Genomic DNA, 72,089 nt, shown 5'->3' with positions numbered 1-72,089 from the left:
CTGTTGTTATATCTATTTCTAGTCATAATTCTATTTTTTAAATCTATTTTGCTATGTCTTCATAGTACACAGGCAAAAAAAAAACCTCTATGTTGAAGGCAAAAGTGAGAATAAATATAATTAATTTCAAGGTAAAAATCCTGACAAGATCATTATAGTTAAGGGGGGGAAATCTGTCAAATGTTAAGAATTTCATGATCTTGGTGGTCTTGAATATATTTATCAATAACTTCGACTTGTTATTTAACAGTTCTATTTCTGTAAGGAATTGTACAGGGTACTGATGCAAAAGCACCTCATTATCATGTTCTTTCTTCCCTCTGGGGGTACGTCTTCACTACCCGCTGTATTGGTGGGTAGCAATCGATTTATCTGGGATCGATATATCACATCTCGTTAAGACGCGATATATCGATCCCCGAACGCGCTCACCGTGGACTCCGGAACTCCACCAGAGCGAGCGGCGGTAGCGCAGTCGACGGGGGAGCCGCGGCCGTCGATCCCGCGCCGTCTGGACCCCAGGTAATTCGATCCAAGATACTTCGACTTCAGCTATGCTATTCGCGTAGCTGAAGTTCCGTATCTTGGATCGATCCCCCCCCAGTGTAGACCAGCCCTTGGCTTTGCCCCCACCCCCCCTTCAGAGTCAGGTGAGCATTACCTCATCGTAGTCCCAAACTGACCAAAGGAAGGGAAAGGGGGTGACTCACTTGAGAGTCCAACAGATCCTTTGTTGCTGCCTAGGCCAGTGTCCTTTGTTCCTGTGAGGCTGGGCTGGGTTCATCCCATATATGCCTCGATGAGGTGTGAACTGCCCCTCTGTTCCTGGAGAGTTTTGCCTGGGCTTGTTTTAAGCCATGAGGACACATTTTCAGCCTCACAACTATATAGATGAAATTACTACCTATAACATTATTGTAACAACAATGCTCAGTGCATCATAAACCTTCTGAAGACACCCGACATGACAAACTTTGCATTGGATACCACGCAATTATATTACAAGGATGAACATGGGGTTGCAGGGTGTTCCCCCGAGATACAGAGTGTCACACCTACACAAAAGAGGAAATAGTTCTTATATAGCAATTCCCATCACTAGATCTCAAAGGGAACATTTACACGGCAACAAAAGACCCACGGCAGGGCAGCAGGAGGCACAAATCAGCTCACAGGGCTCTATCTCCAGGATTACAAATTGCAGGGCAGACGTTTTGGCTTCGTCTGGAATCCAGGCTGTGAAAGCCCACAAGGAGGGAGGGTCTCAGAGCCTGGGGTCTAGTCTGATCCCAAATGTTTACACAGCAGTATTTAGCTCCACAGTCCGAGCCCTAGTCAATTGACCATGGCTCTCAGACTTGGTGCCGGGAATTATTTATTGCAGTGTAGACATACTCAAAGTGTCCTACAAAGGAGGTCAGGGAGTAATTATCATCAATTTACAGATTAAAAGCCTTTAAAATGGCTCATCTAAGAAACTGAAAAGTATCTAATGGTTATTTCCCTCCCTCTGCTCCAGAAAAAAAATCACGTTATGCCATGAAATTGGACAGTTTTAGCACTGGCTCAAGCAGGTGGCTGGTTTTAATGATGAGAATATTAAAAGGATGCTGAAATTGCCATTATTTGAAACACTACCTATGATTCCCGGTGAGGAAAATGTAGCTCATATAAAAAATCTTTGTCAACAAAGCTGTGAGATTCATTTTCCCTGTTGCATTGATAGAGGGTGTATGTTGGGGCCAGCAATGGTTGAGGAGATTGAAGGCTCTTGTATATAGTTGCAGCACTAAACACTTACTTATGGTAAGCGGGTTTGTGTCAGAATTATTACTGATCACTGCCCCTTTTCCATTAAAGGGCGGGGAGAGAACATAAATCCTTTTAACCTTCTATTAAAAACACAGGGGAAGGAGAAGGGGAAGGAAAACTCTTAAAGCATTTACAACTGAAAGAACTAAATAAGACTTTCATTGTGGCTGCTTCCCATACTCCCTTTCTCTGTACAGCATTTTCTTTAGTGGAAAATCTCCTCACCTTTGTCTAAACTAGAGATTTTGGCCATATCAGACAAGTGACTTGTTTGCCAGCTATAGCAGGGGTGTAAATGGTCATCTAGACACTCTAGAAATGTTTGTTCCTGGCTGGACTATCCTTGGGCTCTGGTGCTGAAGAAGGATTGAATGACCTTGTTGGGGACATGAGGTAGATACAGTAAGATGGTTGCTTTGGGGGTGTTGAATTCCAGTCCTGTTTCTTTTAAAGACAAGACAAAACAAAGCAGACACACACAGGAGAAGAAATATAAGAAGGCCCAGCTTCTGTCCCTATTATTTGCCATTTAGCAGCTGCAAATTCCAAGAGTTTTATTAGTAGAGCAGTGCAAAGAACTGACTTTTAATTTTGCTGGCAGTTCCAAAAAATTTGGCGGGGGGGAATGTTTTAGGTAACCCTGAATGAAAAAAAATTCAAAATTTTGGCCTATAAAAAAACTTTTTCAGTGACATGAAGTGTTTGACATGAAATGTAACATTTCATTTTGTTTTGGAGCTTTTAAAAAATGTTTTTATATATTTTAAATAAAATTGAAGAAAATTTAAAAAAAAAGTCATTTTGAATTGAGAAATCAAATGTTTCCATTCAACAATGTCAAAACAAAACAATTTCCTTTTTTCTGCATGTTTGTTGGTTTGTTTTTCACCAAAATAATTCTGCAAAATTAACATGAATTCGCAAAATGTTTTAGTCAGCCTAAATCTGCATTTTTTACTGGAAAAAGAGGTTCAGACAAAAGGTTTCACGCAGCTCTACTTATTAACCTGAGATTTAGCTGTTACTGGCTGGGGTGAAAGCATGGCTCTCAGGTTGTCTCTTTCAGTACAGCAGAGTTGCAAAGGTGGAGTTTTTCTGGCTGCCTAAGCTAGACTCTCATGAGACGGAAGGCAAAACAAGAAAAAGAGGAAGCGTAATGTGGAGTGCTCCTGTGTGGGAAGGAAAAATGATGTGCTAGAGCATGGGTGATATTAGGAACTTCAGGTTCTCATCATCCCAGGCATTGCCCAGGATTCAGCTGAACCCAATGGAGATTGTCCCAGTTTTGGGGTTAACTGCACCTGTTCCCCCTTCCTGGCCTCCAGCCATCATCCCACTATGAGCAGGATGATTTAGTTGGGGTTGGTCCTGCTTTGAGCAGGGGGTTGGACTAGATGACCTCCTGAGGTCCTTCCAATCCTGATATTCTATGATTCTATAACCCCTGTCCCTCTCCCTCCAGACCACAATTTTAGGGCTGCAGTCCCCCGGCAATTCCCTGTGACTACCCTAGCAGGTCTGACTTTAGGTTAGCACCTGCAGTTCTGCTCTCCCCCAGGGATAATGACAGGGTTACCAGTGACTAGCCAGCTTTCACAGAACACAGTATCTTGATTTAGTACAAGTGTATGTCAAAGAAAACCTATCCTAAAACAATAGACAGCACAGATATTAACCTTAGCCAGTGTCACCCATCATCCACAGGGAGTCCTGGTAGGTCCATACACTGGTCCAGAGTGAGTCTGACCTAAGTCAGATCAGGCTGAATCGTTATACTATTTGGGGCCTTTGTCGTCAGGCCTCCAGGACCAGGTAAAACCAATCAGTGCTACTTCTCCCCAGGACCAAAGCTTCAAAGGTGCTGGGTGTCTGAGTAACTGGCATTGGGACTTGCATTCATTACCCTCCCCACCCCGCAGTGAGTCCAGATTCTGCTGAAAACTCACTCAGCGAGCCAGAAACACACAGCTGCATATACCGATTATTGATACAGCAGTCTGTGAACATCCCCTGTGCCCACAGTGGCTATCACATCTCAGTAGAACAGTCTTTGAAGTTTCCATGCTTGCAAGGTCTCACGTTTGTCACAGTGATCTTGTCTGGTTGCTTCCTCTTGTCTGGTCAGGACGTCTTTCAAGATGTGATGGCTAAATGAGTGGGCTGATTTTCGGAGATGCCAAGCTCCCATAATTACTTCTGAAATCAATGGGGACTGTAGGTTCTCAGCACCTCTGAGAATAAAGCCACTTACTTTGATACCTAAGTAAAGATTTAGGTGCCTAATTTTAGACACTAAGAGTAACATTTTCAAAAGTATCTAAGTGATTTCAGTGTCTAAGTCCCATTGAAAGTCTAGAACAATATTTTTGGAATAAGAAATTACAATATGAATATTAGTACTAGAAGTTCTCATATTAATTATGATATTAAAATGAATATAGAATCCTAGAATATCAGGGTTGGAAGGGACCTCAAGAGGTCATCTAGTCCTACCTCCTGCTCAAAGCAGGACCAATTCCCAGCTAAATCATCCCAGCCAGGGCTTTGTCAAGCCGGGCCTTAAAAACCTCCAAGAAAGGAGACTCCACCACCTCCCTAGGTAACGCATTCCAGTGCTTCACCACCCTTCTAGTGAAATAGTGTTTCCTAATATCCAACCTGGACCTCCCCCACTGCAACTTGAGACCATTGCTCCTTGTTCTGTCATCTGCCACCACTGAGAACAGCCGAGCTCCATCCTCTTTGGAACCCCCCTTCAGGTAGTTGAAGGCTGCTATCAAATCCCCCCTCATTCTTCTCTTCTGCAGACTAAACAATCCCAGTTCCCTCAGCCTTTCCTCATAAGTCATGTGCTCCAGATCCCTAATCATTTTTGTTGCCCTCCATTGGACTCTTTCCAATTTTTCCACATCCTTCTTGTAATGTGGGGCCCAAAACTGGACACAGTATTCCAGATGAGGCCTCACCAATGTCGAATAAAGGGGAACGATCACGTTCCTCGATCTGCTGGCAATGCCCCTACTTATACATCCCAAAATGCCATTAGCCTTCTTGGCAACAAGAGCACACTGTTGACTCATATCCAGCTTCTCGTCCACTGTGACCCCTAGGTCCTTTTCTGCAGAACTGCTACCTAGCCATTTGGTCCCTAGTCTGTAGCAGTGCGTGGGATTCTTCCGTCCTAAGTGCAGGACTCTGCTCTTGTCCTTGTTGAACCTCATCAGGTTTTTTTTGGCCCAATCCTCTAATTTGTCTAGGTCCCGCTGTATCCGATCCCTACCCTCTAATGTATCTACCACGCCTCCTAGTTTAGTGTCATCTGCAAACTTGCTGAGAGTGCAGTCCACACCATCCTCCAGATCATTAATAAAGATATTAAACAAAACCGGCCCCAGGACCGACCCTTGGGGCACTCCGCTTGAAACCGGCTGCCAGCTAGACATGGAGTCATTGATCACTTCCCGTTGAGCCCGACGATCTAGCCAGCTTTCTATCCACCTTACAGTCCATTCATCCAGCCCATACTTCTTTAACTTGGCGGCAAGAATATTGTGGGAGTCCGTAACAAAAGCTTTGCTAAAGTCAAGGAATAACACATCCACTGCTTTCCCCTCATCCACAGAGCCAGTTATCTCATCATAGAAGGCAATTAGGTTAGTCAGGCACGACTTCCCCTTCGTGAATCCCTGCTGACTGTTCCTGATCACTTTCCTCTCCTCTAAATGTTTCATAATTGATTCCTTGAGGACCTGCTCCATGATTTTTCCAGGGACGGAGGTGAGGCTGACTGGCCTGTAGTTCCCCGGATCCTCCTCCTTCCCTTTTTTAAAGATGGGCACTACATTAGCCTTTTTCCAGTCATCCGGGACCTCCCCCGATCGCCATGAGTTTTCAAAAATAATGGCTAATGGCTCTGCAATCTCACCCGCCTACTCCTTTAGCACCCTCGGATGCAGCGCATCTGGCCCCATGGACTTGTGCACGTCCAGTTTTTCTAAATAGTCCTGAACCACTTCTTTCTCCACAGAGGGCTGGTCACCTTCTCCCCATATTGTGCTGCCCAGTGCAGCAGTCTGGGAGCTGACCTAGTTCGTGAAGACAGAGGCAAAAAAATCATTGAGTACATTAGCTTTTTCCACATCCTCGGTCACTAGGTTGCCTCCCTCATTCAGTAAGGGGCCCACACTTTCCTTGACTTTCTTCTTGTTGCTAACATACCTGTAGAAACCCTTTTTGTTACTCTTAACATCTCTTGCTAACTGCAACTCCAAGAGTGATTTGGCCTTCCTGATTTCACTCCTGCATGCCTGAGCAATATTTTTATACTCCTCCCTGGTCACTTGTCCAATCTTCCACTTCTTGTAAGCTTCTTTTTTGCGTTTAAGATCAGCAAGGATTTCACTGTTTAGCCAAGCTGGTCGCCTGCCATATTTACTATTCTTTCTACACATCGGGATGGTTTGTTCCTGCGACCGCAATAAGGATTCTTTAAAATACAGCCAGCTCTCCTGGACCCCTTTGCCCTTCATGTTATTCTCCCAGGGGATCCTGCCCATCTGTTCCCTGAGGGAGTCAAAGTCTGCTTTTCTGAAGTCCAGGGTCCGTATTGTGCTGATCTCCTTTCTTCCTTGTGTCAGGATCCTGAACTCGACCATCTCATGGTCACTGCCTCCCAGGTTCCCATCCACTTTTGCTTCCCCTACTAATTCTTCCCTGTTTGTGAGCAGCAGGTCAAGAAAAGCTCTGCCCCTAGTTGGTTCCTCCAGCACTTGCACCAGGAAATTGTCCCCTACACTTTCCAAAAATTTCCTGGATTGTCTGTGCACCGCTGTATTGCTCTCCCAGCAGATATCAGGGTGATTAAAGTCTCCCATGAGAACCAGGGCCTGCGATCTAGCAACTTCTGCTAGTTGCCAGAAGAAAGCCTCGTCCACCTCATCCCCCTGGTCTGGTGGTCTATAGCAGACTCCAACCATGACATCACCCTTGTTACTCACACTTCTCAACTTTATCCAGAGACTCTCAGGTTTTTCTGCAGTTTCATACAGGAGCTCTGAGCAGTCATACTCCTCTCTTACATACAACGCAACTCCCCCACCTTTTCTGCCCTGCCTGTCCTTCCTGAACAGTTTATATCCATCCATGACAGTACTCCAGTCATGTGAGTTATCCCACCAAGTCTCTGTTATTCCAATCGCATCATAGTTCCCTGACTGTGCCAGGACTTCCAGTTCTCCCTGCTTGTTTCCCAGGCTTCTTGCATTTGTGTATAGGCACTTAAGATAACTCATCGATCGTCCCTCTTTCTCAGCATGAGACAGGAGTCCTCCCCTCTTGCGCTCTCCTACTCGTGCTTCCTCCCAGGATCCCATTTCCCCACTTACCTCAGGGCTTTGGTCTCCTTCCCCCGGTGAACCTAGTTTAAAGCCCTCCTCACTAGGTTAGCCAGCCTGCTGGCGAAGAGGCTCTTCCCTCTCGTCGTTAGGTGGAGCCCGTCTCTGCCTATCACTCCTCGTTCTTGGAACACCATCCCATGGTCAAAGAATCCAAAGCCTTCTCTCCAACACCACCTGCGTAGCCATTCGTTGAGTTCCATGATTCGACGGTCTCTACCCAGGCCTTTTCCTTGCACAGGGAGGATGGACGAGAACGCCACTTGCGCCTCAAACTCCTTTATCCTTCTTCCCAGAGCCACGTAGTCTGCAGTGATCCGCTCAAGGTCATTCTTGGCAGTATCATTGGTGCCCACGTGGAGAAGCAGGAAGGGGTAGCGATCCGAAGGTTTGATGAGTCTCGGCAGTCTCTCCGTCACATCGTGTATCCTAGCTCCTGGCAAGCAGCAGACCTCTCGGTTTTCCCGGTCGGGGCGGCAGATAGATGACTCAGTCCCCCTGAGGAGGGAGTCCCCGACCACCACCACCCTCCTCCTCCTCTTGGGAGTGGTGGTCGTGGAACCCCCATCCCTAGGACAGTGCATCTTTTGCCTTCCAATCGGTGGAGTCTCCTTCTGCTCCCTTCCCTCAGATGGGTCATCTAGTCCACTATCCGCATTAGTACCTGTAGAGAGAACATGGAAACGATTGCTCACCTGTATCTCCATTGCTGGTGCATGGACGCTCCTCTTTCTTCTTCTGGAGGTCACATGCTGCCAAACCTCTTCACAATCCTTCTGTCCCTGCTGCGCCTGTTCTGAATCTTCAGAACATTGTGGCCGTAGAAGCATCTCCTGACGTCTGTCCAGGAAATCTTCATTTTCCCTTATGCAACGCAGAGTCGATACTCGTTTCTCCAGGCCTCGAACCTTCTCTTCCAATATGGAGACCAGCTTGCCCTTCGTACAGACAAAGTCGCTTCTGTCCTGTGGAAGAAAGACAAACATGGCACAACCGGTGCAGGTGACAACAGCTGATCGCTCACCTTCCATATCACCGTCCTCTTAAGAGCTTCCTCAACTGTTGCAGGAACTACTCAGAGAAACCCATAGATGAAAGCCTCAGTGGGCTCTGCCCAGGCAAACTCCCGCTTTTAGCCTCTGCTGTTCGCCGCTCAGCTGGTTCGCTGCTGACTGGCCTTATATACCAGTCAGGCCCCCTCAAGGCCCACCTGGAACAAAGCACTCCCAATTCACACTTTTCAAACAACCAAGCAAGCAATCAAGCACACGGTCAAACTGACCAACTGTCCCAGCAGCAGACACTCAGATACTCACCAACACAGCCCCCCTAATGCAGCACTTAGCGTACCTCCTCTCGGACAGCTCCCAGGCAAACTTCCTCTGTTAGCCTCTGCTGTTCGCCGCTCAGCTGGTTTGCTGCTGACAGCCCTTATATACCAGTTAGGCCCCATTATATAATAAATATATAATATATATAATAAAAAAATAATAAAATATTGTGCTTAGCTGTCGGTTAATTTTAGATAGCAATTGGATTTTTAAATTAAATTGGTAGAAGAAGAACCATCCTTTGAATTTGCACTGGCCTTTCTGTCTCTGTCATATATTCCTAGAGCAGCTTCTCTCGATGGAGTGACACTTCTGGGCCTAGCCAGTGAGCACAGTCATGGGATCAAATAGCTCTTAAGTCTTGGCATGACCAGCAATGGTCCTAAAACTTTAGGATGCAGAAAGTCACCTTCCTGGAGCTGTGAGCCAAACATTGTCTTGACCTGCAGTGCTAGAACACCAATTAGCATGGAGACATGCGTGGCAATTGCAGTGTGGAGCTTATCTCTTCAGATTGCTGCCACTTGGTGGTGAACCAGTTTGGTGTGGGGAAATCCACAGTGAGGGAAGTTGATGGAGGTGTGCAAAGCTCTTCCCTCCATATATGCTGTTGCATAAGGTGATCAGGCTAGGTAATATTCAAACCAAGTAGCTCAGGTTTTCCAGCTGCGGTGAGGCTAGCGTTGTGATCACTTTGCCCATTCTTTGCCTATCTCATCAAGCATTTGTCCATGAACAAGATGGGGTAATTCTCCATGGTTTTGCAGCCCTCATTGGATCACTGGAGCAAATTCACGGACATTAATGTTGGATGGCTGGGAAAAGCACTGTGTTTTCATAATTATCGTGTGGTAATTGAATTGTGTGGTTTCTATACTTGTGATAAAATATATCAGTCTGTGAGCTATTCATAGATGTTAAGGTCCCAACAGAACATTACATCATCTATTCTGACCTCCCTTCTATCAATCCCATACCATTAAATTTCACCAAGTTAGCTCTGTATGGAACCCAATAATTTGTGTTTGACTAAAGCGTCTTTCAGAAAGGAATCTAGGCTTGATTTGACGACATCAAGAGATTGAAAAACCACCACTTCCTTTAGTAGTTTGTTCCAATGGTTAATCACCCTCACTGTTAAAAATGTGAGCTATTATTTCTAATCTGAATTGTTCTGGCTTTTACTTCTAGTCATTGGTCGTTGTTAGGACTTTCTCTGCTAGATTAAAGAGCTCTTTAATACGCAGTATTTTCTCCCCACAAATGTTCTTGTGCAGTGTATTCACACTGTATTCACATCACCTCTCAATCTTCTTTTCGATAAGCGCAACAGATTCAGCTCTTTAAATGTGTCCTTTTCAGTCATTTTCTCCTGCCCTTGAATTATAGTTCCAGCTCTTTTCTGTGCCCTCTCCAATTTTTCATAATCCTTTTTAAAATGTGGACCCCAGAATTGGATGCAGTATTTCAATATCAGTCTCTCCAATGCTGGATACAGAGGTAAAAATCACTACCCCCGTTTTACACCCCAGGGTCACATTAGCTCTTTTTGAAACAGCATTACAGTGGGAGATCATGTTAAGTTATTTGGCCACTGTCACCAGCTGAATCCTTTTCAGAGTCACTGCAGTACCTGTTTGCTTGCCCTTTGAACAATCATATAACTATAGCTGATTAATAAATCCTTCCATTCTTATAACAACCAAAGCAAATACTTGTGTTTTTATTGCTAGAAAAAAACGTCTTCAACATTGAGTAAAGTTTTCAAAAGTGCCTAAGAGCCAGATTTTCAAATATATTTAGGTGCCTAAACATGCAGCTCGGTGCATAGCAAGATTTTCAAAAGAACCTGGGCACCTAATTCCCATTATCAGAGCTGTATATGAGAAGATGAGAATCAGGTCCAAGAGTCTTCAAACTTGAAACTGTTCACTGCCAGCCTATCAGACCTGAAGAACTGAGTCTGTTAGCACTAATGCTGCCTTTTTAACAACACTGTGTGTTTATTATTCTTTAAGGGGATTTTGATCTCCGCCCTGTAGTCAGCACTTGGTATGGATTTACATTAGTATAACTCTCCAGTATTCTTCTGCTCTCATTCCAGGAATAGGTGAAAGCAGCACAAGGGAGGATATTTCAGTTCAGTTAAATGCATTAAATTAAAAAAGAAAACAACTTATGGACAGTTTAATATCAAGATCTACTGCTATGCGATGAGACAGCTTCAGAAAGTGAAGCTGGATACAGAAGTTAAAACTGTCAACTGAAAACAGACTCTCCTTAAGTAATGGACTATTAGAGAACTGAGAGCCCCTCAGAGTCTCTGAAACTGCTCAAAACAGTTTTTCAGGGTTCAGCAGGTAACTGAAACCTGAACCTTAACTATAGCATGGATATCACACTTGTATACTTAAATACTTAATATATTTTAGAGAAGACTTACAAAAATACCGAAAACCCTAATATTTAATACTAATTGGGCCAGAAAGCAAGTGCAAATGGCTCTGTAGGCCAGGGACTAGGATGCTCACCAGGGAGGGCTGCACATCTGGGTCTCAGACTCTGTGCATATGGCTATTTAATTATTTATACAAGGATAGCTTCGACAGGAGAGATTGCAAAGCACCCCCTTAGAAGAGCCAGCAGCCCTGCAGTTAGGTCACTTGCCTAGGAAAGGGGAGAGGAGGGATTCAAAGCTGGGCTGCCTGCAGTTCTTCTGAGTGACTTATTAACTGGGCTATCAGTGATCAGAGGGGCACCGCCTCCTCCTCAGTGATTAGAATGATTGGAAAAAGGCAACTATAGTGCCCATCTTTAAAAAAGGGAAGAAGGAGAACCCGGGGAACTACAGGTGGTCAGTCTCACCTCACTACCTGGAAAAATCATGGAGTAGGTCCTGAAGGAATCAATTTTGAAGCACTTGGAGGAGAGGAAGGTTATCAGGAACAGTCAACATAGATTCACCAAAGGCAAGTCAACCTGATTGCCTTCTATGATAAGATAAATGGCTCTGTGGATATGGGGAAATCAGTGGACGTGATATAGCTTGACTTTAGCAAAGCTTTTGATACAGTCTCCCACAGTAGTCTTGCCAGCAAGTTAAAAAAGTATGGATTGGATATATGGACAATAAGGTGGATAGAAAGCTGGCTGGATTGTCGGGCTTAACAGGTAGTGTCTATTTGGCAGCCGGTAGCAAATGTGGAGTGCCCCAGGGGTTGGTCCTGGGGCAGGTTTTGTTTAGTATCCTCATTAATGATATGGATGATGGTCTGGATTGCACACTCAGCAAGTTCATGGATGACACTAAGCTGGGGGGTAGATACTCTGGAGGGTAGGGATAGGATACAGAAGGACCTAGAGATATTGGAGGATTGGACCAAAAGAAATCTGATGAGGTTCAACAATGACAAGTGCAGAGTCCTGCACTTAGGACGGAAGAATACCAAGCACTGCTACAGACTAGGGACCGAATGGCTAGACAGCAGTTCAGCAGAAAAGGACCTAGGGGTTACAGTGGACGAGAAACTGGAATTGAGTCCACAATGTGCCCTTGTTGCCAAGAAGGCTAACAGCATTTTGGGCTGTATAACTAGGAGCATTGCCAGCAGATTGAGGGATGCGATCATTCCCCTCTATTCAGCATTGATGAGGCCTCATCTGGAATACTGTGTCCAGTTTTCAGCCCCACACCACAAGAAGGATGTGGACAAATTGGAAAGAGTCCTGGAGAGGGCAACAAAAAGAATCAGAGAGCTGGGGCACATGACTTACGAGGAGAGGCTAAGGGACCTGGGCTTGTTTAATCTGCAGAAGAGAAGAGTGAGGGGGATTTGATAGCAGCCTTCAACTATCTGAAGGGGGGGTTCCAAAGAGGATGGAACTAGGCTATTTTCAGGGGTGGTAGATGACAGAACAAGGAGCAATGGTCTCAAGTTGCAGTGGAGGAGGTTTAGGTTGGATATTAGGAAACACTGTTTCACTAGGAAGGTGGTGAAGCACTGGAATGGATTACCAAGGGAGGTGGTGGAATCTGCTTCCTTAGAGGTTTTTAAGTTCCGCCTTGACAAAGCCCTGGCTGGGATGATTTAGTTAGTGTTGGTCCTGCTTTGAGCAGGGAGTTGGACTAGATGACCTCCTGAGGTTTCTTCCAACCCTAATCTTCTATGATTCTATGATAACCATGCTCAGAAACTTATCAAATTCCATTTTCCAACTCATTCTGTTGCTTACCCCACAACTCCTGCGGGGACGCTGCTCCAGAATCTCCCTCCTCTGATCATAGAATCCTAGAATATCAGGGTTGGAAGGGACCTCAGAAGGTCATCTAGTCCAACCCCTTGCTCAAAGCAGGACCAATTCCCAACTAAATCATCCCAGCCAGGGCTTTGTCAAGCCTAACCTTAAAAACCTCTAATGAAGGAGATTCCACCACCTCCCTAGGTAACCCATTCCAGTGCTTCACCACCCTCCTAGTGAAATAGTGTTTCCTAATATCCAACCTAAACCTCCCCAACTGCAACTTGAGACCATTGCTCCTTGTTCTGTCATCTGCCACCACTGAGAACAGCCGAGCTCCATCCTCTTTGGAACCCCCCTTCAGGTAGTTGAAGGCTGCTATCAAATCCCCCCTCATTCTTCTCTTCTGCAGACTAAGCAATCCCAGTTCCCTCAGCCTTTCCTCATAAGTCATGTGCTCCAGCCCCCTAATCATTTTTGTTGCCCTCCGCTGGACTCTTTCCAATTTTTCCACATCCTTCTTGTAGTGTGGGGCCCAAAACTGGACACAGTACTCGAGATGAGGCCTCACCAATGTCGAATAGAGGGGAACGATCACGTTCCTTGATCTGCTGGCAATGCCCCTACTTATACAGCCCAAAATGCCGTTAGCCTTCTTGGCAACAAGGGCACACTGTTGACTCATATCCAGCTTTTTGTCCACTGTAACCCTTAGGTCCTTTTCTGCAGAACTGCTGCCTAGCCACTCAGTTCCTAGTCTGTAGCAGTGCATGGGATTCTTCCGTCCTAAGTGCAGGACTCTGCACTTGTCCTTGTTGAACCTCATCAGGTTTCTTTTGGCCCAATCCTCTAATTTGTCTAGGTCCCTCTGTATCCTATCCCTACCCTCCAGCTTATCTACCACTCCTCCCAGTTTAGTGTCATCTGCAAACTTGCTGAGAGTGCAGTCCATGCCATCCTCCAGACCATTAATGAAGATATTGAACAAAACCTGCCCCAGGACCGACATGGAGCCGTTGATCACTACCTGTTGAGCCCGACGATCTAGCCAGCTTTCTAGATGGGCACAAAGCTTCAGTTTCCAGCCTGAATTTCATTCAGGGCCAGTTATACTCCATTTATTCTTTTGACAAATTTGTTCATTAACTCCAGTTCCTCCTCTCCCTCTCTGGTGTTCTCTTCCCCAGTACATTTACACAGAGCTAGCACATCCCCTCTCAGCCCTTCCTTTGCTAGGTAAATCAAGCTCAGTTCTTTTAGTCTCCTCTCCTAAAGGTACGTCTTCACTACCCGCCGTATTGGTGGGTAGCAATTGATTTATCCGGGATCGATATATCGCGTCTCGTTAAGACGCGATATATCGATCCCCAAACGCGCTCACCGTCGACTCCGGAACTCCACCAGAGCGAGCGGCGATAGCGCAGTCGACGGGGGAGCCGCGGCCGTCGATCCCGCGCTGTCTGGACTCCAGGTAATTTGATCCAAGATACTTCGATCCAAGATATTCGCGTAGCTGAAGTTGCGTATCTTGGATCGATCCCCCCCACAATGTAGACCAGCCCTTAGACAGTCACTCCATGTCTCTGATCATCCTGGGAGCCCATCTCTGCACCTTTCCAGTTTGAATTAATTCCCCTCTGGCTGAGGTTGTGGAACAGCCCACAAACCCCAGGGCAGTAGAGCAGCCCCTCTGACAAAGTATGCAGTTCCTGGGTCTTGAGCCTTGAAGTTGAGGAAAAGCTATAATTTTTGCAGAAGTAGAGAAGGAGCCAGGGGAGGGATTTGAGTAGGGAGGGGATGACATGGTTGGAGCACAATTGAGGCAGCTGATTTTGTTGTCACAATGTTTGATCAGGCTCTTCATTGTTCTGGTGGGAGAGGCGATCTTGAGAAGCAACAAAAGAAGATGGTGCAAGGGGTGAGACTCAAGCAGAGTGCCCCTGGCCACAGGGGAAACAACCCATGTAACCTCCTTGCCTACCACATGGGCATGAGGAAGATGAAAGCAGGAAAACTTTCCAAGCCCCTGCAGCCAGAAGGATTCTCCAGCAGTAGCCTTTGCTTCTCCCTTGAACACACCCCTTTGGTCCCAGAAATTACCTTTGTCTTCATTTCAGATCACACAGAGGAAGAAAAAAAGGCAAATTATGAGCTTTCATTCTGCCATGTTCATGGCGATAGTCCAACTGTTGAACACAATGTGCTGGGCTTGTGAAAGAGAGGGACAGATTTACAATCAGTGGTTTAAAACACACCTGTCTTCAATATGCCGTGTGATCCGGTGGGATCCAGGGGAGGCAGGGAGAAGTCATTGGCTGTGGGGATGACGATAGAACTTGGAGGCAGAGAGGTGTGATGGGCTGGGGGAGTTGGGAGAGGGAAGCATAGGAAAGGGAGTCACAGTAGGAGTCTTTGTTGGGTGGGAGGGTCATGGGCGAGGGAAGCCCCGTCCCTTAGTGGGAGGTGTTTCAGGGGACTATGGAAGAAGGAAGAGGGAAAATGGAACTTAAAAATTTCAGCAAGAATTTCCTCTAAAAGAGAAAAAAAATTACTAATGTCTGTTAGCTGTTATGAAGTTGTAGTATAGTGGTCCGTTCCCTGCCCTCTCACTCTGTACGATTTTCAAATTTTTGCAAAGTCAAACACTAGTAATTGTCATATGTTTCTTTGTTTGTTGGTTTTCTGGTTTTGGAATGCACTTTTCTGCCATTGTTTCATTTTTCCCTTGAAATATTTTTTGTATGAAAATGCATATTTGGGTCAACCAAAACATTTCATGACTTCATGTTGTTTTTTATCATTGTTTCAGTGGAGAACAAAAAAAAGCCTTTTTGGGGGGAATATTAAAACATTCATTTTGAGATTTGCAAATTGAAAGATCAGTTTTGGCGCTAGATTCGCAGGGGAATTACACACCATACACCAAATAGGGATAATGGTGCCTCCTTATACCAACAGACCAGTGATTTTTTTTCAATCAACAATCTGTAAGTGAGGAGGCAATTGATCGACTGCCCCAGTTTGATATCACCATATCTCTTACTGACTGAAACTGCGAAAGCAATTGACCTGCTGTCAAATGGTAAAGAACCTGGAGCAGAAGTGATACCAGCAGAAGTCTACAAGGTCAGAGGCTTGCACATGGCTCTGAAACTGACTGAATTTTTCCAGTCAATGTGGGCTCTAAAACTATACCCCAGGAACAAAAGGCTGCATCTATCGTCCACTTGTACAAGTGGAAAGATAACAGACAGACCTGCAACAACTGTTAGGGCATCTCCTTATCAAGAGCCAGCAAAATTCTTGCCAGAATTGCCTTGAACAAGGGCTCCTGCCTGCGTGTCAGTGTGGCTTCAGAAAAAGGTGCGGAACCACAGATATGGTGTCTGCTGCGTCTCAACTTCAGGAGAAATGTCAGGAACAGAACTCCAACCTGTATATGACTTTCTGTAGAGGGGCGGACTCACCCCTGCGGCGCCTCCTGCTGGTCTCTTCTGGGAATTAGCTCGATTTCCAGCCCAGAGCACCCTCTGCAGGCCGGTGATCCGCCTGTCCTTTGGCCCCCGTGTCCTTCCCGGACACTGGTGCCCTTTTATCTGGGGTGCTGCCCCCTGGCAGTACACCCCTCAGTACTAGGGTCTCCCCTCCCCGGGGAACGCCCACCCACTATCCTTACCTTGCCTCCGAATAAGGCCACTGCCAGTCACCAACTAGCCCCCGCTCCCTGGGGCAGACTGCAGTATAGGCCACTCATCTCAGGCAAGGTTAGGTTTGGACCTGCTGCCTGGGCCTACCCCTGGGCTGCCCTCTGCAACCCCCAGTACTCCTTGGCCTCCTACTAGGCCGCAGCCTGGGGCTTTCCAGGCTGGAGCTCCCCAGCTCCTCAGCCTGTCCCCAGCCCTGCTCCACTCAGGTACTCTGTCTCTAGCTCACTGCAGCCAGGCCCTTCTCCCTCTGAAGGCAGAGAGAGATTGCTTGGCCTCTGGCTCATAGCCTTTTTATATAGGGCCAGATGAGGCCTGATTGGGGTGTGGCCCAGCTGCAGCTGCTTCCCAATCAGCCCAGCTTAGCACCTCCCAGCCACAACCCTTCCCCTTGGGCTGTTTTAAGCCCTTCAGGGCAGGAGCGAGGTAACCACCCCGCTACACTTTCATTGACCTGACAAAGCATTGGATGCAGTCAGTCGGGAGGGCCTTTAGAAAATCATGGCAAAATTCAGTTTCCCAGAGAAATTCATTGCAGTGGTTCATCAATTTCATGATGGCTCGTGCTGTGGAAGATGGTGAGTCATCTGAACCATTCCCAGTCACCAAGGGAGTCAAGCAGGGCTGTGTGCTGGCACCAGCGCTCTTCAGTATGATGTTTTCTGGCATATTACAGATGCGTTTGGTGACTGTGACGTCTGGATTGGCATCAGATACCGGACTGATGGGAAACTCTTCAATCTGAGGAAACTACAGGCAAAGCCAAAGGTACAGGAAGTGGCTGTTCATGATCTGTTTGCTGATGACTGTTCCCTGAATGCCAGATTTGAGTCTGACGTGTAGCAAAGTGTGGACTAGTTCTCTTCAGCCTGTGACACTTTTGGTCTCACAATCAACATCAAGAAGAGAAAAGTGATGTCCAGCCTGCTGCACCAGGAAAGCCTGATATAGGGCCTGCTATTACAGTGAATGGCCAAGCCCTCCGGGCAGTGGACAAGTTCAGCTATCTGGGCAGTGCACTGTTGTGTGAAGTTCACATGGATAATTAAACCAACACCAGAATTGACAAAGCAAGTGTAGCCTTTGGGAGCACAGAGACATTAGCCAACAAACAAAACTGAACATCTACAAAGTCATCATGTTGCCAACTCTGAGGTATCCATGCAAAACCTGGACAGTGTACCTGAATTACTTTCACATGGGCTGTCTGAGGAAACTGATGAGGATAAGATGGTAAGACAACGTTCCAGATATTGAGGTTCTCAGATGGGTAGGCACTCCAAGCATGAAATCACAGGGGAGATGGGCAGGCCATGTCACCAGACTGTCAGATGAGTCATTGTCAGAGAAGATCTTTTATGGTGAGTTAAAGGAGAGAAAGTGCTCTCAGGGAGGCCAGAATAAAAGTTTCAAAGATTCCCTCAAATTATCCTTGAGGTGTTTCAACATTGACCCAGAGTTTTGGGAAGATCTCGCTCATGCTCGTTCTACCTGGTGAAGTCTCATGCATTCTGGAGCTACCGTCTATGAGCAGAGGAGAACTGCTGAGGCGGAGCAGAAGTGCCAGCAAGGTAACTCTCGTAAGAGCAGCATGTCCATTGTTAATCTAGTTACTCACAGTGGCATTTCTTGTTCAGTTTGCCATAGACAGTTCAAAGCTCTAATTGACCTGATCAGCCACTCACGTGTTCCCAGAAACCAAACCAACCAGTGATGTCATAGTCATCTCCAAACTCGAAGGACAAACAACAGGAAGCCACCCCGGGGCAGAGCGCGGCACAGGCAGCGGCACTGCGATCAATTCTGCTGCCACCGGCACCGATACAAGACTTGCTACCGCCTAACAAGCTGAATCCAGCACCGGTCAGTGCTCCAACAGTTGACTGCAACCCCAAGGTGGGACCAGCGCAACTCCTGTGTCCTGCTCACATAGCAGTTTCTTCGGCACCACAGTCGCCACTGCTCGACACCGAACACACCCCGAGCTACATAGCATGGTACCATCCTTTATCTCCTGCACCATGCATCGTGGTGAGGAAGGATATGTTCAGGACAACGCTCATCCCCATCAGAGATGAGACCTACATGGAATGGAAAGCCTAAGCCTCATTCCTCCGAGCATTCACTGCCCTGGTATGCACAGCAGTAGCCTTACCCATTACCACCTTACCCCATGCAATGGCCACAATGGGGTCCTTGGCCCACATACCAGATCCCCTATCCTTCCCCAGCAACAGGAGGTTCCAGAGTACATCCATCATTACCACACAGAGAAACCTCTTATCCTCCTGAGACAGAGATAGAAGAGAAGAAATACTATCTCAGGCAGACCCGGATGATTCACCACCTGCCCCTTACTCATCTTCTGCACCAGACAAAGCGGTGACGCCGTCTATCCCTACGACACCAGATGACCTGAAACAGTTCCAAGAACTCTTCAAAAGAGTAGCAAATAGCCAAGAAATTTCCTTACATGAGGTGCAGAAGAAACAACATAGGTTGTTAAAAAACTTACAACCAGCATCATTGACCAAGATTGCCCTCCCCATTGAAGAGGCTATAATAGAGCCTGCGGAGGTAATATGGCAAACAGTGGCATCGGTATCCCCGACTAACAAAAGATCTGACAGAAAATACTTCGTTCCAGCCAAAGACATGGAATTTTTGTTTTCACACCATCAAGCCTGCTTTCTAGTAGTAGAGGCTGCTAATCAGTGTAGCAAACAGCCTCATTTACGCTCCTCACTGCCAGATAAAGAACACAAGAGATTGAACCTCTTTGGGCGGAAAGTTTACTCGTCAGCCACTCTTCTGCTTAGAGTTGCTAACTATTCTGCTCTACTAGCAAATTACGACTACTCTAACTATGGTAAAATACAAGAGCTCGTGGAAGACCTCCCCAAGCATAAACGTCCTCAACTCAACGCCATTATCAACGAGGGTCAGTTAATATCAATGGATCAATGGATGTAGCGGACATAGCTGCCTAAAGAACCACAACAGCTGTGGTTATGAGAAGAACATCATGGTTGCAGACTTTGGGAATTCCAAAAGAACTACAGCTAAAAGTGGAGGACCTCCCCTTCGATAGGGATAAACTATTCTCGTCTCCATACCATGAAGGCCTTCTGAACAATGCTGCATACACTAGGCAAACACCCACCGCCTGACAAACGCCCTCACTTTACACCAAACCAGGTCACGAGACACCTCATTTAACCGTCAACAACCACGATACTTCACTCAGAACAGACCCAAACAACGGGCTCAGAGATGACGAGCTACACAGAACCAGACCTCGTCCACCCGTCCATTTACATCTAAGCCACAATTTTGAGGTCTTGGTCGAGGGTATGCACCACCTCCCATATCTCTAGTGCCAACAGATACCCCATTCCACAGTTTTGGTCACCGCCTACGCCCATTTTACCATGCCTCAGCTGCGATAACCACAGATCAATGGGTTTTGGAGATCATACAATCCGGCTACACCAGTCCTTTCACAGCCATTCCCCCTACCCTCCCTCGTATCCCATCCTTCTTCAGGGACCCCTATCACGATCACCTTCTACAACAGGAAGTAGACTACCTCCTACTGCTGGGTGCTGTAGAACCAGCACCACATCAATACCAAGGGAGGGGTTCTTATTCCAAATATTTCCTGACAGAGAAGAAAGGAGGGGATGGAGACCAATCTTAGATCTCCGAAAACTCAACAGGTTCGTATGCAACCACAGGTACAAAAATGATCACTCTGGCCACAATAATCCCAGCGCTAGATGGTTTGCAGCCCTTAACCTCCAAGATGCATACTTCCATATTACAATACATCCTGCCCACAGATGGTTCCTGAGGTTCACAGGCGGACCCAATCACTACCAATACAGGGTCTTTCCCTTCGGACTGTCCACTGTTCCCTGCGTAGTCTCAAAAACGCTCGTGGTAGTAGCAGCACATTTATGACACAATGGAGTCATAATCTTTCCCTATTTGGATGATTGCCTTCTCAGAGGTGCAAACCGAGAAGAAACGGCAGGCATGCTGAAGACCACAATAGACCCGGTTCACCAACTAGATCTACAGATGAACGAAAAGAAATCCACCCTGGAACCAACCCAGCAATTGGAGTTTATTGTAGCCGACCTAGACTCCATACAAGCCAAGGCAATATTGCCAAACCACAGTTTCACTGCATTGACCAATCTTATTTACACGGTGATCATCAGACCACAAACTTCAGTGAGGACATGCCTTCAGATTCTGGGACATATGTCAGCTACAACTTTCGAAGTAAAGTATGCCAGACTCCATATACGCTGTCTGCAGCACTGGTTGAACATGGTCTATGCACCCAGCAAACACTATCTCAACAGATGTGTGACACTACCACCAAATATTATCCTCACCCTACAATGGTGGACACAGCCAGGGAATGTATGCTCCGGGATTCCCTTTCAACAAGACACCCCCCGCATCAGTGACTATTACAACAGATGCCTCCCGTGACAGTGCCCCCTATAAGGCTTTATGGAATATGCTTATGAATGTATATATGACATAACTAGAATATGTTTTATGCTACATATGTCATGTAACATATCTCTGTAAAGGTTATGATCGACACAATCTATTAATCCTATTTGTATGCATGTATCATTTTTGTACTTGAAGTTAGGAATATTGGCGGTATACTTGCTTGATTTCTATTGAGAAGGGAATGTGCAAATTAAATGCCCAATCAAGAACCACTTAAGCCAACAACGAACTCGAAGATGCCAATCCACATTGAAGCTTTCCCAGGAATGTGGCTTGTCTGGTAAGAAATTCAGTCATGAATGCACATGTGACTTGCCCATGTGACTCCAAAACTCCATCTTGGAGCTGGATTTTGCATAGGAGAGAGGAAGGGGGTCTCCCCCCACAAGGGAAAGTCTAGTTAAGCCTTTGGGAGACCCCTCAATTTTGTCTTCAGCTGGCTAAAGAGAGAGCCTCTCTACTCCCAAGGATACCTGAAAGAAATTGGAACAAAGGACAGTAACTACAGGGGGTGAGAATGATTGTTGGACCCAGACTAGAAGGAGACTAGTCCGTAAAAGGAAGCTTATTGAAACTGGTGAGGTTTCATCTGTATTCAGATTTCTTAGACATAGACTTGCGTGTTCTATTTTATTTTGCTTGGAAATTGACTTTGTTCTCTCTGTTACTACTTGGAACCACTTAAATCCTACTTTCTGTATTTAATAAAATCACTTTGTACTTATTAATTAACTCAGAGTATGTATTAATACCTGGGGGGCAAACAGCTGTGCATATCTCTCTATCAGTGTTATAGAGGCGAACAATTTATGAGTTTACCCTGTATACGTTTTATACAGGGTAAAATGGATTTATTTGGGGTTTGGACCGCATTGGCACTTTGGCATCTGAGTGGTAAAGACAGGAGCACTTCTGTAAGTTTCTTTCAGTTAAGTCTGCAGCTCTGGGGCAAGTAATTCAGACCCTGGGTCTGTGTTGGAGCAGACTGGCATGTCTGGCTCAACAAGACAGGGTGCTGGAGTCCTAAGCTGTCAGGGCAGGAAAGTCTTGGCACATCGGTTGGCAAGTCCTAAGGGAGTTTTCTATGATCCAATCCGTCACACCTACCTGATGGGTTGGGGTACCCACTTGGGTCATCACAATGTACAAGGCAAGTTGTCTGCGATGGAAAATCACCTACATTTCAATCTCCTGGAACTCTGGACGGTACACAATGGATGCCGACACTTCCTTCCACTCACACATGAACCCTCAATCTCTATTCTCACCGACAATGTGGAGTGCATGTTTTATATCAATCGCCAAGGAGGAGCCAGGTCTCACTCGCTATGTGTAAAAGCCATGAATTTATGGAGCTTCTGCATCCGCAACAATATAAACATCACAGCATCATACCTACCAAGGTGCCAAAACACTACAGCCGACAACCTCAGCAGGCGCTTCTCACAGGAACACGAGTGGGAAATCCACAACAGGGTTCTCAACACACTATTCCGAAAATGGGGTCACCCAGTAATCGACCTTTTCGCCTCAGCAACAAATCACAAATGTCCACTATTTTGCTCCAGGGCATGGAATGCCTTCCTCATCCCATGGAATGTGTCACTCATGTATGTCTTCCCACCGTTACCACTGATCCCATGGGTCATCCGCAAGATACGACTCGACACCGCATACATCATTCTCATTGTCCCCACATGGCCCAGACAGACTTGGTTTCCGTACCTCTCACGTCTAGCAGTCTGTGCCCCACAACTGCTGCCTTTCCAGATGGACTTCCTGTCCCAGAACAAGGGCCTGACGCTCCATCCAGACCCAGCGAAACTCCATCTCAAAGCGTGGCTCCTCTTTGGTTCCAACATGGGGAATTGAACTGTTCGGAGAAAGTAAAATAGGTAAAAAAAAGTTGCCTCACCACTAACAATACTTACTGCCACAAGTGAAGAAGATTCTCCCTTTGGTGTCACCAATGACAGCTGGATGCAACCAAGGCGCTTCTATCGATGATCCTAGGCTACCTACTAGAAATGAAGGAAACGGGGTTAGCCATAAGCTCTATTAAAGTACACCTCGCTGCCATTACGGCCCTCCATGAACAGAGAGAAGGGGCTTCAATATTCATTCACCCGATTACATGGTGCTTTCTAGCAGGTATACAGAACATGTACCCAGAAGTACACCAACCTGCACCACCATGGGCTCTCAATGTTGTGTTCAAATGTTTCACAAGACCACCCTTTGAGCCTCTAACAACCTACTCGCTCCTTCACGTGTCACTGAAGGTCGTATTACTAGTGGCAATCATGTCTGCCAGACGTGTCAGCAAAATAGGAGCATTGATGACTGAATGACTGTACACTGTATTTACCAAAGACAAAATCATGTCATGTCCTCACCCAAAATACTTGCCCAAAGTGGCTACAAATGTTCATATTACCCAAACCATACACTTACCTGCCTTCCAGCCCAAGCCACATAATGACTCCCGAGAAGCAACATTGCACATGCTGGATGTCAGACTGGCTGTAGCCTTCTACTTGGACAGAACTAAACCATTTCGCAAGTCACCAAGACTATTCGTCTCTACAGCAGAGTGCTCCAAGGGCTCTACAATATCGACGCAGAGACTGTCTAAAATGGGTCTCTACCTGTATTCAAACTTGCTACCACCTGCATCACAAAGAACCCACCGTGGGCATCAGATCCCACTCAACGCGAGCCACGGTGACATCGATTGCACTCTTGAACAATGTCCCCTTAATAGATGTTTGTAGAGCTGCAACCTGGACATCGGAGCTCACTTTTGTAAAGCATTACGCTATCACCCAAGGCCTAGTCTCAGACTCTATTGTTGGCCTTACAATGCTCTCATAACACACTTATACATAACTCCTAACCCCTACCACCCTGGAGGGGTACTGCTTTACAAGCACCTTGAGTGGCGCACCCACAGGGACACCACTCGATGAAGAAGAAGAAGTTACTCACCATGTGCAATAACTATGGTTCTTTGAGTTGTGTGTCCCTGTGGGTATTCCACTACCCACTCTCCTCTCATCTACTTCCAGTAGAGAAGGAACTGAGGGGACAGTCAGGGGGGCGCACGCTATAGGAGGTGCCAGTGGCTGCCCTTCCCCCTACCCAGTACTGCTGCGAGAAATCTCTGATCTCCAGCGCACAGACGCACCGACACCTAGAGTGGAGCACCCACAGGGACACACATCTCGAAGAACCATCGTTACTGCACAAGATGAGTAATTTCTTCTTACACTAAATCGATATCATCACACAGTAAAAATCACAGTACACTGGCCAAAACACAGTATTCACAAGGCCTCTCATTTTCAGTTTTTATTTTAAAATGTCCTGGGAATTTATTTAATGTAAAAGTGGGTGAAAATTGGTGCAAAAAAAATAACTTCACAGTTTCCTGGGGCAATAATGGGGGCCGGGAGGACAGAAGAAAAGTCAGAGTATTGAAAGTAAAAACAGTTTAATGCTTTAATGTATTTAATAACTGTATTTAGCTGATAGCTGAAAATACAGTCCAGCTTGAGAGAATGCTTAAAGAACTGACTGCGAAAAGTAGTCAAATAGGATTAAAAATGAACCAGTCGAAAACAAAATATATGAGATCAGATGTTCTGCCAAGAACCCAAATTACTCAGGGAGAAGAGCAGATCCAAGAGGCTGACAAATACGTTTATTTGGGCCAGGAAGTCAAGATGCGCCACGATCAGAAAGGCAAACTGTCGCGCAGGAAAAAAAGCTGGATGGTGCACATTCAACGACATCAGGGACATCTTCCAAGGAAAGATCAGCAAAACAACTCGTGCAAATCTTTTTAACTTGACCGTGCTTCCAGCGATGCTATATGGCAGCGAAACACGGTCGCTGATGAAGACTGAAAAATATCAACTGTCTGTCACACAGAGGGCAATGGAATGAACATTTTTGGGCATTTCGCTCCGCAATCGCATCCCCAATGAAATAATTAGGCAGCAGTCTGGAGTCTGAGATGTTGTCAAAAGCAAGCTCCACAAAATGCGGTGGGCGGGACATGTGGCCTGACTCAGTGACAACAGATGGACTGCAGCTATATCTGAGTGGCATCCGCGAGAACTGAAACAGCCATGCGATTGGCCTCCGGTGGGATGATTTCTTAACAAGGACCTATGGACAAACATGGCGAAGGATGGCCAGAGCAAGAGAAGATTAGAAGATGTGTTGTGATCGGCTCAGTCTTAAAGCAACTAGTATGTACAAGTATGCAAGTGGAACCCTTCTGCCAGTCAATACAACACAAAACTGGTTTGAGCCTCCACCCAGTGACCTGGGCACCTCTAGAGGAAATACTGCCCCTCTCACAAACAGAGTCTGAGTGTAGCAGAGAAACTTTTAATGAAAGGAGGGAAGTAACTCAGCATTAATTTGGGAAAATGGAGGGTTCATAACATAAACCATGAGCAAAAGACCCACCTACAAATAAGTTGGGCTGTGTCCTTCTCCCTCAGGTTCTTAAGTCCAGCAACCCAAAAGTCCCTTTCACGTGTCCGTCCCTTTTCTGCACACCACACTACCCGCCGGCTCAGCGGGTAGCAATCGATGTATCGGGGATTGATTTATCGTGTGTAGTATAGACATGATAAATTGATCCCTGATTGTTCTCCCGTCGACTGCTGAACTCCAGCTTGGCGAGAGGCGGAAGCAAAGTCGACGGGGGAGCCGCGGCCATCGATCCCGCGCCGCAAGGACGCGAAGTAATTCTAAGTTGATCTAGGATATGTCGACTTCAGCTACACTATTCTCGTAGCTGAAGTTCCGTATCTTAGATCGACCCCCCGTCCCCCAATGTGGACCAGGCCTTACAGTGCAGACCCAGAGTCCAGAGGTGCATCTGCAGAATTCACCTCCCACCCTGGGTGGAGGGTGCGGGTAAAAGAGGCACATTACTCGCTCTGTTGCCCGAGCACTTGCGTGCCGCTCCTCTTTGCCAGCTGCATTGACAGCCGATTGGTGCCCCGCTCTTCTTCGTCACTGCGCCTCACCTCCGGGCTCTGCCAATTGCCACCTCGCCAGCTGACTGTCAGTCACCTTCTACTGCCACCTGCCTCTCATGCTGTGACGTCTGCAGGTCAGTCTCTTAGTGATTTTCAGCTCTGGGCACAAACACGGTCCCACCACAAGCAATTTTAGCTCTCAGTGATTTTTAGCTCTTAGCAGGGTGGGCAGAGACACTGCCCAACCACAACTGATTTCAGCTCCAACTGAGATTTTAAAATAACGAAGGGGCTCCTAATGAAGTCTATTTAGCTCTCTCTTTGAACAGTGGGGAGGAACAGGTTAAACCAGACCAGAGACCCTTAAGAAGACTCCACACTTCCTGATTGGTACATCTGTCCCCCCTTACTTTCATAGGCCTCTGGCATTCCAGGCCCTGGCTTAACAAGCTGGTCAGCTGATGGTGACCCCCCTCATTTGGGACAGGTTAAGCACAGTTCTGCTCCCCGTTGTTCCTACAATAATGACATCATTGAAACAATATTTCACTACTCCTTCATTCAGTACTAGAGTGATTTGTAACCCAGCACCAGCCAAAGTTGATTTATTTGAGCAACACAGCTCCATCTGCTGTATATCTAGGCAGAGTAGGGGCATGGCTACACTCGAAACTCCAAGGCGCTGCTGCAGGAGCGCTCCCACGGCAGCGCTTTGAAGTGCGAGTGTGGTCGCGGCGCCAGCACTGGGAGAGAGCTCTCCCACCGCTGCAGGTACTCCACCTCCCCAAGGGGATTAGCTTACAGCGCTGGGAGCGCGGCTCCCAGTGATGGGGCACTGTTTACACTGGCATTTTACAGCGCTGTAACTTGCTGCACTCAGGGGGGTGTTTTTTCACACCCCTGAGCGAGAAAGTTGCAGCGCTGTAAAGCGCCAGTGTAGCCATAGCCTAGGTGTGTTCATGTAAACAGTTTTTTCCTGAACTCTCTCCCACTCCCAGCTAGCTGTCGGGAATTCATTCAGACCCTGCTTACATATGTGGATGCGTGTGTGTGTGTAGATCTTCCACTACATTGCCTTATTTTAACAGACAGCATCACCTTTCCATTTAGGCTAATTTGTTATTGACATAAACACATTTATCTAATATAATGTATTGGCTGTTCTTAACATAATCTGTATTTTCATATACTGGAGAGGTCCAAAAATTGGATGAAAATAGTAAAAACTGAATAACAGCTTTTGTAAAACCCAGGCAATTAAAAAAAAATTGAAAAACTAAAACCGAAGGGCCTTAAGTATTCATAGATTATTACAGGAAGCTCCAAGTGCTTCACACACCTTCAGTCTGGAGAGTCACTACAGCAGCCTAATGAGGCCAGGAGGACTAGATAATGAGGTGAAAGCTGAAGAATAAAAGCCCATCTTTGGAGATACTGGATTACAGCTGCCCTCATCTCAGAGCTTCGCGCCTTCAGCGTTAGCCTCCAAGAGATTCAGTAGCTTGTGTCAGTTCTCTGAGGGACTGGCAGTTGAGCCAGTTCTCTGGGCTAGGGCCCTGTCTCTACACTCTTTGTTTGGGATGCCTCTGAGTTCTGGTCAGGAGTGAATCTGCATTAGCCTATTGACCATGGAGTTACTCAAGGCATCCAGACAATATTTGCACAGCTACACTCTGTTCAGAAGAGAATGAATCCCTCCCTCTTCCCATATGAAGGGGTGGTCCATCGTTCAGTCTGTTTCAGAGCACTCCCCTGTCTAGACTGTGACTGTTCCCAGTCCATCTCCTGTAACTCACATTTCCAGGTGTCTGTCATCCCGTGTGGGGATCCAGGAATGATACGCACCCTGGGCCCCAATGACATTTATTGCCTGTTAAAGGCTCTCTGCACTAGGGCCCTTGAAGGCCTTTCCATGAACTGTGAGACAACTGGCCAGTCTCTCCCAGTCTAGGCCAAGCATTTCCCCACTTGTCTAACAGTTTTCAACACCACCAAACCCAGGTCAGATCCAATCTCCTTTTGTGGTAGGGGCAAAACATCCTTCAAGTTTATTCCTTTGGCTCTGGATGAACGTCGGTTCTTCTCAGGGGAGGAGGTTGGCGTTTGGTGAAAGCAGCGGCGTGTGTCTTACATACTGTGAGGATGTTCCTTACTGCAGTATTTATAACATACCCACATGTGTCCCCAGCTGGGACAGGATTGTACCAGCTGGGAAAAGGTTGGGACTGGCAGGTGGCGTCACTGTCACGATTTTCTAAGTATTCTCCATCAATTTCCCGTTTGTTCAATGTGCCACATCTCAGTCCCTCACCTGCTCTCATATATTCATTGCTCTGTCACATTCCTGATGTGGGTGTTTACCGAGGACTGTGATTGCTGGTTCAGGATTTGCGGATAGTGTAGGCAGATATCTGTTTATCATCATAAATGAGACACAGCTATTCTGGGGGACCAGTAGCGATTCTGCCCCTGTGAGGATGGCAATAGGAACTGGGAATATGGCAGCACCTCACAGCTCCTCCACCTAACTGCCCTTGTCTCTGTGCCTTACTGAGCTCCAGATCAGTGCTCCCATTCATAACATCCCATGGACCCTGGCGGTGCCTGAGTAGCACCATTGAGCTGGGAGATACTTGATGCTGGTTGGCAGAGGTGGAGGGAGGGTAAAGTAATGCAATCTCCCTGAGGGACCACTGAGGGCAGGGATTGAAGGGGGCACCGTTAAGTTTGTCTGTCTGTGTTGGGGGCAGGGGTCCTCTTGACAGCAAATCAGAAAATGCTGAATGTAGAGTGCTGAGAATTAAGCTCTCCCATTTGGGAAGGGCATGAGGGCCCCCCCCCAAAAATCCTGCCTCCCTACTTCAGCATTGGTGTGAGGGTGAAAGGGGTTTGAAGTACGGCAGAGCATATGCTGTGGCAGGTCTTACCAAGCTGAGATGGTGTTGAGCTAGCCTCCAGGGTAGTAGGTAGTCTGACCATACCTCTATTAAGCTAGGGCAACCTGGCCAAAGTGGAGGGGGTACCGCAGCTACAGGACACAAGGGTTGGCACCCCGAATGCACTGCTGCAAGATTCTCCTGCCAAACAAGCCACACAATGCAGAATAAACTGGAAAACAGCTCAGACTCATGCGTCAGCCTGACCTGGGATAACACAGGACGAAAAACAGAGGCTAGTCTAACTATTTGTTGCAAGTCACAACACAAGAACACTGTCATCCGATTCATATATTGACATTTACATTGAAGTCAGAAAATCAATAAAAGCCGAGGTCATAGGGTTATGTGAAACAAGAATAAAAGACATGCATCTGATGAAGTGGGCATTCACCCACAAAAGCTTATGCTCCACTACATCTGTTAGTCTTTAAGGTGCCACAGGACTCTTTGTTGCTTTTTACAGATCCAGACTAACACGGCTACCCCTCTGACACAAGAATAAAAGACCTCATTGCACAATGGAAAAGCTGAGAGCAAGTATTCCTAGGAAGATCACTTGACAATAGAGCAAGGATTGGCGGTGTAGGAGTCATTGTCAGGAAAGAAACAGTTCCAAGGATAGTTAGCGGCAACATCGTGTCACCCCAAATAGCAGGTCTCACGCTTCAGATAAAATGAAGGAGAACGATTCAAATTATTCAGGTGTATGCTCCCACGCAGCAAGAGGAAGATGAAGAAATGGACCATATCTACGAAGAGCTGGAGGAGGTAATGCAGAAAAGATCCACCTACACAATTATCCAAGGGGACTTCAATGCAATAGTAAGTGGAAAAAAGATTGAAAAAGAAAAGTATGTGAGAAAATTCAGTAAAGGTGTAAGAAATGATTGTCTGGTTGCATTCGGAGAGGCAAACCATCTCCACATAATGAACACAATATTTGAAAAAGAACCTTGTCGGCAGTGGACAAGGAAACATCTGGATGGAGTCGCACTGAATCAGATTGATTATATAAAGACGGATACCAGAAGAATCTTTAATGATGTAGCGACAATACGAGAACGAATCATTTTCACAGGATCAGCCCGCTCAAAATATGTTCCGCTCAAAATATGTGTTGACAATGTCTATGAAGTTGAGAGATAGCCAGAAACTGAAGCAAAAATGGCACTTCAACGAAGAGGCATTTGTACAGGAAGTGAGTGAAATGAACCTTGAGTATAAAGGTCAACAAGGACATCGATGAGGCCTCTGAATAGTTTATCTCACAGCTAATCTCAGCAGCTAAGAAGGGAAAAGCATTGAAAATGTTGGGATGCAAGCAGAGGATCAGTGAGGAAATTGTGAATCTGATGGCAAGGACGGTGCGCATGAAATTAGAAGGAAAAATGGGCAAAGAATACAGAACACTGTGCAAAGGAACTTGTGTGAAGATCAAAGAAGACTACAAAGACTTTAGAAAAGAGAAATTCATAGAGGCGGCTGAAAAGAGTGAGTCTGAAGAAGGTAGAAAGAGATGTTAGACTGAAACGGATAATCCCAGAAGCGCTGTTGTATAGCACATGATTGGATTTTTGGTGTCCTAAGAGATTTGTGCACATGTTTAATTAACTGGTGGCAACAGCTAATTTCCTTTGTTTTCTTTCTCAGCTCTTCCCCAAAGGGGGCGGAGGTGAAAGGGCTTGAGGGTACCTCACCAGAAGGAATTCCCAAGGGTGTCTTCTTGGGTTCCAAAAAGGGTTTTGCATTTGGTTGATGGCAGTGTTTACCAAGCCAAGGTCAGAGAGAAACTGTAACCTTGGGAGTTTAGAAGCCTGGAGTGGCCAGTATTAACTTTTAAAATCCTTGCGGGCCCCCACCCTCTGCACTCAAAGTGCCGGAATGGGGAATCAGCCTTGACAAGGCAATATCAGGTTGCGCGTGCAAACCATCCCCCAAGTATATCTGCTTCTGATCTACCACAGTAGCTTGTATCTTTTTATTAGTCAGTTTGTTAGGTATTTGTTCTCCATTTGATAGAAAATAAAGGTATATATATTGTGATACAGCATGGCCAGATGGCAGCAGGAGAGTGATAGATGGGCTATATGGAAGCCCCAGGATGTTGAGAACCATATTTCCTGTAGAGGGAAGAGACGCTGCTACAGTTTAATTAGTGCACCTGAAGCCAATTAGACCAATTAGAGCACCTGAAGCCAGTCACCTGATAAAACCCCCCCTGCTTCAATCAGACAGTTGGAGGAACTGAAGCAGAGTGCTTTGTTGTTGGAGCAGAGAGCAGTTTGAAGGGAGGCAGAGGAGAGTTTGGAAAAGTGCAGTGGCGGACCAGAAGCCCAAGACCCTTGGTAAAGGGAAACCCAGCTTGTACCGAGCAGAGGAACTCCACAGACACAAGGGGTTGGGAGAAACTTAGCCCAAGCAGAGAGAGGGCAGGAAGCTCCACAAGCTGAAGGGCCAGAGAGGAGAGTAGCCCAGGGGAAGGAATCACTAGTTCAAGTGGTTTGCCACTATACCAAGGGCCCCTGGGCTGGGACCCGGAGTAGAGGTCGGGCTGGGGTCCCTCCCTCTCCACTCCCTTTTCTGGGATACTAGTGGGACAGTTAATACCCCAGATCAGGGGCGAGAAATGGCGCCCTGAACACCCTCACAAGAAGAGAAAGTGCGGGATCCATCACAGACTCCCCTGTAAGGGGCATGTCCGCTTCATTCAGCTCAAATGCTGCCTCTCTTGTAAAGATGCCTGGGTGAATCATACATGCTGCAGAAGTGCAATGTATGCCTAGGCCTGAACTATGGGGCTGGGAAGAACCAGGCAGTCAAACTTTGACACCTTATGATGGAGAATTCCCTCCAGCCTGCTCCTGAGTCAGGTCAGGAAACCCCTGGACGTCAGTTACCAGGGGCAAATAGGGCCCTTCCACCTCAGCTCAGCATTCTTCTGGGAAGGAGAAATTCTCAGAGCCTTCCTCTGAAGTCTCCCAGAAGAGCAGATCTAGTGCCCTTCCCAGGGGTTCCTCCACAAAAAGAATTCACTCCAGCCAGATCTACAGCCTCTGAGAGGTTTTCCTCAAGGTGGAAGAGGCTCCTCCAATATGGTGGACATGGGAAAATGCCACGATTCTAAGTCCAACCAGAGCTCTGGGAAGACCCTGGTAGCACCAAACAAGAAGGAGCAGTACTGTCATCTCAGACTCCACTCTCAATATCCTTACCAACTGCTGAGGTACCATGAAAGCCTTCAACCTCATCTGCACCAGCCCCGTGGCACCCCAGGACTCCATTGCCATCAGAAAAGGACAGACACCTCTCGGTACCACAAAAGCTCTCGGTACCTCAGGACGTCAGACTACAAAAGGAATTGGTGATGAGTGCTGAACCTCAGTCTCTGTTGGTAGCAGCCACAGAGCACCTTTCGGTATCGAGAATCCCCCATCTCCAGATCCCTTTGCCTCCCCGGTGCCATTGTCCCGCCAGTCCCATTCTCTGGGAGCTGCTCCAGATGACCTTCCCTCTACCTCCTCTCTTTTTGTGCAAGGTTCTCCAAAGCATCCTCACACACACACACCCCTTTCCCGAAGGGGCAGGGGAGATGTTTTGGGACCTCATCGATCCTGGTGGGAGCAGCTCCGGATGCTACCCCCTTCCCAGTAATGGCCTCAAGGGACATATTGGAATCCCTATACTGCCTATTGTCAGCAGTTCTCTAGGTCCCAGCCCCATCCCATTGGGATGACAGGGAGACCCAAACTTCCCCTCCCCAGCAGCAAGAGGAAACATTTCAGGAACAGCAGTCCAGGGCAGACAAAGAAGCCACATCTCAGACCTCCTTCCCAGATGAGGCCCTGATGCCTTTCTGCTAGTTCATGATTTTTGCCAGTTCCAGGACCACATTAAGCCAGTGCCAGAATCTGCAGATACCACTGGAAGAACTTGGAGAACTCCAACACAAGCTGCTGGATATTCTGCACTCTGTGACGCCATCAGGAGTCACCTTTCCCATTAATGAGGCTCTATGGGAACCCACTAGAACCATCTGGCAAATCCCAGCTACGGTGACACCCACTTGTAGGAGGGCTAACAAATAATACTATGTCCCCTCCAAGGACTCTGAATTGCTGTTTTCCAACCTCTCTTTGTTGATGTGGTGAACACCATTACAAATCCACCCCATATGACAGAGACCAAAAGCATCTGGACCCCACTAGGCTGGAAGGCCTATTCATCAGCTATGCTGCAATTCCTCTATGCAAATTACCCAGCATTTATGGCCAAATACTTTACCAACTATACATAATTTGAGTCATTTATTGAATGCCTTCACTCGGATCAAAGAGAACAATTCCAGGCAATTGTTGCTGAGGGTCAGTTGTTGGCAAGAATGTCTTTGCAGGCAGCTCTTGATGATACAGACACTGCATCTCTGTGGCGGCAGTTCTGTGCCGGGCTTCCTGGCTGATATTGTCTGGCTTCCCCAGGGAAATTCAGAATACAGTTGAGGCTCTTCAATTTGGCAGATGAAAGTTGTTTGCAGAGAACACTGACAAGTCATTAAATCCCCTTAAAGATTCCAGGACCATATTATGCACTTTGGGCATCTACACTCCTGCAAACAAACAGAGATTCAGTGGATCACCAATGGCTCAAAAATCCCTTTCATACTTATACCTCAGCTCACAGAGTCAGCGAGATTGGTGCATTCATGGCAGCCCCTCCCCACACCCCCTTTCAATGTTTCACAAGGAGAAGGTCTCCTTCCGACTGCATCCCAGCTTTCTCCCTAACGTGACTTCCAATTTTCACCTGAATCAGACCATATAGCTGCCAGTTTTCTTCCCAAAACCACATACTTCCCACCAGGAGACAGTTCTCCACACTCCAGATGTCAGGAGGGCAGAAGCCTTCTACCTCGACAGAACTAAACCATTTCACAAATCCAATAGACTATTCATTTTGATTGCAGATAGATTTAAGGGATTTGTCATTTCCATCCAGAGACTTTTGAATCACAACTTGATACCAAGCTGTCGCCATTACACTCCCTATCAGTATTTTGGCACATTCAACCAGATCACAGTCTACATCTATAGATCTACTTTAAAATGTGCCCATTTCAGACAGCTGCAGGACCGATATGTGGTCTTCAGTAGATATTTTCGCTAGACACTATGCATTAGTCGATGTCTCCAGGTCTGATGCTGCAGTCAGCAACGCAATTTTCTCTTCTGTTCTGGACTCCATTCCAAAGCTTCTTCCTCCTACTGGGGATACTGCTCAGAAATCACCCTGAGCGGTAGTAGGGATAGGACTTGAAGAAGAAAAAGGGGTTACTCCCCCTGTGTAGTAACTGTAGTTCTTTGAGATGTGTCCCCCTCTGGATGCCCCACTACCCGTCCGCCTCCCCTCTGCTTCAGAGTTTCTGCTCAGACTTGGTGGTGCAGAAGGAACTCAGCGGACTGTTTGGCCATGCAGCCTGATATGGCCTAGACCAGGGGTTCTCAAACTGGGGTCAGGACCCCTCAGGGAGTCGCGAGGTTATTACATGGGAGGTTGTGAGCTGTCAACCTCCACCCCAAATCCCGGTTTGCCTCCAGCATTTATAATGGTTAATTTAAAAAAAATAAATTTTAATTTATAGGGGAGGGGGTCGCACTCAGAAGCTTGCTATGTGAAAGGGGTCACCAGTACAAAAGTTTGAGAGCCACTGGCCTAGATGCAGGGCACAAGGGGCACACGCAGGCCCAGTGTGGTGCACCCCTAGGGACACACCCTCTAGAAGAACTACAGTTACTGCACAGGAGAGTAACCCCTTCTTTTGGTTTCGTGGGTTTCCTTAAAGCTGATTTGACTTGTGATGTGCTGCCACTTTGCTTTAATCTGATTCACATGCAGCAGTTCACAGAGAAAATCAAGTTCACCCAGGGCTCCATGTCTAAACTCTAAGCACAAGATTATGATATTGTGCTGCCATTACAAAATGAGATTAGGTCCAGCTCCACAAAGGGACGTTGGCCCGACGGTCTGAATACACAACAGGAGTTAGGCACAGTGATGCTGAGCGTCACAACACTTCACTTCTAGGCACCTAGAAAAATCACTGGGATTCACAAAGCCTGAGTTAGGCGCCTGAGCTCCTGCACAACAAATGGGGGAGAGACTGACGCCTTAGACTGTGAGTCACAAAACCCTGCAGAAGGCAGGTGTGACATACCCAGGGGACAATCTAGACTAGTGCGTAGCTGTGTCACCCTTTCCCCCTAACCTGGGGTTCCCTTTTCACTGCTTTGCTGCTGTACGCACCAGTCAGGACTGCTCACAAACAGCCTCCAGCATGCAAGTCCCTCCCAGCTACGTCTGTGTGTGTGCAGCAGCCAGCCAGTAGGGTTGCCAGGCAGCCAGTTTTCCACCAGAACGCCTGGTCGAAAAGGGACCCTGGTGGCTCTGGTGGACTGTTAAAAGTCCAGTCGGCGGTGCAGCAGGGGCTTGGGACTAAGGCAGGCTTCTTGCCTGCCCCAGCGCCACGTGGCTCCTAGAAGTGGCCACTAAGTCCCTGTGGCCCCTAAGTGCTCCAATGTGTAGAGGGTACAGTGACCAATGTGTAGAGCTGCAGGACCACCCATGTGCCCAGAGGCTGCAGGGTCTTGGCAGCTGCTTCCTCGCAGCTGCAGTAACTGCAGCTGGAACCCCGCACCCCTCATCCCTGGCCCCACCCCAGAGCCTGCACCCCCCAGGCCAGAGTCCTCGCCTCCCCCTCCAATCCTCTGCCCCAGCCCGGTGAAAGTGAATGAGGGTGAAGAAGAGTGAGCAACGATTGGAGAGGGGCATGAAGCAAGCAGAGGCGGGGCCTCGGAGAAGGAGCAGGGCATAGGCGGGGCCTCGAAGAAGAGAGAGGACAGGGCAGAGGTGTTCTGTTTTGTGTGATTAGAAATTTGGCAATCCTACCAGCCAGCCACACCTTGGTTATATTTCAGGGTGTTCCCCCAGCAATATCTGTCCTGTAATGCCAAGCCCTCTCTGCACAAGACAAATTCATAAAAAGTCCATATTTCTTTAAAAGAAATAATATGCACAATTTGTTACACCAAATTGAGTTTCCCAGACACTTCAATTTAATCACACTCGATTAGATATAACAATTAAACAAGTTTATTAACTACAAAGAGAGTGATTTTAAGTGAATACAAGTAAGGAGGCATAAACGTCCAAAATGGTTAGAAGAAAAATGACGATAAAACACAATTGGCGCCTAACTTAACAAATTGTGTTACATTCAAAGCAAAGCTCTCAACAGTCTTACTGGCCAAATTTCATCCAGGATCTAGTCTTCTGTTTAATGGCTGCTTCCTTTGTCCCTTCTCTTACCGTGCATAGAGTAGGGTTACCATACGTCTGGATTTTCCCGGACATGTCCGGCTTTTTGGGCTCCAAATCCCCGTCCGGGGGGAAATCCCCAAAAGCCGGACATGTCCGGGAAAATCGGGACATGCGGGCCGGCGGCCAGCGGTGCCGGGCCGGGGGCTCGGGAGCCAGCGGTGCCGGGCCGGGGGCTCGGGGGCCGGCGGCTCGGGGGCTCGGGGGACGGAGGTCGGCCGGGCCGGGGGCTTGGGGGACGGAGGTCGGCCGGGCCGGGGGCTCGGGGGCCGGCGGTCGGCGAGGCTGGTCCGGGGGTGCTCGGCCGGGGGCCGGCAGTGCTGGGCGGGCCGGAGGTGCTCGGCCGGGGGCCGGCAGTGCTGGGCGGGCCGGAGGTGCTCGGCCGGGGGCCGGGCCGGGGACTGGCAGTGCTGGGCGGGCCGACCCTAGGGTTACCATATTTTGAGCCTCCAAAAGGAGAACACTCCACGGGGCCCCGCCCATGCCCCCCCGCCCCAACTCTGCCCCTTCCCCAAAGTCCCCGCCCCAACTCCGCCCCCTCCCCTGCTTCCCACGAATATTTGATTCACGGGAAGCCTGAAGCAGGTAAGGAGGGTGTGGGGGGAGGAGGCGCGTCTCCAGCCTGGGTCGGCTAGGGTTACCATTCGTCCGGATTTACCCGGACATGTCCTCCTTTTTGTGCTAAAAATAGCGTCCGGGGGGAATTTGTAAATCACTCAAAATGTCCGGGATTCCCCCCCCCCCCGGCAGAGCAGAGCGAGCGGCTGGGAGGGCTGCAGGAAAGTCACGGGCTGGACTCCGGAGCAGCTGTAGAGGAGCTCCTCCTCCTCCCTCCCTCCCTGCATTCTGAGCCGGCAGCTCCTCCCCGGCAGCCCCGCGCCCGGCTCCAGCAGCACTGTGCAGGGCCAGGGACCGCGTTGTGTGTTGTGCTGGGGAGCGCAGCCACATCTCCGGCTCGCGCAGAGCCCAACACCCTGTTCTGAGCAGCAGGGTAAGGGGGCCAGGGGGGCAGGAAGGTTCTGGAGGGGGCAGTCAAGAAACGGTGGGGGGGGGGTCGGGAGTTCAGGGGGGGGCTTTTTGGGGGGAGTGGAGAAAGTTTTGGGCAGTCAGGGTACAGGTAGGGGGTAGGGTCCTGGGGGGCAGTTGGGGGGGGTCTTAGGAAGGAGCAGTTAGGGGATAAGGAACAGGGAGGCTTAGGTAGGAGGTGGGGTTCTGGAGGGCAGTTAGGAGCAGGGGTCCCAGGAGGGGGCAGTCAGGGGACAAGGAGCGGGAGGGGTGGGGGGTTGGGAGTTCTGGGGGGGAGCTGTCAGGGAGCAGGAGTGGGGAGAGGGATCGGAGCAGTCAGGGGACAGGGAGCAGAGGGGTTTAGATGGGTTGGGAGTTCTGGGGGGGGGGCTGTCAGGGGGTGGGGAGTGGTTGGATGGGGCGTGGGAGTCCCAGGGGTCTGTCTGGGGGTGGGGGTGTGGATAAGGGTTGGGGCAGTCAGGGGACAAGAGGCAGGGAGGCTTAGATAGGGGGTGGAGTCCTGGGGGGCAGTTAGGGGCAGGGGTCCCAGGAGGGGGCAGTCAGGGGACAAGGAACGGGGGGAGGGTTGGGGGTTCTGGGGGGTGGGAAGTGGGAGGGACAGGGGCGGGGCTCCTCCCGTCCTCTGTTTTGCTTGCTGAAATATGGTAACCCTAGCTAAGCAGAACTCAAGTTTTACTATATAGTCTGCAGTCAATCAGGAAGTAAGGGGGGAATGGGAACAGAGACTGTGGGTGGGGGAATTGGGATCATGTTTTGCTAAGGGCAGGAATGGGAACAGGGAATGGGAACAGGAACAGGGACACAGGCAAGGCTCTGTGGTGTCAGAGCTGGGAAGGGGGACACTAGGGTACGTCTTCACTACGCGCCGTATCGGCGGGTAGCAATCGATTTATCTGGGATCGATATATCGATCCCCGAACGTGCACACCGTCGACTCCGGAACTCCACCAGAGTGAGCGGCGGTAGTGCAGTTGACGGGGGAGCCACGGCCACCGATCCCGCGCTGTCTGGACCCCAGGTAATTCGATCCAAGATACTTCGACTTCAGCTATGCTATTCACGTAGCTGAAGTTGCGTATCTTGGATTGAGAAGGAAACTGGAATCATGCTTCCTGGAAGTTCATCGAATTGTTTGCACCTTCGGACTTTGGGTATTGTTACTCTCTGTTCATGCGAGAAGGACCAGGGAAGTGAGAGGGTGAAGGAATAAGCCCCCTAACAATGTTCCCTCAGTTATTGCCAGGCATGAATGTACATTAGCCTACTCAGTTTTGAATTACACAGAGCATCAGCATCCCTCCCTCCCCCTTTTCCAGTACGATGTCCATCATTCACTTGGTGAGGAAAGCTTCCTTGTCCATCGTGATTACCCCGCATTGCCTACCCGTAACTCACATTTCCAGGTGTGTGGGGAACCATGTTTGGCCTGCTGGGTGCACAGCTCGGCCCCAGTTACATTTGTCTGCCTATTGACTGATCTTCCTTCAGTGGCTCCCGAAGGCCTCTCGATGAAGTGTCAGACAAATGTCTGCTCTATTTCTATCAGTGTCATAGCTTTCAACAACACTGAATCCGATAAGATGGTATCCAAGCCATCAGAGTGTTCTTCTCCTTAAAGTATTGAGTCAGGGTAAATGGTGATTCTGAATTGCTTTATATGGCGTATTCTGTATTATTGATTCTATCTAAATAATCTTCATTCCTGGGGAGTGAAGATTCTTGGTAATCAGAATGCAGGTCAAGATAAAACCCATACAGTTTATCTGATTTTTATTTATCTTGCCTCTTGTTAGGTGTTGTTAGGCATCTAGTCTTCAATCAATGACATCAAGAGATGGAGAATCCATCACTTTCCCATTTAGTGAGTGCCAGGAGGCTCCATTTCCACTTCCACTAGCTCCCCATTTACGGTGAGCCAGAGCAGTACCTGCAGCAGGGAGCGGGAGTTGCTGATGGCCCCGCAACCCAGTGAAGTGGGTTGCGGGGAAGTTGAGATCTTGCCCCAAGTCATCCCAGACACTAATGCCAAGTCACAGGATGGCAGCATCTAGTGTCAGTGGAGTCCAAACACTATTTCAACCCCATAGTTTTCGATGAACTTCCCACAAGGGGAGGTGATGAGCACCCCCAGCAACACACACACACACACCACTCCTGGTGGTGGGAGGGGAACAGGAGAAAGGACAAAAGAAGTAAGAGATGAAGAGAAAGGAAGGAGGGATGGAGGAAAAGGTAAAACAAAAAGGACAAACCCTAATGTCCCCAGTGATTCTACGGCACAAAATCCAAGGGATGGAATAAAATTCTGCCATCTTAAACTACTGTTTTCCATGCCTAGAATTCAGCTGGCACCACGTGGATCAGACTGAGCAGCTGCCAAAACCTCTTGGAGGCTCTTACCTTCTAAACAGGGACATCTGTTTTCTAGTAAAATCAGTAAAAGGAAAGGAGAAAACTCGAAAGAGGCTCCTGCACGCACTCACATACGTGAACCCTAATACTCTCTCAGTCCTCAAAGAAAGACCTCGAGAAGGAGACTTGCTGAAGCAAAGCCACAGGGTCTCTGAGGTTTCCCTGGCCCTGTGCTCCTGTCCTGCCAGGCTGATGTCAGCATCTCTCTCGGAGGTCACCACCTCCCTAACACATTTGACCAATAAGCTGACATCCTGCAAAAGGCCTTTGTGATGTCACTGCCACACCCAACCAAACCCTGAAGTGCTAATGTCCTGCTGCTGGCCTGACACTTTGAAGCTTTGAGGTTGTCATAACTATAAAGGGAAGGGTAACAGCTGTCCTGTGTACAGTACTATAAAATCCTCCTGGCCAGAGACTCCAAAATCCTTTTCCCTCTAAAGGGTTAAGAAGCTCAGGTAACCTGGCTGGCATCTGACCTAAAGGACCAATAAGGGGACAAGATACTTTCAAATCTTGGGGAGGGGAAGGCTTTTGTTTGTGTTCTTTGTTTGTGTGGGTGTTCGCCCTCGGGACTGAGAGGGACCAGACATCAATCCAGGTTCTCCACATCTTTCTAAACAAGTCTCTCCTATTTCAAACAAGGCGTGTTAGTTTTCCTTTGTTTTCTCAACTTGTAAATGTACCTTTTCCTAGAGTGTTTATCTTTGTTTGCTGTACTTTGAACCTAAGACTAGAGGGGAGTCCTCTGAGCTCTTTAAGTTTGATTACCCTGTAAGGTTAATTTCCATACTGATTTGACAGAGATGATTTTTACCTTTTTCTTTAATTAAAAGCCTTATTTTTAAGAACCTGATTGATTTTTCCTTGTTTTAAGATCCAAGGAGTTTGGATCTTGATTCACCAGGAGTTGGTGGGAGGAAGGAGGGGAATGGTTAATTTCTCCTTCTTTTAGATCCAAGAGGGTTGGATCTGTATTCACCAGAAGTTGGTGGGAGGAAGGAGGGGGGATGGTTTATTTCTCCTTGTTTTAAGATCCAAGGGGTTTGGATCTGTATTCACCAGGGAATTGGTGAAAGGTTTCTCAAGGCTACCCAGGGGAGGAAATTAGCCTTGGGATGGTGGTTAAGCTTAGACGTTTTCATGCAGGCCCCTACATTTGTACCCTAAACTTCAAAGTGGGGATACAGCCTTGACACAGGTACTCTCTGTGGATCACCCCACTCAATGCGTCTTCATTCTAGGAAGCAAGCCGGCTAGACAGTAAAACATCACAGGCTGCTCCCAATACTACACTCAGTGTTTCCAAAATTTGTAGACTTTATGACCACAAGAGACCTTTAGAGCATCTCATCTAAGCCCCTGCATATCATAGGCCTCCTGTATAGTACAATAGTTACTTTTTGGGCACACACATTCCAGAAAGGCATCTAGTCTTCATTCAATGACATCGAGAGATGGAGAATCCACCACTTTCCCTTTTAGTGAGTGCCAGGGGGCTCCATTTCCCCTTCCACTAGTTCCCCATTTACAGTGAGACAGAGCAGTACCTGCAGCAGGGAGTGGGAGTTGCTGAAAGACTCAGAGGAACAGCCCCTGCAGTGTCTCAGGCACCTGGCGCAAGTGGCGGATGATGCGGGTGCATCACTTTTGCCGTGACGTCCTCCTGCTGCAAGGGAACGAGAACCTGTCAGAGACTCAAACGCCCCGAGGAATCAGGGGGAATTAAGGGCACCGGGAACCAGCAGTATTTCCACTCAGCACCTGCCCACCGCTGAGGGATGAATTCACCTCCTGAACCCCAGAATGGAGTCTTCTTGTCCTTTCTAGTAACCTCCAGTGCCAAATCCCCTCCTTGAAGGGTGAGCTGCTGCTACCTCCCTCTCAGTGCCCTTGACAGATGTTCCACCACCAAACCACAGCTCAAGTTATCAGAACCCTCTTCTCCACCCCCACCCAGGTTGGCCAGAGAGGCGGCTCTAGCAGGGGGGGCAGGAGGGATTCTGGCAGCAGTGAAGTGGGTTCCGGGGAGGTTGAGATCTTGCCCCAAGTCATCCCAGACACCAATGCTAATCCACACGATGGCAGCATCTAGTGTCAGTGGAGTCCAAGCACTATTTCAACCACACAGGTTTGGATGAACTCCCCACAAAGGGAGGTGAAGAGCACCCCCAGCAACACACAAACACACACAAACCACTCCCGGTGGTGGGAGGGGAACAGGAGAAAGGACAAAAGAAGTAAGAGATGAAGAGAAAGGAAGGAGGGAGGGAGGAAAAGGTAAAACGAAAAGGACAAACACTAATGTCCCCAGTGATTCTACGGGACAAAATCACAGGGAGGGAATAAAATTCTGCCACCTTGAACTAGTGTTTTCCATGCCTAGAATTCAGCTGGCACCAGGTGGATCAGACTGAACAGGATACAAACCTCTCCGAGGCACTTACTTTCCTCAAAGAGAGACCTCAAGGAGGAGACTTGCTGAAGCAAAGCCAGAGGGGTCTCTGAGGTTTCCCTGGCCCTCATGTCAGCATCTCTCTCTGATGTCAGCATCTCTCTCTGAGGTCACCACCTCCCTAACACATTTGACCAATAAGCTGACGTCCTGCAAAAGGCCTTTGTGATGTCACTGCCACACCCAACCAAACCCTGAAGTGCTAATGTCCTCCTGCTGGCCTGACACTTTGAAGGTTTGAGCTACTCTGTGTGAATCACCCCACTCAATGGGTCTTCATTCTAGGAAGCAAGCCGGCTAGACAGTAAAACATCAGAGGCTGCTCCCAATGCTACACTCCGTGTTTCCAAAATTACTACACTTTATGGCCAGAAGAGACCTTTAGAGCATCTCATCTAAGCCCCTGCATATCATGGGCTTCCTGTATAGTACAATAGTTACTTTTTGGGCACAAACATTCCAGAAAGGTATCTAGTCTAAATTAAATGACATTAAGAGATGGAGAATCCATCACTTTCTCTTTTAGTGAGGGCCAGGGGGCTCCATTTCCCCTTCTACTAGCTCCCCATTTACAGTGAGCCAGAGCAGTACCTGCAGCAGGGAGCGGGAGTTCCTGAAGGCCTCAGAGGCGCAGCCCCTGCAGTGTCTCAGGCACGTGGCGTAAGTGCAGGATGATGCGGAGCTGGTGCATCATTTTGGCCCTGACGTCCTCCTGCTGCAAGGGAACGAGAACCTGTCAGAGACTCAAACGCCCCGAGGAATCAGGGGGAATTAAGGGAACCTGGAACCAGCAGTATTTCCACCCAGCACCTGCCCGTCAATGAGAGATGAATTCACCTCCTGAACCCCAAAATGGAGTCTTCTTGTCCTTTCTAGAAACCTCCAGAGCCAACCCCCCTCCTTGTAGGGTGAGCTCCTGCTACCTCCTGCTCAGTGCCCTTCACAGATATTCCACCTCCAAACCACAGCTCAAGTAATCAGAACCCTCTTCTCCACCGTGACACAGGTTGGGCAGGGAGGCAGCTCTAACAGGGTGTGCAGGAGGGATTCTGACAGCAGTGAAGTGGGTTGCAGGGAGGTTGAGATCTTGACCCAAGTCATCCCAGACACTAATGCTAAGTCACACAATGGCAGCATCTACTGTCAGTGGGGTCCAAGCACTATTTCAACCCCACAGTTTTGGATCAACTCCCCACAAGGGGAGGAGAAGAGAACCATCAGCACCACACACACACACACACACACACACACACACACACCACTCCTGGTGGTGTGAGGGGAACAAGAGAAAGGACAAAAGAAGTAAGAGATGAAGAGAATGGAAGGAGGGATGGAGGAAAAGGTAAAAGGAAAAGGACAAACCCTAATGTCCCCATGTCGGACATCAGGAATGGTAACATACATAAGCCAGTATGTGAACACTTCAATCTCCCTGGTCATTCTATTACAGATTTAAAAGTCACTATCATTGAACAAAAAAAACTTCAGAAACAGACTTCAAAGAGAAACAGCAGAACTAAAATTCATTTGCAAATTCAACACCATTAATCTGGGCTTGAATAGGGACTGGGAGTGGCTGGCTCACTACAGAAGCAGCTTTTCCTCTCCTGGAATTGACACCTCCTCATCTATTATTGGGAGTGGACTACATCCACCCTGATTTTTGAATTGGCCCTGTCAACACTGGTTCTCCACTTGTGAAGTAACTCCCTGCTCTCCATGTGTCAGTATATAATGCCTGCATCTGTAACTTTCACTCTATGCATCCGAAGAAGTGAGGTTTTTACTCACGAAAGCTTATGCCCAAATAAATCTGTTAGTCTTTAAGGTGCCACCAGACTCCTTGTTGTTTTTGTAGATACAGACTAACATGGCTACCCCCTGATACTTGACACCATGCAAGGCACTAAATTTAGCCGTATGGAGTGGAAATCCATCAACCTCAACAAAAAACTTGCACAGATACAGACAGACATCATCTTCCTCTCCAAATGCAAACAGATGGACATCATACCAAAAGGACGGAAGGTCAAAAATCCATTGCAATCAACATACTACACTGAGTATGGTGAGAGATTGTGCCACACACTCTCTCAAAGAAACTGAGGAACCACCTGATCAGCATCCTGTACAGCAGACAGGAGAAGATCAAGAATGAGCTCTCAGAACTGGAGACTCTCATACAATACCAGCCTTCTACACAAACTTCCACGTGGCTGGACTTTACAAAAATGAGACAAGCCATTTACAATGCACACTTCACTTCTCTACAGAGGAAAAAGGACTGTAAGTTATCTAAACTAATACCTGCCACTAGGGGCTATAACAATGGTACCCTCAACTCATCTAACAACATTGTCAATCTTTCCAACCACACGCTTAGCCCAGCAGAAGAGTCTGTCCTATCTCGGGGACTCTCTTTCTGTCCCACCGTCCCCACGAACATGATACAGTTCTGCGGTGATCTGGAAGCCTACTTTCCTCGTCTCCGACTCAAGGAATATTTTCAACGCACCACTGAACAGTGCACTGACCCACAGGAACCCTCCTACCAACACTACAAAAAGAAGAATTCTGCGTGGACTCCTCCTGACGGTCGAAATGACAGACTGGACCTCTACATAGAGTGTTTCCGCAGACGTGCACAGGCTGAAATTGTGGACAAACAACATCACTTGTCCCATAACCTCAGCCGTACAGAACGCAATGCCATCCACAGCCTCAGAAACAACTCTGACATTATCATCAAAGGGGCTGACAAAGGAGGTGCTGTAGTCATAATGAACAGGTCAGATTATGAACAGGAGGCTGCCAGGCAACTCTCCAAGACCACATTCTACAGGCCACTATCCTCTGATCCCACTGAGGAATACCAAAAGAAACTACACCATCTGCTCAAGAAACTCCCAGCTATAGTACGGGAACAAATCTACATGGACACACCCCCAGAACCCCGACCAGGGGTATTCTATCTGCTACCCAAGATCCATAAACCCGGAAACCCTGGACGCCCCATCATCTCAGGCATTGGCACTCTGACGGCAGGATTATCTGGCTATTTGGCCTCTCTCCTCAGGCCCTATGCTACCAGCACTCCCAGCTATCTTCGAGACACCACCAACTTCCTGAGGAAACTACAATGCATTGATGTTCTTCCTGGAAACACCATCCTGGCCACCATGCATGTAGAAGCACTTTATACCAATATTCCACATGAGGATGGACTACAAGCTGTCAGGAACAGTATCCCTGATGAGGCCACAGCAAGCCTGGTGGCTGAGCTTTGTGACTTTGTCCTCACCCACAACCACTTCAGATTTGGGGACAACTTATACCTTCAAGTCAGTGGCACTGCTATGGGTACTCGCATGGCCCCACAGTATGCCAACATTTTTATGGCTGACTTAGAACAACGCTTCCTCAGCTCTCGTCCCCTAGTGCCCCTCCTCTACTTGCACTACATTGACGACATCTTCATCATATGGACCCATGGAAAGGAGGCCCTTGAAGAATTCCACCTGGACTTCAACAATTTCCACCCCACCATCAACCTCAGCCTGGACCAGTCCACACAAGAGATCCACTTCCTGGACACTACAGTACAAATAAGTGATGGTCACATAGACACCACCCTATACCGGAAACCTACTGACCGCTATACGTACCTACATGCCTCCGGCTTCCATCCAAGACACATCACACGATCCATTGTCTACAGCCAAGCCCTAAGATACAACCGAATTTGCTCCAACCCCTCAGACAGAGACAAACACCTACAAGATCTTTATCAAGCATTCGTAAAACTACAATACCCACCTGGGGAAGTGAGGAAACAGATTGACAGAGCAAGACGGGTACCCAGAAATCACCTACTACAGGACAGGCCCAACAAGAACAAGAACAGAACACCACTGGCCATCACATACAGCCCCCAGCTAAAACCTCTCCAGCGCATTATCCACGATCTACAACCTATCCTGGAAAATGATCCCTCACTCTCACAGACCTTGGGAGGCAGGCCAGTCCTCGCTTACAGACAACCCCCCAACCTGAAGCAAATACTCACCAGCAACTACACACCACACCACAGAAACACCAACCCAGGAACCTATCCCCGTAGCAAACCTCGTTGCCTACTCTGTCCCCATATCTACTCTGGCAACAGCATCAGAGGACCCAACCACATCAGCCACACCATCAGGGACTCATTCACCTGCACATCCACTAATGTCATATATGCCATCATGTGCCAGCAATGCCCCTCTCCCATGTACATTGGCCAAACCGGACAGTCCCTCCGCAAAAGAATAAATGGACACAAATCGCACATCAGGAGTGGTAACATACATAAGCCAGTAAGTGAACACTTCAATCTCCCTGGTCATTCTATTACAGATTTAAAAGTCACTATCATTGAACAAAAAAACTTCAGAAACAGACTTCAAAGAGAAACAGCAGAACTAAAATTCATTTGCAAATTCAACACCATTAATCTGGGCTTGAATAGGGACTGGGAGTGGCTGGCTCACTACAGAAGCAGCTTTTCCTCTCCTGGAATTGACACTTCCTCATCTATTATTGGGAGTGGACTATATCCACCCTGATTTTTGAATTGGCCCTGTCAACACTGGTTCTCCACTTGTGAAGTAACTCCCTGCTCTCCATGTGTCAGTATATAATGCCTGCATCTGTAACTTTCACTCTATGCATCCGAAGAAGTGAGGTTTTTACTCACGAAAGCTTATGCCCAAATAAATCTGTTAGTCTTTAAGGTGCCACCAGACTCCTTGTTGTTTTCCTAATATCCCCAGTGATTCTACGGGACAAAATCCCAGGGAGGGAATAAAATTCTGCCACCTTAAACTAGTGTTTTCCATGCCTAGAATTCAGATGGCACCAGGTGGATCAGACTGAACAGGTTACAAACCTCTCCGAGGCACTTACTTTCTCAACAGGGACTTCTGTTTTCTAGTAAAATGGGTAAAAGGAAAGGAGAAAACTCGAAAGAGGCTCCTGCTCACACTCACATATGTGAACCCTAATACTCTCTCAGTCCTCAAAGAGAGCTCGAGAAGGAGACTTGCTGAAGCAAAGCCACAGGGGTCTCTGAGGTTTCCCTGGCCCTGCGCCCCTGTTTTGCCTGGCTGATGTGAGCATCTCTCTCTGAGGTCACCACCTCCCTAACAACTTTGACCAATAGGCTGAGCTCCTGCAAAAGGCCTTTGTGATGTCACTGCCACACCCACCCATCCCCTGAAGTGCTAATATCCTGCTGCTGGCCTGACATTTTGAAGGTTTGAGCTACTCTCTGTGGATCACCCCACTCAATGCGTCTTCATTCTAGGAAGCAAGCCGGTTAGACAGTAAAACATTAGAGGCTGCTCCCAATGCTACACTCAGTGTTTCCAAAATTAATACACTTTATGGCCAGAAGAGACCTTTAGAGCATCTCATCTAACCCCCTGCATATCATAGGCTTCCTGTATAGGACAATAGTTACTTTTTGGGCACAAACATTCCAGAAAGGCATCTAGTTTCATTCAATGACTTCAAGAGATGGAGAATCCACCACTTTCCCTTTCACTGAGTGCCAGGGGGCTCCATTTCCCCTTCCAATAGCTCCCCATTTACAGTGAGCCAGAGCAGTACCTGCAACAGGGAGCGGGAGTTGCTGAAGGCCTCAGAGGCACAACCTGGAACCAGCAGTATTTCCACTCAGCACCTGCCCAACACTGAGGGATGAATTCACCTCCTGAATCCCAGAATGGAGTCTTCTTGTCCTTTCTAGTAACCTCCAGTGCCAATCCCCCTCCTTCTAGGGTGAGCTCCTGCTACCTCCCCCTCAGTGTCCTTGACAGCTGTTCCACCTCCAAACCACAGCTTAAGTCATCAGAAACCTCTTCTAGACCCCCACCAAGGTTGGGCTGGGAGGCGGGTCTAGCAGTGGGGGCAGGAGGGATTCTGGCAGCAGTGAAGTGGGTTGCGGGGAGGTTGAGATCTTGCCGAAGTCATCCGAGACACTAACGCTAAGCCACAGGATGGCAGCATCTAGTGTCTGTGGAGTCCAAGCACTATTTCAACCCCACAGTTTTGGATGAACTTCCCACAAGAGGAGGTGAAGATCATCCCCAGCAACACACACACACACACACCACTCCTGGTGGTGGGAGGGGAACAGGAGAAAGGACAAAAGAAGTAAGAGATGAAGAGAAAGGAAGGAGGGATGGTGGAAAAGGTAAAACGAAAAGGACAAACCCTAATGTCCCCAGTGATTCCACGGGACAAAATCCCGTGTGGACTACAAAATTCTGTCACCTTGAACTAGTGTTTTCCATGCCTAGAATTCAACGGGCACCAGGTGGATCAGACTGAGCAGGTTCAAAAACCTCTTGGAGGCTCTTACCTTCTAAACAGGGACGTCTGTTTTCTAGTAAAATCAGTAAAAGGGAAGGAGAAAACTCGAAAGAGGCTCCTGCTCGCACTCACATACGTGAACCCTAATACTCTCTCAGTCCTCAAAGAGAGACCTCGAGAAGGAGACTTGCTAAAGCAAAGCCACAGGGGTCTCTGAGGTTTCCCTGGCCCTGCGCCCCTGACTGATGTCAGCATCTCTCTCTGAGGTCACCACCTCCCTAACACCTTTGACCAATACGCTGAGATACTGCATGTAGCGGGGCGGCCTGGCTCCCAGGCGCCCCAGGAAGTCAAGGCCACCGCGGCCTGTCCCCAACCCCCGGAAGTCAAGGGGCGGGACAGGAAGTATAAAGGCCAAGCCAGAGCGCTCAGTAGCTGGCCGGCAGCGAGAGAGGACAGACGCTGGTGCCCGAGCTCCCGCGGACCTGAGCCTGCCGAGAGCCCGGTATCCTGAGGAACGGTCTGAGCTTCCCCCGCCAAGGGCCCAGAGGGAGTGACAGACCTACCTGCTGCTCGGGGCCCGGAGCAGCCCATGATCTGCGACCCAGCAGACGGAACTCAGGAGGAACAGGTACCCATGGAGGAGGAGATGGGAAGTGGCCCGGGGATAGCAGACCCCGAACCCATGTCAGTGTGTTGCGGTCAGGATCCCCACTGACTGCGCGGCAGACGGACTGCTGCGGATAGGGCCCCGGGCTGGAACACAGTGGAGTGGGTGGGCCTGTGTTCCCCCCTGCCACCCCGTGCTGGGTGGCAGTCTCTCCTCCTCCTTGTCCAAGGGGCCTGGGCCTCTGACTGACGATTGGTTTGCTGCCCCGCCCTGACCTAGGGCCTGGGCTAACCCAAACTGACCCAGCTCCTGCTACAAGGCCTGGGCCGCTGACTGACTACTGGTTTGTTCCCCGCTCTGACCCAGGGCCGGAGCTGTTGATTGTGTGCTCAGTCCCTGCATAAGGGCCTGAGCTCTGAACTGTTGATTGTGTGCTCAGTCCCTGCACAAAGGCCTGAGCGCCGAACTGCTAATTGTGTGCTCAGCCCCTACCCAAAGGTCTGGGCCCTAACTGTTATTCGCTTTGTAGCGGGGCGGCCTGGCTCCCAGGTACCCCAGGAAGGGACGAGCCCCACCCCGGAACTACTACACTGCAAAAGGCCTTTGTGATGTCACTGCCACACCCACCCATCCCCTGAAGTGCTAATGTCCTGCTGCTGGCCTGACACTTTGAAGGTTTCAGCTACTCTCTGTGGATCACCCCACTCGATGCGTCTTCATTCTAGGAAGCAAGCCGGCTAGACAGTAAAGCATCAGAGGCTGCTCCCAATGCTACACTCAGTGTTTCCAAAATTACTACACTTTATGGCCAGAAGAGACCTTTAGAACATCTCATCTAACCCCCTGCATATCATAGGCTTCCTGTATAGTACAATAGGTACTTTTTGGGCACACACATTCCAGAAAGGCATCTAGTCTTCATGAAATGACATCAAGAGATGGAGAATCCACCACTTTCCCTTTTACTGAGTGCCAGGGGGCTCCATTTCCCCTTCCACTAGCACCCCATTTACAGTGAGCCAGAGCAGTACCTGCAGCAGGGAGCGGGAGTTGCTGATGGCCTCAGAGGCACAGCCCCTGCAGTGTCTAAGGCACCTGGCACAAGTGCCGGATGATGCGGAGCTGGTGCATCACTCTGGCCATGACGTCCTCCTGCTGCAAGGGAACGAGAACCTGTCAAAGACTCAAACGCCCCGAGGAATCAGGGGGAATTAAGGGCACCTGGAACCAGCAGTATTTAAACTGACTACCTGCCCTCCACTGAGGGATGAATTCACCTCCTGAACCCAGAATGGAGTCTTCTTGTCCTTTCTAGTAACCTCCAGTGCCAACCCACCACCTTGTAGGGTGAGCTCCTGCTACCTCCCCCTCAGTACCCTTGACAGCTGTTCTACCTCCAAACCACAGCTCAAGTTATCAGAACCCTCTTCTCCACCCCCACCCAGGTTGGGCAGGGAGGCGGCTCTAGCAGGGGGGGCAGGAGGGATTCTGCCAGCAGTGAAGTGGGTTGCGGGGAGGTTGAGATCTTGCCCCAATCATCCCAGACACTAATGCTAAGCCACAGGATGGCAGCATCTAGTGTCATTGGAGTTCAAGCACTATTTCAACCTCACAGTTTTGGATCAACTTCCCACAAGGGGAGGTGAAGAGCACCCCCAGCAACACACACACACACACACACACACACCACTCCTGGTGGTGGCAGGTGAACAGGAGAAAGGACAAAAGAAGTAAGAGATGAAGAGAAAGGAAGGAGGGATGGAGGAAAGGGTAAAACGAAAATGACAAACACTAATGTCCCCTGTGATTCTACGGGACAAAATCCCACAGAGGGAATAAAATTCTGCCACCTTAAACTAGTGTTTTCCATGCCTAGAATTCAGCTGGCACCAGATGGATCAGACTGAGCAGGTTCCAAAACCTCTTGGAGGCTCTTACCTTCTAAATAGGGACGTCTGTTTTCTAGTAAAATCCGTCAAAGGAAAGGAGAAAACTCCAAAGAGGCTCCTGCTCGCACTCACACATGTGAACACTAATACTCTCTCAGTCCTCAAAGAGAGACCTCGAGAAGGAGACTTGCTGAAGCAATAACAGACACTTGGTGGGATAACTCACATGACTGGAGTACTGTCATGGATGGATATAAACTGTTCAGGAAGGACAGGCAGGGCAGAAAAGGTGGGGGAGTTGCATTGTATGTAAGAGAGGAGTATGAGTGCTCAGAGGTCCGGTATGAAACTGTAGAAAAACCTGAGAGTCTCTGGATAAAGTTGAGAAGTGTGAGCAACAAGGGGGATGTCACGGTTGGAGTCTGGTATAGACCACCAGACCAGGGGGATGAGGTGGACGAGGCTTTCTTCTGGCAACTAGCAGAAGTTGCTAGATCGCAGGCCCTGGTTCTCATGGGAGACTTTAATCACCCTGATATCTGCTAGGAGAGCAATACAGCGGTGCACAGACAATCCAGGAAGTTTTTGGAAAGTGTAGGGCACAATTTCCTGGTGCAAGTGCTGGAGGAACCAACTAGGGGCAGAGCTTTTCTCGACCTGCTGCTCACAAACAGGGAAGAATTAGTAGGGGAAGCAAAAGTGGATGGGAACCTGGGAGGCAGTGACCATGAGATGGTCGAGTTCAGGATCCTGACACAAGGAAGAAAGGAGAGCAGCAGAATACGGACCCTGGACTTCAGAAAAGCAGACTTTGACTCCCTCAGGGAACAGATGGGCAGGATCCCCTGGGAGAATAACATGAAGGGCAAAGGGGTCCAGGAGAGCTGGCTGTATTTTAAAGAATCCTTATTGCGGTTGCAGGAACAAACCATCCCGATGTGTAGAAAGAATAGTAAATATGGCAGGCGACCAGCTTGGCTAAACAGTGAAATCCTTGCTGATCTTAAACGCAAAAAAGAAGCTTACAAGAAGTGGAAGATTGGACAAATGACCAGGGAGGAGTATAAAAATATTGCTCAGGCATGCAGGAGTGAAATCAGGAAGGCCAAATCACACTTGGAGTTGCAGCTAGCAAGAGATGTTAAGAGTAACAAGAAGGGTTTCTTCAGGTATGTTAGCAACAAGAAGAAAGTCAAGGAAAGTGTGGGCCCCTTACTGAATGAGGGAGGCAACCTAGTGACTGAGGATGTGGAAAAAGCTAATGTACTCAATGCTTTTTTTGCCTCTGTCTTCACGAACAAGGTCAGCTCCCAGACTGCTGCACTGGGCAGCACAATATGGGGAGAAGGTGACCAGCCCTCTGTGGAGAAAGAAGTGGTTCGGGACTATTTAGAAAAACTGGACGTGCACAACTCCATGGGGCTGGATGCGCTGCATCCGAGGGTGCTAAAGGACTTGGCGGATGAGATTGCACAGCCATTAGCCATTATTTTTGAAAACTCATGGCGATCGAGGGAGGTCCCGGATGACTGGAAAAAGGCTAATGTAGTGCCCATCTTTAAAAAAGGGAAGGAGGAGGATCCGGGGAACTACAGGCCAGTCAGCCTCACCTCAGTCCCTGGAAAAATCATGGAGCAGGTCCTCAAGGAATCAATTATGAAACACTTAGAGGAGAGGAAAGTGATCAGGAACAGTCAGCATGGATTCACCAAGGGGAAGTCGTGCCTGACTAACCAAATTGCCTTCTATGATGAGATAACTGGCTCTGTGGATGAGGGGAAAGCAGTGGATGTGTTATTCCTTGACTTTAGCAAAGCTTTTGATACGCTCTCCCACAGTATTCTTGCCACCAAGTTAAAGAAGTATGGGATGGATGAATGGACTGTAAGGTGGATAGAAAGCTGGCTGGATCGTCGGGCTCAACGGGTAGTGATCAATGGCTCCATGTCTAGTTGGCAGCCGGTTTCAAGCGGAGTAGTGCCCCAAGGGTCGGTCCTGGGGCCGGTTTTGTTTAATATCTTTATTAATGATCTGGAGGATGGTGTGGACTGCACTCTCAGCAAGTTTGCAGATGACACTAAACTAGGAGGCGTGGTAGATACGCTAGAGGGTAGGGATCGGATACAGAGGGACCTAGACAAATTAGAGGATTGGGCCAAAAAAAACCTGATGAAGTTCAACAAGGACAAGTGCAGAGTCCTGCACTTAGGACGGAAGAATCCCATGCACTGCTACAGACTAGGGACCGAATGGCTAGGTAGCAGTTCTGCAGAAAAGGACCTAGGGGTCACAGTGGACGAGAAGCTGGATATGAGTCAACAGTGTGCTCTTGTTGCCAAGAAGGCTAACGGCATTTTGGGCTGTATAAGTAGGGGCATTGCCAGCAGATCGAGGAACGTGATCGTTCCCCTTTATTCGACATTGGTGAGGCCTCATCTGGAATACTGTGTCCAGTTTTGGGCCTGTGGAAGCAGAGAAAGAGCTCACAGGAAGGGGATGCAATGCATGACAGTTCGTTAGCAAGAGTTAGGCTAACTGTAACCCTAATAACGCGAGATTTGTAGAAGCGAGGAATGTGTGAGGCGGGTGAGAAAGAACTGTGTAAGAAGTCATTAGGACCTGGTATAGATAAGGTGTAGAAGACCTTGTGTAGATAAGGTATAGAAAATATTGTATGTTGGCAAGAGTCAAAACAAGTGAAGAAATGAGATATCAAGATGGCCTATGTATAAACAAAACGCAGCTGTCCCTCGTTATTTCTGTAATGAAAGGTATAAATGCTTGCTGTAATTAGTTACCTGGGAGAGACCTGCTTAGCTCTCTCCCTCTGGGCAATTGTGAGAGTTAATAAAGCATCTGACTTGCTGTACCTAAACAAATAGTGAGAACTCTGTTTTTCTCCGACAGGCCCCACACTACAAGAAGGATGTGGAAAAATTGGAAAGAGTCCAGTGGAGAGCAACAAAAATGATTAGGGGTCTGGAGCACATGACTTATGAGGAGAGGCTGAGGGAACTGGGATTGTTTAGTCTCCAGAAGAGAAGAATGAGGGGGGATTTGATAGCAGCCTTCAACTACGTGAAGGGGGGTTCCAAAGAGGATGGAGCTCGGTTGTTCTCAGTGGTGGCAGATGACAGAACAAGGAGCAATGGTCTCAAGTTGCAGTGGGGGAGGTCCAGGTTGGATATTAGGAAACACTATTTCACTAGGAGGGTGGTGAAGCACTGGAATGCGTTAACTAGGGAGGTGGTGGAGTCTCCTTCCTTGGAGGTTTTTAAGGCCCGGCTTGACAAAGCCCTGGCTGGGATGATTTAGTTGGGAATTGGTCCTGCTTTGAGGATGGGGTTGGAGTAGATGACCTCTTGAGGTCCCTTCCAACCCTGATATTCTATGCTTCTATGATTCTATAAAAGTCACAGGGGTCTCTGAGGTTTCCCTGGCCCTAAGCCCCTGTCCTGCCTGGCTGATGTCAGCATCTCTCTCTGAGGTTACCACCTCCCTAACACCTTTGACCAATAGGCTGAGGTCCTGAAAAGGCCTTTGTGATGTCACTGCCACACCCACCCATCCCCAGAAGTGCTAATGTCCTGCTGCTGGCCTGACACTTTGAAGGTTTGAGCTACTCTGTGTGGATCACCCCACTCAATGCGTCTTCATTCTAGGAAGCAAGCCGGCTAGACAGTAAAACATCAGAGGCTGCTCCCAATACTACACTCAGTGTTTCCAAAATTTGTAGACTTTATGGCCACAAGAGACCTTTAGAGCATCTCATCTAAGCCCCTGCATATCATAGGCCTCCTGTATAGTACAATAGTTACTTTTTGGGCACACACATTCCAGAAAGGCATCTAGTCTTCATTCAATGACATCAAGAGATGGAGAATCCACCACTTTCCCTTTTAGTGAGTACCAGGGGGCTCCATTTACCCTTCCACTAGTTCCCCATTTACAGTGAGACAGAGCAGTACCTGCAGCAGGGAGCGGGAGTTGCTGATGGCCTCAGAGGCACAGCCCCTGCAGTGTCTCAGGAATCTGGTGCAAGTGCCGGATGATGCGGAGCTGGTGCATCACTTTTGGCCGTGACGTCCTCCTGCTGCAAGGGAACGAGAACCTGTCAGAGACTCAAACGCCCCGAGGAATCTGGAGGAATTAAGGGCACCTGGGACCAGCAGTATTTCCACCCAGCATCTGCCGACCACTGAGGGATAAATTCACCTCCTGAACCCCAGAATGGAGTCTTCTTGTCCTTTCTAGTAACCTCCAGTGCCAACCCCCCTCCTTGAAGGATGAGCTCCTGCTATCTCCCCCTCAGTGCCCTTGCAGCTGTTCCACCTCCAAACCACAGCTCAAGTTATCAGAACCCTCTTCTCCACCCCCACCCAGGTTGGGCAGGGAGGCGGCTCTAGCAGGGGGGGCAGGTGGGATTCTGGCAGCAGTGAAGTGGGTTGCGGGGAGGTTGAGATCTTGCCCCAAGTCATCCCAGACACTAATGCTAAACCACACGATGGCAGCATCTAGTGTCAGTGGAGTCCAAGCACTATTTCAACCATACTGTTTTGGATCAACTCCCAACAAGGGGAGGTGAAGAGCACCCCCAGCAACACACACACACACACACACACACACACACACACACACACATATACCACTCCTGGTGGTGGGAGGGGAACAAGAGAAAGGACAAAAGAAGTAAGAGATAAAGAGAAAGGAAGGAGGGATGGAGGAAAAGGTAAAACGAAAAGGACAAACCCTAATGTCCCCAGTGATTCTACCAGACAAAATTACAGGGAGGGATTAAAATTCTGCCACCTTAAACTACTGTTTTCCATGCCTAGAATACAGCTGGCACCAGATGGATCAGACTGAGCAGGTTCCAAAACCTCTTGGAGGCTCTTACTTTCTAAACAGGGATGTCTGTTTTCTAGTAAAATCAGTAAAAGGAAAGGAGACAACTCGAAAGAGGCTCCTGCTCTCACTCAAATACGTGAATCCTAATACTCTCTCAGTCCTCAAGAGAAACCTCGAGAAGGAGACTTGCTGAAGCAAAGCCACAGGGGTCTCTGAGGTTTCCCTGGCCATGCCCCCCTGTCCTGCCTCGCTGATGGCAGCATCTCTCTCTGAGGTTACCACCTCCCTAACACCTTTGACCAATATGCTGAGGTCCTGCAAAAGACCTTTGTGATATCACTGCCACCAATCAAACCCTTAAGTGCTAATGTCCTGCTGCTGGCCTGACACTATGAAGGTTTGAGCTACTCTCTGTGGATCACCCCACTCAATGCGTCTTCATTCTAGGAAGCAAGTGGGCTAGACAGTAAAACATCAGAGGCTGCTCCCAATGCTACACTCAGTGTTTCCAAAATTAGTAGACTTTATGGCCACAAGAGACCTTTAGAGCATCTAATCTAAGCCCCTGCATATCATAGGCTTCCTGTATAGTACAATAGTTACTCTTTGGGCACACACATTCCAGAAAGGCATCTAGTCTTCATTCAATGACATCAAGAGATGGAGAATCCACCACTTTCCCTTTTAGTGAATGCCAGGGGGTTCCATTTCCCCTTCCACTAGCACCCCATTTACAGTGAGCCAGAGCAGTACCTGCAGCAGGGAGTGGGAGTTGCTGATGTCCACAGAGGCACAGCCCTTGCAGTGTCAACTTCCCACAAGGGGAGGTGAAGAGCACCCCCAGCAACACACACACACACACACACCATTCCTGGTGGTGGGAGGGGAACAAGAGAAAGCAAGGAGGGATGGAGGAAAAGGTAAAACGAAAAGGACAAACCCTAATGTCCCCAGTGATTCTACGGCACAAAATCCCAGGTGGGCTATAAAATTCTGCCACCTTGAACTAGTGTTTTCCATGCCTAGAATTCAGCTGGCACCAGATGGATCAGACTGCAGACTGAGCAGGTTAAAAACCTCTCCAAGGTTCTTACCTTCTCAACAGGCACGTCTGTTTTCTAGTAAAATCAATAAAAGGAGAAACTCGAAAGAGGTTCCTCCTCGCACTCACATACTTGAACCCTAATACTCTCTGAGTCCTAAAAAAGGAGACCTCGAGAAGGAGACTTGCTAATGCAAAGCCAAAGGGGTCTCTGAGGTTTCCCTGGCCCTGCGCTCTTGTCCTGCCTGGCTGATGTCAGCATCTCTCTCTCTCAGGTAACCACCTCCCTAACACCTTTGACCCATAGGCTGAGGTCCAGGATAAGGCCTTTGTGATATCACTGCCACACTCAACCAAACCCTAAAGTGCTAATGTCCTGCTACTGGCCTGACACTTTGAAGGTTTGAGCTACTCTCTGTGGATCACCCCACTCAATGCATCCTCATTCTAGGAAGCAAGTGGGCTAGACAGTGAAACATCAGAGGCTGCTCCCAATGCTACACTCAGTGTTTCCAAAATTAGTAGACTTTATGGTCAGAAGAGACCTTTAGAGCATCTAATCTAACCCGCTGCATATCATAGGCTTACTGTATAGTACAATAGTTACTCTTTGGGCACACACATTCCAGAAAGGCATCTAGTCTTCATTCAATAACATCAAGAGATGGAGAATCCACCACTTTCCCTTTTAGTGAGGGCCAGGGGGCTCCATTTCCCCTTCCACTAGCTCCCCATTTACAGTGAGCCAGAGCAGTACCTGCAGCAGGGAGCGGGAGTTGCTGAAGGCCTCAGAGGAACAGCCCCCGCAGTGTATCAGGCACCTGGCGCAAGTGCCGGATGATGCGGAGCTGGTGCATCACTTTGGCCGTGACGTCCTCCTGCTGCAAGGGAACGAGAACCTGTCAGAGACTCAAAGGCCCCGAGGAATCAGGGGGAATTAAGGGCACCTGGAACCAGCAGTATTTCCACCCACCACCTGCCCACCGCTGAGGGATGAATTCACCTCCTGAACCCCAGAATGGAGTCTTCTTGTCCTTTCTAGTATCCTCCAGTGCCAACCCCCCTCCTTGTAGGATTAGCTCCTGCTACCTCCCCCTCAGTGTTCTTCACAGCTGTTCCACCTCCAAACCAAACCTCAAGTTATCAGAACCCTCTTCTGCACCCCCAACCAGGTTGGGCATCGAGGCGGCTCTAGCGGGGGGGCAGGAGGGATTCTGCCAGAAGTGAAGTGGGTTGAGGGGAGGTTGAGATCTTGCCCCAAGTCATCCCAGACACTAATGCTAAGCCACAGGATGGCAGCATCTAGTGTCAGTGGAGTCCAAGCACTATTTCAACCATACAGTTTTGGATGAACTCCCCACAAGGGGAGGTGAAGAGCACCCCCAGCAACACACACACAAACACACACACACACACACACACACCACTCCTGGTGGTGAAAGGGGAACAGGAGAAAGGACAAAAGAAGTAAGAGATGAAGAGAAAGGAAGGGGGGATGGAGGAAAAGGTAAAACGAAAAGGACAAACCCTAATGTCCCCAGTGATTCTACGGGACAAAATCCCAGGGAGGGAATAAAATTCTGCCATCTTAAACTACTGTTTTCCATGCCTAGAATTCAGCTGGCACCAGATGGATCAGACTGAGCAGGTTCCAAAACCTCTTGGAGGCTCTTACCTTCTAAATAGGGACGTCTGTTTTCTAGTAAAATCCGTCAAAGGAAAGGAGAAAACTCGAAAGAGGCTCCTGCTCACACTCACATACGTCAACCCTAACACTCTCTCAGTCCTCAAAGAGAGACCTCGAGAAGGAGACTTGCTGAAGCAAAGCCACAGGGGTCTCTGAGGTTTCCCTGGCCCTGTGCTCCTGTCCTGCCAGGCTGATGTCAGCATCTCTCTCGGAGGTCACCACCTCCCTAACACCTTTGACCAATAGGCTGACGTCCTGCAAAAGGCCTTTGTGATATCACTGCCACACCCACCCTTCCCCGGAAATGCTAATGTCCTGTTGCTGGGCTGACACTTTGAAGGTTTCAGCTACTCTCTGTGGATCACCCCACTCAATGCCTGTTCATTCTAGGAAGCAAGCCGGCTAGACGGTAAAACATCAGAGGCTGCTCCCAATGCTACACTCAGTGTTTCCAAAATTAGGGGACTTTATGGCCAGAAGAGACCTTTAGAGCATCTCATCTAACCCCTTGCATACCATAGGCTTGCTGTATAGTACAATAGTTACTTTTTGGGCACACACATTGCAGAAAGGCATCTAGTCTTCCTTCAATGACATCAAGAGATGTAGAATCCACCACTTTCCCTTTTAGTGAGTGCCACGGGGCTCCATTTCCCTTTCCACTAGCTCCCCATTTACAGTGAGCCAGAGCAGTACCTGCAGCAGGGAGCGGGAGTTGCTGATGGCCTCAGAGGCACAGCCCCTGCAGTGTCTCAGGAATCTGGCGCAAGTGCCGGATGATGCGGAGCTGGTGCATCACTTTTGGCCGTGACGTCCTCCTGCTGCAAGGGAACGAGAACCTGTCAGAGACTCAAACGCCCCGAGGAATCAGCGGGAATTAAGGGCACCTGGAACCAGCACTACTTCCACCCATCACCTGCCCACCACTGAGGGATAAATTCACCTCCTGAACCCCAGAATGGAGTCTTCTTGTCCTTTCTAGTAACCTCCAGTGCCAACCCCCCTCCTTGAAGGATGAGCTCCTGCTATCTCCCCCTCAGTGCCCTTGACAGCTGTTCCACCTCCAAACCACAGCTCAAGTTATTAGTACCTTTGGACACAGACTGGCTAACCTAGTGAGGAGGGCTTTAAACTAGGTTCGACGGGGACAGGTGAGCAAAGCCCACAGGTAAGTGGGGAACATGGAGTCCGGGGAGATGGGTCAAAAACGAGAGGGAGTGTGGGCTATATTGTCAGAGAGAAAGGAGGGTCAGGACAAAACTGGGAGGAAAGATCAAACCAGTATCTTAGATGCCTATATACAAATGCGAGAAATATGGGGAATAAGCAGGAAGAACTGGAAGTGCTAATAAATAAATACAACTATGACATTGTTGGCATCACTGAAACTTGGTGGGATAATACACGTGATTGGAATGTTGGTGTGGATGGGTACAGCTTGCTCAGGAAGGATAGACAGGGGAAAAAGGGAGGAGGTGTTGCCTTGTATATTAAAAATGTACACTCTTGGACTGAGGTAGAGATGGACATAGGAGACGGAAGTGTTGAGAGTCTCTGGGTTAGGCTAAAAGGGGTAAAAAACAAGGGAGATGTCATGCTAGGAGTCTACTACAGGCCACCTAACCAGGTGGAAGAGGTGGATGAGGCTTTTTTTAAGCAACTAACAAAATCATCCAAAGCCCAAGATTTGGTGGTGATGGGGGACTTCAACTATCCGGCTATATGTTGGGAAAATAACACAGCGGGGCACAGACTATCCAACAAATTCCTGGACTGCATTGGAGACAACTTTTTATTTCAGAAGGTTGAAAAAGCTACTGGGGGGAAGCTGTTCTAGACTTGATTTTAACAAATAGGGAGGAACTCGTTGAGAATTTGAAAGTAGAAGGCAGCCTGGGTGAAAGTGATCATGAAATCATAGAGTTTGCAATTCTAAGGAAGGGTAGAAGGGAGAACAGCAAAATAGAGACAATGGATTTCAGGAAGGCAGATTTTGGTAAGCTCAGAGAGCTGATAGGTAAGGTCCCATGGGAATCAAGACTGAGGGGAAAAACAACTGAGGAGAGTTGGCAGTTTTTCAAAGGGACACTATTAAGGGCCCAAAAGCAAGCTATTCCGCTGGTTAGGAAAGATAGAAAATGTGGCAAAAGACCACCTTGGCTTAACCATGAGATCTTGCATGATCTAAAAAATAAAAAGGAGTCATATCAAAAATGGAAACTGGGACAGATTACAAAGGATGAATATAGGCAAACAACACAGGAATGCAGGGGCAAGATTAGAAAGGCAAAGGCACAAAATGAGCTCAAACTAGCTACGGGAATAAAGGGAAACAAGAAGACTTTTTATCAATACATTAGAAGCAAGAGGAAGACCAAAGACAGGGTAGGCCCACTGCTTAGTGAAGAGGGAGAAACAGTAACAGGAAACTTGGAAATGGCGGAGATGCTTAATGACTTCTTTGTTTCGGTCTTCACCGAGAAGTCTGAAGGAATGCCTAACATAGTGAATGCTAATGGGAAGGGGGTAGGTTTAGCAGATAAAATAAAAAACGAACAAGTTAAAAATCACTTAGAAAAGTTAGATGCCTGCAAGTCACCCGGGCCTGATGAAATGCATCCTAGAATACTCAAGGAGCTAATAGAGGAGGTATCTGAGCCTCTAGCTATTATCTTTGGAAAATCATGGGAGACGGGAGAGATTCCAGAAGACTGGAAAAGGGCAAATATAGTGCCCATCTATAAAAAGGGAAATAAAAACAACCCAGGAAACTACAGACCCCAGTGAGTTTAACTTCTGTGCCAGGGAAGATAATGGAGCAAGTAATTAAGGAAATCATCTGCAAACACTTGGAAGGTGGTAAGGTGATAGGGAACAGCCAGCATGGATTTGTGAAGAACAAATCATGTCAAACCAATCTGATAGCTTTCTTTGATAGGATAACGAGCCTTGTGGATAAGGGTGAGGCTGTGGATGTGGTATACCTAGACTTTAGTAAGGCATTTGATACGGTCTCGCATGATATTCTTATTGATAAACTAGGCAAATACAATTTAGATGGGGCTACTATAAGGTGGGTGCATAACTGGCTGGATAACCGTACTCAGAGAGTTGTTATTAATAGTTCCCAATCCTGCTGGAAAGCCATAACGAGTGGGGTATCGCAGGGGTCTGTTTTGGGACCGGCGCTGTTCAATATCTTCATCAACGACTTAGATATTGGCATAGAAAGTACGCTTATTAAGTTTGCGGATGATACCAAACTGGGAGGGATTGCAACTGCTTTGGAGGACAGGGTCATCATTCAAAATGATCTGGACAAATTGGAGAAATGGTCTGAGTTAAAGAGGATGAAGTTTAACAAAGACAAATGCAAAGTGCTCCACTTAGGAAGGAACAATCAGTTTCACACATACAGAATGGGAAGAGACTGTCTAGGAAGGAGTACGGCAGAAAGGGATCTAGGGGTTATAGTGGATCACAAGCTAAATATGAGTCAACAGTGTGATGCTGTTGCAAAAAAAGCAAACCTGATTCTGGGATGTATTAACAGGTGTGTTGTGAGCAAGACACGAGAAGTCATTCTTCCGCTCTACTCTGCTCTGGTTAGGCCTCAGCTGGAGTATTGTGTCCAGTTCTGGGCACCGCATTTTAAAAAAGATGTGGAGAAATTGGAAAGGGTCCAGAGAAGAGCAACAAGAATGATTAAAGGTCTTGAGAACATGACCTATGAAGGAAGGCTGAAAGAATTGGCTTTGTTTAGTTTGGAAAAGAGAAGACTGAGAGGAGACATGATAGCAGTTTTCAGGTATTTAAAAGGGTGTCATAAGGAGGAGGGAGAAAACTTGTTCACCTTAGCCTCGAAGGATAGAACCAGAAGCAATGGGTTTAAAGTGCAGCAAGGGAGGTCTGGGTTGGACATTAGGAAAAAGTTCCTAACTGTCAGGGTGGTTAAACACTGGAATAAATTGCCGAGGGAGGTTGTGGAATCTCCATCTCTTGAGATATTTAAGAGGAGGTTAGATAAATGTCTATCAGGGATGGTCTAGATGGTATTTGGTCCTGCCACGCGGGCAGGGGACTGGACTCGATGACCTCTCGAGGTCCCTTCCAGTCCGATAATCTATGAATGTATGAAAAAAACACTGTTCTCCACCCCCACCCAGGTTGGCCAGGGAGGCGGCTCTAGCAGGGGGGGCAGGAGGGATTCTGGCAGCAGTGAAGTGGGTTGCGGGGAAGTTGAGATCTTGACCCAAGTCATCCCAGACACTAATGCTAAGCCACAGGATGGCAGCATCTAATGTTAGTGGAGTCCAAACACTATTTCAACCCCACAGTTTTCGAGGAACAGGAGAAAGGACAAAAGAAGTAAGAGATGAAGAGAAAGGAAGGAGGGATGGAGGAAAAGGTAAAACAAAAAGGACAAACCCTAATGTCCCCAGTGATTCTACGGCACAAAATCCAAGGGATGGAATAAAATTCTGCCATCTTAAACTACTGTTTTCCATGCCTAGAATTCAGCTGGCACCAGATGGATCAGACTGAGCAGCTGCCAAAACCTCTTGGAGGCTCTTACCTTCTAAACAGGGACGTCTGTTTTCTAGTAAAATCAGTAAAAGGAAAGGAGAAAACTCGAAAGAGGCTCCTGCACGCACTCACGTACGTGAACCCTAATACTCTCTCAGTCCTCAAAGAGAGACCCCGAGAAGGAGACTTGCTGAAGCAAAGCCACAGGGATCTCTGAGGTTTCCCTGGCCCTGTGCTCCTGTCCTGCCAGGCTGATGTCAGCATCTCTCTCGGAGGCCACCACCTCCCTAACACATTTGACCAATAAGCTGACATCCTGCAAAAGGCCTTTGTGATGTCACTGCCACACCCAACCAAACCCTCAAGTGCTAATGTCCTGCTGCTGGCCTGACACTTTGAAGGTTTGAGGTTGTCATAACTATAAAGGGAAGGGTAACAGCTGTCCTGTGTACAGTACTATAAAATCCCTCCTGGCCAGAGACTCCAAAATCCTTTTCCCTGTAAAGGGTTAAGAAGCTCAGGTAACCTGGCTGGCATCTGACCTAAAGGACCAATAAGGGGACAAGATACTTTCAAATCTTGGGGAGGGGAAGGCTTTTGTTTGTGTTCTTTGTTTGTGTGGGTGTTCGCCCTCGGGACTGAGAGGGACCAGACATCAATCCAGGTTCTCCACATCTTTCTAAACAAGTCTCTCCTATTTCAAACAAGGCGTGTTAGTTTTCCTTTGTTTTCTCAACTTGTAAATGTACCTTTTACTAGAGTGTTTATCTTTGTTTGCTGTACTTTGAACCTAAGACTAGAGGGGAGTCCTCTGAGCTCTTTAAGTTTGATTACCCTGTAAGGTTAATTTCCATACTGATTTTACAGAGATGATTTTTACCTTTTTCTTTAATTAAAAGCCTTATTTATAAGAACCTGATTGATTTTTCCTTGTTTTAAGATCCAAGGAGTTTGGATCTTGATTCACCAGGAGTTGGTGGGAGGAAGGAGGGGGGATGGTTAATTTCTCCTTGTTTTAAGATCCAAGGGGGTTGGATCTGTATTCACCAGGGAATTGGTGAAAGGTTTCTCAAGGCTACCCAGGGGAGGAAATTAGCCTTGGGATGGTGGTTAAGCTTAGAAGTTTTCATGCAGGCCCCTACATTTGTACCCTAAACTTCAAAGTGGGGATACAGCCTTGACACAGGTACTCTCTGTGGATCACCCCACTCAATGCGTCTTCATTCTAGGAAGCAAGCCGGCTAGACAGTAAAACATCACAGGCTGCTCCCAATACTACACTCAGTGTTTCCAAAATTTGTAGACTTTATGGCCACAAGAGACCTTTAGAGCATCTCAGCTAAGCCCCTGCATATCATAGGCCTCCTGTATAGTACAATAGTTACTTTTTGGGCACACACATTCCAGAAAGGCATCTAGTCTTCATTCAATGACATCAAGAGATGGAGAATCCACCACTTTCCCTTTTAGTGAGTGCCAGGGGGCTCCATTTCCCCTTCCACTAGTTCCCCATTTACAGTGAGACAGAGCAGTACGTGCAGCAGGGAGCGGGAGTTGCTGAAAGACTCAGAGGAACAACCCATTCAGTGTCTCAGGCACTTGGCTCAAGTGGCGGATGATGCGGGTGCATCACTTTGGCCGTGACGTCCTCCTCCTGCAAGGGAACGAGAACCTGTCAGAGATTCAAACGCCCCGAGGAATCAGGGGGAATTAAGGGCACCGGGAACCAGCAGTATTTCCACTCAGCACCTGCCCACCGCTGAGGGATGAATTCACCTCCTGAACCCCAGACTGGAGTCTTCTTGTCCTTTCTAGTAACCTCCAGTGCCAAATCCCCTCCTTGAAGGGTGAGCTGCTGCTACCTCCCCCTCAGTGCCCTTGACAGATGTTCCACCACCAAACCACAGCTCAAGTTATCAGAACCCTCTTCTCCACCCCCACCCAGGTTGGCCAGGGAGGCGGCTCTAGCAGGGGGGGCAGGAGGGATTCTGCCAGCAGTGAAGTGGGTTGCGGGGAGGTTGAGATCTTGCCCCAAGTCATCCCAGACACCAATGCTAATCCACACGATGGCAGCATCTAGTGTCAGTGGAGTCCAAGCACTATTTCAACCACACAGGTTTGGATGAACTTCCCACAAAGGGAGGTGAAGAGCACCCCCAGCAACACACAAACACACACAGACACACAAACCACTCCCGGTGGTGGGAGGGGAACAGGAGAAAGGACAAAAGAAGTAAGAGATGAAGAGAAAGGAAGGAGGGAGGGAGGAAAAGGTAAAATGAAAAGGACAAACACTAATGTCCCCAGTGATTCTACGGGACAAAATCACAGGGAGGGAATAAAATTCTGCCACCTTGAACTAGTGTTTTCCATGCTTAGAATTCAGCTGGCACCAGGTGGATCAGACTGAACAGGATACAAACCTCTCCGAGGCACTTACTTTCCTCAAAGAGAGACCTCAAGGAGGAGACTTGCTGAAGCAAAGCCAGAGGGGTCTCTGAGGTTTCCCTGGCACTCATGTCAGCATCTCTCTCTGATGTCAGCATCTCTCTCTGAGGTCACCACCTCCCTAACACATTTGACCAATAAGCTGACGTCCTGCAAATGGCCTTTGTGGTGTCACTGCCACACCCAACCAAACCCTGAAGTGCTAATGTCATCCTGCTGGCCTGATACTTTGAAGGTTTGAGCTACTCTGTGTGAATCACCCCACTCAATGGGTCTTCATTCTAGGAAGGAAGACGGCTAGACAATAAAACATCAGAGGTTGCTCCCAATGCTACACTCACTGTTTCCAAAATTACTACACTTTATGGCCAGAAGAGACCTTTAGAGCATCTCATCTAAGCCCCTGCATATCATGGGCTTCCTGTATAGTACAATAGTTACTTTTTGGGCACAAACATTCCAGAAAGGTATCTAGTCTAAATTAAATCACATTAAGAGATGGAGAATCCATCACTTTCCCTTTTAGTGAGTGCCAGGGGGTCCATTTCCCCTTCCACTAGCTCCCCATTTACAGGGAGACAGAGCAGTACCTGCAGCAGGGAGCGGGAGTTCCTGAAGGCCTCAGAGGCGCAGCCCCTGCAGTGTCTCAGGCACGTGGCGTAAGTGCAGGATGATGCGGAGCTGGTGCATCATTTTGGCCGTGACGTCCTCCTGCTGCAAGGGAACGAGAACCTGTCAGAGACTCAAACGCCCCGAGGAATCAGGGGGAATTAAGGGAACCTGGAACCAGCAGTATTTCCACCCAGCACCTGCCCATCAATGAGAGATGAATTCACCTCCTGAACCCCAAAATGGAGTCTTCTTGTCCTTTCTAGAAACCTCCAGAGCCAACCCCCCTCCTTGTAGGGTGAGCTCCTGCTACCTCCTGCTCAGTGCCCTTCACAGATATTCCACCTCCAAACCACAGCTCAAGTCATCCGAACCCTCTTCTCCACCCCGACACAGGTTGGGCTGGGAGGCGGCTCTAACAGGGTGTGCAGGAGGGATTCTGACAGCAGTGAAGTGGGTTGCGGGGAGGTTGAGATCTTGCCCAAGTCATCCGAGACACTAACGCTAAGCCACAGGATGGCAGCATCTAGTGTCTGTGGAGTCCAAGCACTATTTCAACCCCACAGTTTTGGATGAACTTCCCACAAGAGGAGGTGAAGATCACCCCCAGCAACACACACACACACACACACACACACACACACACACACACACACACACACACACACACACACACACACACACACCCCACTCCTGGTGGTGGGAGGGGAACAGGAGAAAAGACAAAAGAAGTAAGAGATGAAGAGAAAGGAAGGAGGGATGGTGGAAAAGGTAAAACGAAAAGGACAAACCCTAATGTCCCCAGTGATTCCACGGGACAAAATCCCGTGTGGACTACAAAATTCTGTCACCTTGAACTAGTGTTTTCCATGCCTAGAATTCAACGGGCACCAGGTGGATCAGACTGAGCAGGTTCAAAAACCTCTTGGAGGCTCTTACCTTCTGAACAGGGACGTCTGTTTTCTAGTAAAATCAGTAAAAGGGAAGGAGAAAACTCGAAAGAGGCTCCTGCTCGCACTCACATACGTGAACCCTAATACTCTCTCAGTACTCAAAGAGAGACCTCGAGAAGGAGACTTGCTAAAGCAAAGCCACAGGGGTCTCTGAGGTTTCCCTGGCCCTGCGCCCCTGACTGATGTCAGCATCTCTCTCTGAGGTCACCACCTCCCTAACACCTTTGACCAATACGCTGTGATACTGCATGTAGCGGGGCGGCCTGGCTCCCAGACGCCCCAGGAAGTCAAGGCCACCGCGGCCTGTCCCCACCCCCCGGAAGTCAAGGGGCGGGACAGGAAGTATAAAGGCCAAGCCACAGCGCTCAGTAGCTGGCCGGCAGCGGGAGAGGACAGACGCTGGTGCCCGAGCTCCCGCGGACCTGAGCCTGCCGAGAGCCCGGTATCCTGAGGAACGGTCTGAGCTTCCCCCGCCAAGGGCCCAGAGGGAGTGACAGACCTACCTGCTGCTCGGGGCCCGGAGGAGCCCATGATCTGCGACCCAGCAGACGGAACTCAGGAGGAACAGGTACCCATGGAGGAGGAGATGGGAAGTGGCCCGGGGATAGCAGACCCCGAACCCATGTCAGTGTGTTGCGGTCAGGATCCCCACTGACTGCGCGGCAGACGGACTGCTGCGGATAGGGCCCCGGGCTGGAACACAGTGGAGTGGGTGGGCCTGTGTTCCCCCCTGCCACCCCGTGCTGGGTGGCAGTCCCTCCTCCTCCTTGTCCAAGGGGCCTGGGCCTCTGACTGACGATTGGTTTGCTGCCCCGCCCTGACCTAGGGCCTGGGCTAACCCAAACTGACCCAGCTCCTGCTACAAGGCCTGGGCCGCTGACTGACTACTGGTTTGTTCCCCGCCCTGACCCAGGGCCGGAGCTGTTGATTGTGTGCTCAGCCCCTACCCAAAGGTCTGGGCCCTAACTGTTATTCGCTTTGTAGCGGGGCGGCCTGGCTCCCAGGTACCCCAGGAAGGGACGAGCCCCACCCCGGAACTACTACACTGCAAAAGGCCTTTGTGATGTCACTGCCACACCCACCCATCCCCTGAAGTGCTAATGTCCTGCTGCTGGCCTGACACTTTGAAGGTTTCAGCTACTCTCTGTGGATCACCCCACTCGATGCGTCTTCATTCTAGGAAGCAAGCCGGCTAGACAGTAAAGCATCAGAGGCTGCTCCCAATGCTACACTCAGTGTTTCCAAAATTACTACACTTTATGGCCAGAAGAGACTTTTAGAACATCTCATCTAACCCCCTGCATATCATAGGCTTCCTGTATAGTACAATAGGTACTTTTTGGGCACACACATTCCAGAAAGGCATCTAGTCTTCATGAAATGACATCAAGAGATGGAGAATCCACCACTTTCCCTTTTACTGAGTGCCAGGGGGCTCCATTTCCCCTTCCACTAGCTCGCCATTTACAGTGAGCCAGAGCAGTACCTGCAGCAGGGAGCGGGAGTTGCTGATGGCCTCAGAGGCACAGCCCCTGCAGTGTCTAAGGCACCTGGCACAAGTGCCGGATGATGCAGAGCTGGTGCATCACTCTGGCCATGACGTCCTCCTGCTGCAAGGGAACGAGAACCTGTCAAAGACTCAAACGCCCCGAGGAATCAGGGGGAATTAAGGGCATCTGGAACCAGCAGTATTTCCACCCAGCACCTCCCCACCACTGAGGGATGAATTCACCTCCTGAAACCCAGAATGGAGTCTTCTTGTCCTTTCTAGTAACCTCCAGTGCCAACCCCCCTCCTTGAAGGATGAGATCCTGCTACTTCCCCCTCAGTGCCCTTGACAGCTGTTCCACCTCCAAACCACAGCTCAAGTTATCAGAACCCTCTTCTCCACCCCAACCCAGGTTGGGCAGGGAGGCGGCTCTAGCAGGGGGGGCAGGAGGGATTCTGCCAGCAGTGAAGTGGGTTGCGGGGAGGTTGAGATCTTGCCCCAATCATCCCAGACACTAATGCTAAGCCACAGGATGGCAGCATCTAGTGTCATTGGAGTTCAAGCACTATTTCAACCTCACAGTTTTGGATCAACTTCCCACAAGGGGAGGTGAAGAGCACCCCCAGCAACACACACACACACACACACACACACACACACACACACACACACACACACACACACACACACACACATACCACTCCTGGTGGTGGGAGGGGAACAAGAGAAAGGACAAAAGAAGTAAGAGATAAAGAGAAAGGAAGGAGGGGTGGAGGAAAAGGTAAAACGAAAAGGACAAACCCTAATGTCCCCAGTGATTCTACGGCACAAAATCCCAGGTGAGCTATAAAATTCTGCCACCTTGAACTAGTGTTTTCCATGCCTAGAATTCAGCTGGCACCAGATGGATCAGACTGCAGGCTGAGCAGGTTAAAAACCTCTCCAAGGTTCTTACCTTCTCAACAGGCACGTCTGTTTTCTAGTAAAATCAATAAAAGGAGAAACTCGAAAGAGGTTCCTCCTCGCACTCACATACTTGAACCCTAATACTCTCTGAGTCCTAAAAAGGGAGACCTCGAGAAGGAGACTTGCTAAAGCAAAGCCAAAGGGGTCTCTGAGGTTTCCCTGGTCCTGCGCTCCTGTCCTGCCTGGCTGATGTCAGCATCTCTCTCTCAGGTAACCACCTCCCTAACACCTTTGACCCATAGGCTGAGGTCCAGGATAAGGCCTTTGTGATATCACTGCCACACCCAACCAAACCCTAAAGTGCTAATGTCCTGCTACTGGCCTGACACTTTGAAGGTTTGAGCTACTCTCTGTGGATCACCCCACTCAATACATCCTCATTCTAGGAAGCAAGCGGGCTAGACAGTAAAACATCAGAGGCTGCTCCCAATGCTACACTCAGTGTTTCCAAAATTAGTAGACTTTATGGTCAGAAGAGACCTTTAGAGCATCTAATCTAACCCGCTACATATCATAGGCTTACTGTATAGTACAATAGTTACTCTTTGGGCACACACATTCCAGAAAGGCATCTAGTCTTCATTCAAAGACATCAAGAGATGGAGAATCCACCACTTTCCCTTTTAGTGAGGGCCAGGGGGCTCCATTTCCCCTTCCACTAGCTCCCCATTTACAGTGAGCCAGAGCAGTACCTGCACCAGGGAGCAGGAGTTGCTGAAGGCCTCAGAGGAACAGCCCCTGCAGTGTCTCAGGCACCTGGCGCAAGTGCCGGATGATATGGAGCTGGTGCATCACTTTGGCCGTGACGCCCTCCTGCTGCAAGGGAACGAGAACCTGTCAGAGACTCAAAGGCCCCGAGGAATCAGGGGGAATTAAGGGCACCTGGAACCAGCAGTATTTCCACCCACCACCTGCCCACCACTGAGGGATGAATTCACCTCCTGAATCCCAGAATGGAGTCTTCTTGTCCTTTCTAGTAACCTCCAGTGCCAATCCCCCTCCTTCTAGGGTGAGCTCCTGCTACCTCCCCCTCAGTGTCCTTTACAGCTGTTCCACCTCCAAACCACAGCTTAAGTCATCAGAACCCTCTTCTCCACCCCCACCCAGGTTGGGCAGGGAGGCGGCTCTAGCAGGGGGGGGCAGGAGGGATTCTGCCAGCAGTGAAGTGGGTTGCGGGGAGGTTGAGATCTTGCCCCAATCATCCCAGACACTAATGCTAAGCCACAGGATGGCAGCATCTAGTGTCATTGGAGTTCAAGCACTATTTCAACCCCACAGTTTTGGATCAACTTCCCACAAGGGGAGGTGAAGAGCACCCCCAGCAACACACACACACACACACACACACACACACACACACACACACACACACACACACACCACTCCTGGTGGTGGCAGGTGAACAGGAGAAAGGACAAAAGAAGTAAGAGATGAAGAGAAAGGAAGGAGGGATGGAGGAAAGGGTAAAACGAAAATGACAAACACTAATGTCCCCTGTGATTCTACGGGACAAAATCCCACAGAGGGAATAAAATTCTGCCACCTTAAACTAGTGTTTTCCATGCCTAGAATTCAGCTGGCACCAGATGGATCAGACTGAGCAGGTTCCAAAACCTCTTGGAGGCTCTTACCTTCTAAATAGGGACGTCTGTTTTCTAGTAAAATCCGTCAAAGGAAAGGAGAAAACTCCAAAGAGGCTCCTGCTCGCACTCACACATGTGAACACTAATACTCTCTCAGTCCTCAAAGAGAGACCTCGAGAAGGAGACTTGCTGAAGCAATAACAGACACTTGGTGGGATAACTCACATGACTGGAGTACTGTCATGGATGGATATAAACTGTTCAGGAAGGACAGGCAGGGCAGAAAAGGTGGGGGAGTTGCATTGTATGTAAGAGAGGAGTATGAGTGCTCAGAGGTCCGGTATGAAACTGTAGAAAAACCTGAGAGTCTCTGGATAAAGTTGAGAAGTGTGAGCAACAAGGGGGATGTCACGGTTGGAGTCTGGTATAGACCACCAGACCAGGGGGATGAGGTGGACGAGGCTTTCTTCTGGCAACTAGCAGAAGTTGCTAGATCGCAGGCCCTGGTTCTCATGGGAGACTTTAATCACCCTGATATCTGCTAGGAGAGCAATACAGCGGTGCACAGACAATCCAGGAAGTTTTTGGAAAGTGTAGGGCACAATTTCCTGGTGCAAGTGCTGGAGGAACCAACTAGGGGCAGAGCTTTTCTCGACCTGCTGCTCACAAACAGGGAAGAATTAGTAGGGGAAGCAAAAGTGGATGGGAACCTGGGAGGCAGTGACCATGAGATGGTCGAGTTCAGGATCCTGACACAAGGAAGAAAGGAGAGCAGCAGAATACGGACCCTGGACTTCAGAAAAGCAGACTTTGACTCCCTCAGGGAACAGATGGGCAGGATCCCCTGGGAGAATAACATGAAGGGCAAA

The 72,089-nt window shown here is 48.5% G+C and overlaps 1 long non-coding RNA gene across 1 annotated transcript; it reads right to left on the bottom strand.

Annotated features, from left to right (window-relative positions):
• Positions 1-29,571: 29,571 nt before the first annotated feature.
• Positions 29,572-42,925, bottom strand: LOC135977754 (uncharacterized). The gene is made up of 3 exons (XR_010595201.1): positions 42,807-42,925; positions 41,311-41,429; positions 29,572-33,557 (listed from the first exon to the last, which is right to left on the bottom strand). It is a non-coding gene; the product is annotated as an uncharacterized LOC135977754 (long non-coding RNA).
• Between the last annotated feature and the right edge of the window lie 29,164 nt (positions 42,926-72,089).

This window comes from Chrysemys picta, unplaced genomic scaffold, assembly GCF_011386835.1.
Source record: "Chrysemys picta bellii isolate R12L10 unplaced genomic scaffold, ASM1138683v2 scaf24, whole genome shotgun sequence".
NCBI lineage: Eukaryota > Metazoa > Chordata > Testudines > Emydidae > Chrysemys > Chrysemys picta.
Note: the sequence above shows the minus strand (reverse complement) of the source record. Positions and strands in the feature narration are given on the sequence as shown.